Below are 59205 nucleotides of genomic sequence, written 5' to 3' on the forward strand. Positions count from 1 at the left end.
CTTACACCTGCTATTTTGTCCATGATTTTGCCATTTTATTGCCCCTTTATCCCCTTCTGATGGACATTTTACCATTTCTACCTATGACTCCAACTGACATGTTATTTATAAATATCTTTGTATTTTATTATACTAGATTGGTTGATTTGGTGACAACATGAATTTGCATGTTTTTTTGTTTTTTTTTGCATTCTTTCAAATACTAAATAAAATAAATGTAGATTTAAAAAAATGCTGTTTTGTACTTTGATGTGTAGCTGTGAAATTTTCACATTCTTTGTAACCATGTAACTGTAGTGAGCAATCATTTTCATTCATTCATTCATTCATTCATTCATTCATTCATTCATTCATTCATTCATATGTTGTAGACTATACCCTTGCCACAGCTAAATTATGGTTACCATGCAATAACAATGGTACAGTTCCACAAACTAGCATATCAAGCAGTCACTCCCCACAAAACATCTATTTATACAGAGCACTATGGTATTCCGATGTTTTTGCTTTTTTATTATTATCAAGGTAATCAGTCAGTTCCATGGTATACAGTATCAAAGTGTAAAGGAACTACACTATCAATATACTGTGGTACCGTGCACGTTCATGCACTTCCATACCACAGCATGGCGCTGTTGAGCTTCACTGCTCTCAACTATCAGAGCTGCTGTAAAACTGTCATCCTGACAACTTCACTTTCAACTCCACAATGGATCTTTCCTGCAGTATTCATTAATTTTTATATACTAGAGTTGATGAAAGTTTATAAAGACTCTGGAAACACTGTAGCTGTTGTTGAAGATAGGCTACAAACTGAATATCAAGCATTTGTATGGATCTAAATTTCCTGATGGGTAATATAGGGAGAACAGGTTTTGCTTTCAGTATTCCATCCTTAAACATTTATTTTAATAGGAGAACATCAGATCATTTGTCAGTATATACACAGTAGAGATTATGGCAATCGCAACAGCATTACAGTGGATAGAAGAGATACAAATCAAAAAAAATTTTTTTTTTTTTTTTTTTTTTTACACAGATTCATGTTTGGCATTGCATTCATTCACATCTCACAGTAGACAGGATATAGTTAATGAGATATATGAAAATCTTTATAGATTTAAGAATATGAACATCATGATAGCCTATTTATGTGGATACCAGCTCATAGGGGATAAAGGGCAATGAAGTGTGATGGATCAGCAAAACAGCAAAACAGGCTTTTGAAAATGAGGAGATCATGAATATCTCACTTGGTAAATATGAAGCAAAACAAAAGCAATAACTAAAGCATAAACCTACCACTAAGTAGTGGCAACAAAAAATGAGATACAAGAAACGCTGGATGTCAACTTTATGAAATACAATGAGAAGTAGTGAGGATAACTAAAAGAAGTATCAAAGTGGAAAATATTTTAACAACATTAAGGGTTGGGCATACCATGCTGAGTAAAACTTTAAAATGAATAAATAAACATCCAACAGGATTATGTGAGCACTGCGGAATAGAGTCGTCAGTATAACATGTTATTTTTGTCTGTCAAAAGTATTATAATGAACAAAAAACAATGAAGAATGAACTTAGAAAGGTGTGAATGGAAGAATTAAAGCTTAAAATATCTATCTATCTATCTATCTATCTATCTATCTATCTATCTATCTATCTATCTATCTATCTATCTATCTATCTATCTATCTATCTATCTATCTATCTATCTATCTATCTATCTAGTAAACTCTGGTCCACAATCCAAATCAGTAGATGGCGATAATGTACCTTAACGTTGGTGCCACCCGCTATAAAACCGAAGAAGAAGAAGAACTTCACTTTCAGCTAAACTAATATCACATTTATTTACACACCAAAAAAAAAAAAAAAAAAACATATGTCGGGAGCCGTGAGAAGGAGGTTTGCTGAAGATTATATTAGTCCGTTAGTGTGGTGAACGTTATTTATCAGTAGCGGTAGCTGGCTAAAGTAACGTTAGCTCAGTAGCTTTGTTTACAGTGCTAGCTCTGTTCATCTGTGCCTTTGACAGTGGCTTTATATCAGCATAGAAAAGCTTTGAAACTGTAGAGTTCATCTTAGCGGCCTGGCATCATCATATGTGATCTCAAATTTACTGTCATTTGGCTGAAAGAGTTGTGTTTGTCCCTGTGCTACAACATCAGTATGGGTATGTGTTTACCCTGTCTGAGTGGAGCTGGAGATGATGGAGTAGTCACACCAGACCCTGTGAGTACTTTGATGCGTTCATTACATTACATCTGTAACTGTGTTCATCTTTCAAGTGTTATCATTTCCTAAACGGAACGCCAACTTCGTTATAATGGTACTGAGTGACATTATGAATGAGAATATAATGACCTGCACATTTTGTGGTCGTGAGGATAAAACGTTTTTTTTTATTACTATTATTTATTACTTTTTTGTTTGTTAAATACTCTCATGTAGTTAAAAACCCCACTGTTATACTTTAACTTACATACTTTCAGCAAGTATGTGGAATATGTCCTAATATCTTTATTTTATTTTTATTTTTTATTTTTTTTTGTATCAATAAAATAAAGTTATATACTCTCACATTTAAAATATGTGTATATATATACAGTACAGGCCAAAAGTTTGGACACATTACTATTTTTAATGTTTTTGAAAGAAGTTTCTTCTGCTCATCAAGCCTGCATTTATTTGATCAAAAATACAGAAAAAAAATGTAATATTGTGATATATTATTACAATTTTAAATAATTGGTTTTCAATTTATTATACTTTAAATTATCATTTATTTCGGTGATGCAAAGCTGAATTTTCAGGATCATTACTCCAGTCTTCAGTGTCACATGTGACATCCAGTCTATCACATGATCCTTTAGAAATCATTCTAATATTCTGATTTATTATGAGTGTTGGAAACAGTTCTGCTGCCTAATATATTTGATGAATAAAAGGTTAAAAAGAACTGCATTTATTAAAAAAAAAAAAAAAAAATTCTTTAATATAAATCTTCTTTATTATCACTTTTTATCAATTTAACACATCCTTGCTGAATAAAATTATTGATTTGTTTAAAAAAAAATAAAGAAAAAAATTACTGACCCCAAATTACTGACCAGTAGTGTATATTGTTGTTATAAAAGATTTCTATCTTGAAAACATTTGCTTCTTTTTTTTTTCTTCTTTTTTCTTTTTCTTTTTTTTATTCATCAAAGTATCCTAAAAAAGTATCACAGGTTATGAAAAAATATTAAGCAGCAGAACTGTTTCCAACTTTGATAATGAATCATCATATTAGAATGATTTCTAAAGGATCATGTGATAGACTGGAGTAATGATCCTGAAAATTCAGCTTTGCATCACCGAAATAAATGATAATTTAAAGTATAATAAATTGAAAACCAATTATTTTAAATTGTAATAATATATCACAATATTAAAAAAATTTCTGTATTTTTGATCAAATAAATGCAGGCTTGATGAGCAGAAGTAATGTGGAAGTAATGTGTCCAAACTTTTGGCCTGTACTGTATATATATATATATATAATATAATATAATATAATATTATTATTATTATTATTATTATTATTACTATTTTTAGGCAGACTAACTTTTCAAATATCTTTGTTTAACTAGGCCTAGTAATAAAAAATAAATAAATAAATAAATAAATAAATAAATAAATAAATAAATAAATAAATAAATAAATAAATAAATAAATAAATAAATAAAAATGTGACCGGTTCCTGATTGAATACTATTGATAATGTTTAGTCTGTTTTTTTCCTGCTTGTCAATGTTGTCCATTTGATTTATTTACTTTTAATGAATATGTTTTTAAATCATATCTATTTTTAATTTTATTAAGTTATTTGTTTATTTGTGCAGGATCGTTTCTGTTTCGTTGGTGAGAGAGAGAGAGAATATATAATGATAGTTTGTCGGAAGTATACTGAAGCTTTTTGGCTTTGGTTCCCATGCAGGCTGAACATGTGTTAGCTTTTCCTTCAGTGTCTGCTACAATTCATTAATAATAATAATAATAATAATACACTGTATTCAATGATTTTAAATTAAATTATTGATTAATGTGTTAATTTAAAATGAATAAAACATTAGTTTTTTAAAGAAATGTATAAATAGGCATAATTTATATTTGTAAAGATTTGGGTCTCACTCACTTTTGTTATTTTTGGAGCTTGACAGACGTTCAGGTGATTTTGAAAACATTTATTTTTCACAGGAGACAAGGAGAAGACAGCTAGCAGAAGCTGCAGAGAAGAGACAGAAAGAGGTTTGATTTTGAAACTTTTTTGAAGTTAAACATTATATGATTATATAGGGGAACGTGTATATTTGTTACCATCACTGAGGCATTACACATTTACAGCCACAATGACAATATAAGATCAAATTCATAACACTGATAGTCTAACAGGTCTCAGCAGCACCACACTGTATATTCATTACTATAACAGGGCTCGACATTAAGTCTTTTCATGTCTTTTCATGTGCTAGTAAATCTGTCATTTACTTGTCAGAGTAAAAAAGTATTATTATTATTTATTTTTTTGTAAATATAATTTAAAGTGGTACCTGTATATGTAATATTCCATGTACAGGTATCACTTTACAACAAATCTGTTTTGTTATACTCATCCTCTCATTATACAATCCTGCTCTGCATCTTTCTGCTTTTATTCATTCTTCTTCAACCTTTCAAGGAAACAGATATCTAAGAAAGAGAAATAGGGATCGCATTTGAGATCCTTTTTAAACACCCAGTGTTTTATGGTGTAGTGATTTTAGTTTCGCCATATGTAATTGGAGGGCCATTTCACTGTCTCTCAGAGGTGTAAGGGAAAGCATAGAACTGCTAAAGCGTCACGGTAAGTACACGTCCTCCTCCTCCTGTCCTCCTTCCACACTTCTGGACGCATCCCACAGCTGAAACACATGACAGCGATTCTGCTGGAATCTCATAATGCTTGTGGCCGTACAGTTCTTTTTTCTGCTAGCATAATGGTGAACGTGATATATTTTAGTAAAAAATAGATATAAATATATTGTTTTGCATTTGTATAAATATATTTGTTTAGCTTTATAGAGCTTTTTACTGCGATGCCACTGAAAACACGTTATACTTTTATCCTTCACAGCCTCGCTTTCATACCTGTCATGGCGCTGCTCTCAAGGTCATGGCACCTTTATTTCTATAGCTCTTTATACAATACAGATTTTTTTCAAAAGCAGCTTTACAATGATCAACAGGAAAATAAGGATTCAATGATACAAACCGAGTTCGTTTCGGCTGTACAGCAGATCTAGATTAAAACTGTCATTGCATAAGGTCAGTGATGGCATTGGCTAGTTATCAGGCTAGTTATATTTCGTTGTCTGGTGTTTTTGTAGATGGGTGAGTTTTAGTTTTTGCACACTCTGTACTCACATTTCCAGCTTGTCTAAGGTGCACCATGATTCAGCACGTGAGCACTGAATAATATCACACACTTCAACTACTAGTTCATGCTTTGATTCATTTTTTAAATTTGCTTTTGTTCTTACTGAATAAATCAAGTGTTTGGGTGACAAGTATGGTGTGGTTGCAGTACTTTGTGTGATCTTTGTGTAGATTACCTACAGAGGTGTCAAAAACCCGGAAGCCTTGGAGAGGAAAAAGAAGAAACAGGAAGAAACAGAGAAACAGACCATGAACTCTGTTCCTTCTGGAGGCGGGGGGCTAAGGGTAACTTATTCATTTATTTATTATTAGTTTTGCATAGCACGGAGTAATTTTAATCAAAAGTCTGTATCACTTCTGTAGACTGTAATTTAAAATACAACATACAATTATAATTATATTTTGATACATGAATCAATATTCATTTTTATAAAATGCTCTATACTCTTGGCATCAGTTTTTTTTTTAAATCTAATTAAAATGAATACATTTATTCAGCAATGATGCATTAAATTGATCAAAAGTGACATTAAAGATATTTCTAATGTTACAAATGATTTCTACATGAAATGCTGTTAATTTTAACTTTCTATTACAGTTTCCACTCAAATATTAAGCAGCACAACAGTTTTCAACATTGATAATAAGAAGAAATGTCAAATCAGCATATTCGGCTGATAAGGCTAAATAACTTAGGCTATATAAAAAGAGTTTCAGGATCCAGGATTTAATTAAAAACATTGTATTTCTTTAATTCTAGAAAATAGATTCTCAAAAGGATTAAAGCCAACCTGAAACAAATACATAAAAATACATTTCTAAAATAAATAGAAAATATTTGATATAATATTTGGGTTGGCCTGAGTCGGACAACCTTTTCTGAAGGTTAAGGACCTTCTTTTACTGATATTTGATGTTGTTTCCCCACTGAATGAAGAGAAGTAAGGTTATTTTAGTGTTCTCTTCTCTTCTTCTCTCCAGTGGCAGGTTGGCTAACACAGGCTGAAGGGAAGATCACTGGTGTTGTCTACATTGGGGATCAACCTTGAACCTTCATCTGCAGTATTTCCCGATGACTTGAGAGATTCTTAAAACTCTTTGTGCTTTCTTTCTTTATTTTGAAGTGTACACTAGCCAGGGGAGTTTGCATAGAGACTGCCAAGCTCTTGCACAAAGCTAATCCTCCAGCTCTTCTGATTCGCCAGAGTGCATCCAGGCCACGCCCCTTTAATGCCAAGATGGGCTAGCTAGTGGGTTCCTGGGATACCGAGTTTTAGCTATTAATGTATTTTTTTCACAACCTATTCCGTTTATGTTCATGCATCATTTTCACAGACGCAGCTTTTGTACCAATGTGCTCTCTATTTTTGACGTTTTTCATTTTAATACACATTTATACAACTGAAAAGCATGTTTTATATTGGATTTTGGGTCATTTAATCCATATCTAGCCGTTTATATTTAAGCATCAGTTACCAGTGTGTTTTGGTTTTTAAGCTTATAGGATTTTTCAGTGAGCAAGTTGGAAATGTTGTGTGATATTTAAGAGTGAAGTTAAACATGAATTCTGTCAGTTAGCACTTTCACTGCCTGTTGATTGTATGACTTGCTGAACCAAGTAGAATGTGCATTACTTTATCTTATTAGACCTCATACTCTTTCTGAAGGGCTTTGGTTGTCTAAAGTTAAGAAAATCTTAACTTGCATTTAAACTCAACATCCATATTTCTGGGCCATGCAACAGTGACATGACATATGATATGACTTGTCAATTATGTAGCAGCCTGAGCTATTGTGATTAGTGTGAAATATATTGTATCTATAGGAACTCTAAATGAATTCTTCATATACTGCCTTTGATTAATTTCTTTTTAAGAAATGGTTTAAGTTACGGTTTAAATTAGTTGTTACCTCTGCCTACAGCAAACACAGTCTGTGCTTGTGACAGGGAAATCGGTTCGCACCAAATAATGAACAGAAATATCTTCCCAGGTGTCTTTCAGAATGGGAGAGTAAAGGATAATTTTTTTGTTCTTCTTTTTTTTTTTTTTTTTTTACAATCATTGGACTCAACAGTTAGGCCACTTTTTCAAAACTCTTCACACAGTGAGCACAACATCAGTCTCTAATTTATAATTTCTTTGGTACGAAATGCAATCAATGACGACAATCACTTTCTCAAACAAAACTATGTACCTACAGGCCAATTTGCACATGCTTACACTCTTTTCAGCACTGTTTTAAGTTTAAAACCTAACCTAATATGAAACTAAATAAGACAGCATTTCTACAGTAATACCATATTGAATATATTCCAAATCTAAAAACTGAAAACAATTTGATGGAGCTGAACACAAGACTAACACACAGGTTTTAGTCTTTCAATTTCATCAACATCCACTAAAGGGGAAAACTTGTGTAATTCTTGTTTTGTAAAGATTTTTTTTTTACAAAAGAAAACATTGTATAATGCTACATGTTGTTAGTGTTTTTGGTCATTGATTTCTGAGTGACAAAGTGTGTTTGTAGGGTGGAAATTTTGAGACGAGTTGATTTGAGACGTATGAAGTGTTTTGGTAGTTTTAGTGCATTTTTAATGTGAAATGTACTTCTGAGCTGAAAGTTGGTAAAGAGAACTGTGTGTAGAGTTTTGAAAAAGATATGGATCCTACCAATTGTGAAAATTTTTAACACTGTATGATAATACGGTTTACCGGCAGTAGAGGGCAGTGACACACTTTCAGACCAGGAACTCTTTTAGAAGAACAACTGCAAAGACTCATTGCTTAAATAAAGATTGTGATTGATTTTAAAAAAACTCTTTATTATTATTTGCAACTATTTGCTTATAAACGGAAAAATCTCGTCTTGTAACAACGCACTCAAACCTCTTGCACTGCTACTATACTGCAAATAACACTCAATGCTCTGTTCATTTTATTGGGTAAACCTTGATTCAGCAAAGAGCTGGAAATACGTCCTTGGAGATTCTGGTTATTGTTAACAATGACATCAAACAGTCACTGCAGATTTGTTAAATGAATCTGCCGTTCCACCTCATGCCAAAGGTGCTCTATTCATTGGATTGAGTTCTTATGGACCACTGGATTACACTGAACTCAAGTTTCCTCTTTGCCGACTTCAAAGGTTTATCGTAATGTGTCTTCAAGTGTGTTCTTCTGCCTTGCACTGTTGTGAAGTTTCCAGTCTGGCTATTCTCCATTGACTTTGCACAGAACTGTCGCTCACTGGATGGTCTCAGGAGATCAGTAGTTTCTAAAACCACCATTGCTAGGTCACAGTCATCTCCATCACTTTTCTTTCTACTCTGATGTTTGGCAAGAACAACAGCTGAACCTCTTGATCATGTCTTTATGCTTTATAGGTCTATTCTGCCACATGATTGGCTGATTAGATTCCATTCTCCAAAAGAGCAAGGCCATCACAGTCAAACACAATAAATGCCAGAAAATATATATCATGACATCAAAAGATAATAATAATACCCCCATAAAAAGTCATTAATATTATTAGCAATTGAAGCACTAAAAGGAATAACCACCAGTGTAGAAGTGAATGTTTGGATTCATCCAGCGATTTCATTAGTCAGGATTGAATTTACAGTATAAGGTTATTACACAAAAGAAAATGGTATACAAATAAAACAACTTTGATTCTGTATTCCAGTTGCCTCAGTATTTTAGTTGTACATTGTCAAACTAGCTGATCTACACTGTAATTTTTTGTGTTAAAAATTGTTTTTCTCCTTTAAACACAAGTTAAACACAAGTTCACATGTCCTTGTGGCATCTACAACGGCTAGCCAGTGAGCTGTCCTTCAAAGTTACATTAAAAGTCATTGTTTCGTTTGTACATTTCTTCTTTACTTCTTGCTTTTGTAGTGGGCCGCCACTACCAGGTAGCTGTCAGGCGCAAGGTCTTTGATGTTTGGGGATTTTCCAGAGATGGGCGAGATCTTGCCTTCCACACGAGAGATCTGGAGCATGCGGCACGGGTCGTGCTTTAGCAGGTAGCTCTCAAACGTCTCCCAGCCTCCACCAACACGCACCATCACATGTTTATTATGTAGCATCTGAGGAGACAGAGAAAAAGAGTTAAGAGATACACATCTCTAGGTTGATTGGCTGGTTGAGTTTACATCCCAACATACACTGCACTCTATGCAAGTACGTGAAAGTAGACTCTTGGCTAAAAGCTTTTTTTGAGTGTCATACGTTGGTACTGATTGGATAAGCACTTTTGTGCAAGATGTTCATCAGGAGGTGAGATGCATGTAGACGTAACTCATCTCAGTGTAAAAACGTCGTGTTCAGGTCATGTTACTTCTCTCAAATGGAATCATTTTTTAAGTTTGGGAGCAAACAATTAACAATCATGGATAATACACATGAATTGAGCTACCACAAAACTCTGTCAGACTTCATGTTAATTTAGTTGAATGGGACTCCACACTTACATTACATTGGCTACGCATTTGAATCTGGTCACAAATAGCTTTCTTGTTAGCATGCCCAAATCCCATGCCATTTATTGAGCTCAAACCAGGATATGTAGAACTGATTACAGTGGTATTGTGAGCCGGATGGAGATGAGTGTGATGAAGGCCAGCTGGTACGAGATACATAAACCTCACTCTCCTGGTGTCAAGAGACATACTAGCAACTGACACTAGAGACTGCGGCTTTTAGCGTCCTTGTTAGAACGCCCAACTCCCATCATCAGTTCGAGCCCTGCTCAAAGTGGGCCGTACTGAACGATTACACTGGTGCTGTGACACTTTAGCAACTTATGCTAGGGGCTCCACTCTTCAGTGTCCACGTTAGGGCATCCAACTCCCATGCTGATTATTGATGGTTTAAGCTCTGCTTTAAGCGGGCAATGTGAAACCATTCAAATTGGTGCCGTGACCCAGATGGACCCAATGCTCTGGCCAAGCATACGGAAAAGTTTTGGGCCTAATCATTCATGAAAGCTCATTTGAAGAATAAAGTACCTGCCATTAAACTCCTTTAACACCTCCAGTGGCGTAATCACACCCTTGTATTGGCTATCTGTCACCTGCGGTTCCCACTGTGAAACTCCCTCTAGGCAAAGAGACGTGTGAGACTGAGATTATGGTGTAGGAGCAGAGAGGCTGCAGTAAATTATTTTTTTCAGCTGCCTACATTCTCCAGAGGTCTAAATGTAGGAGTCCACTGCCTTGTCACAACATCTGTTATTACCTCAGATTATCTGATCAAGACAGTTCCTAAACAGAAAGAATTATTATTAGGGTCAATGACATGACGTGCATATTTTTGTGTCAAAGTACATTATTTACTTCTAAAATAATTAGATAAATGCATGACATACTGTATCAGTTTATTCTATAAAACCTATTTAGTTTGAATTCATTTTACATTTAAATAATAAATATTATTTTATGTTTTATCTTAAAGGAGAACTCCGGTCAATTTTAACATTGTTGGGGCAAGTTTTAAACCTGCTTTTAGCCTCTTAACATCCTTGATGTGTCATTACAAGTGCCCAGCCATGTGAGTGATTCCTTCAGAGTTAACACGGTGAATCTGACTGCAGTAGATGTGCAAGATATGAATAAAAGTGATGTTAATTCAGCCAGCGCACATACCTGTATTTACTTCCTGTTTTCGGTCGAAGTCCACCGTAGTCGACACAACACCGATTTTTGTCGTTGTTCTCTGTACTGACAGCACTCCAAATTTACAAAAAAATGAGCTCAATGTTAAAATTGACCGGAGTTCTCCTTTAAACCCCCAAAACTGTCCGATCAAATTAACAGACTAAAAAAATGATCTTCTTAATAATAAATGACTACATTTATTATATAAAACATTTGGAAAATTGTAAAAAAAAAAACTTTAACATTATAAGTGGTTAATAAGGAACATATTAAAAAAAAAAAAAAAAAAAATCCATGTCATGACTTCTTTTTAATTCTTAATATGAGCCTGAAATTTCTGTGTGAGATTATTTTTTTTAGTGCATGTGCAACTTTTGTTTCTCAATTACTCAAATCTTTGGTTTGAATTTACTTTTACAACATTTTTAAAGCACAGCATCTTCTAGTATCACAATCTTCTATTTCACCAACCAATAACAATGAATCTGATCCTGATTTTCTCAAAATCGCTTCAAGCTCTAAAAAAATGCCATTTATACACTTCAAACCCCCATCACATAACAGTTAGTCACAGTCCCAATAAAAAGCAGCAATTCTGCTGTGATTCATCCCTCTATTACAGCCTCCGTCCCAGCGGCCTTGAACACACAAGCTGCTAAAGAATCTTTCATAAAGGGTGAGAAATGACAAAATGTCACTCTGATAATGCACTGTAACCCTCCCCTGTGGGATAAAGAGCTGAACCAGCCGTAGCCTGCAGACACACGCTCAAAACAGTTATGTGAGGACAGGAGAATTATCTGAACACTAAACAATAAACAACAGCAGAAAAATCTCATACTGTGAGCTGCAGCTCATATTAACCCTGCAGGGAAATTATATTAAAGATTCATAAGGCTCTTAGCTGGCTGATGGAGGAACATTCACAGGTCAGCCCCTCCAGATGGGCATTTGTGTGGCCCTCAGGCACTGGAGCCACAAATATATTACCAATCAGACTCTACAAGTCACCACATGACTTCTACACACACACATACACACACATTTTTGTTATATACAGCAGTTCAGGTCTGTGATGTTGAAGGTTATCTTATCCCCCCAAAAAGTCCCTCAATAGGGAACATACACAGTCAATTTCTCTCAGGAGCACCAAAGTTCAACAGGCTAAAAGAAAAACACACACTGAAGCAAATGGTGTATTTAAATGACAACTAAATGAAAACGCAGCTTTCTAATAACTCTATCCTAAACCATCTGGGGAATCTGAGGGGTATTTTCAACAAGTAAGGTCTTTCTCAAAGACAAACACAAAAGGAATGTGTCCTTGAGACGTATTCACAGGATTCGCTCATTTCACTGCAAAACGAACAAGAAAGCAGAATATTTGTATGTTTTTTTTTTTTTTTTTTTTGCCTTGGCCCTGGTTGCTGGGCAACACATTTCAAGGCAGTCTCTTTGGAAAATAAAAGAAAATGATATATATATACATATATATATTTAAACATGTTGTAACCAGTAAATGGGAAAATGCTCTTCTCTAGAGTTATCTTACAAAAGTGAACAAACTTGACTTCATTTAAACATTATTTATTATTATTGCCTATAAATGCATAAACAGCAGAAGTGTGACTGTGTTTGGTCTTTTGAATATCAGTGTCTCTTGAATGTATGCATAAAGCAGCCAGGAATTCACAAAACATGAATTACTTGAATTACGGTTGGCACAAACTGTATTCAGTGTGGTCAGGTATTTTTAACTTTGTGTAGTTTTGTTCATGGTTTTCAAGGATGAGGGTGTCATGTAACTTGTCCATGTTGACATCTGCCTAAAATACAAGTGAGTTTAAAAAATGCATGGTGTTTTAGTATACCATATATATATATATATATATATATATATATATATATATATATTTGTCTTTATTTATTTTTATTTAAGGGGGCTCTCAATGTATCAAGCAGCACAGTCTTTGTTCTGGGTGCACAAGGAATGAAATTGCAGGTGCAGTTGTTAGTTTCTCTCTATAGGGGGCGGCAGTGATGCACCCTGATTCATTTCTCAGGGACAGAGAAATTAAAATCAGCTCTGACTAATGTGATTCTCCACAGGCAACTGAATTAATATCAATTTCAGTGGTTTAGCTTGATGAATCGCTGCAGTCAGTGTTTTAAATGAAATCTGAGCACTCGCATCTAAACCTGAAAATGAGGAATCACATTAGTTGTGTAGTAATGAGATCTAGACAGCTAGAGGAAAGTTCAAATCAAATCACTGCGTTCATGGACAGAGAGAGAAGGAGAGCAAGAGAGAGCATATTTAATTTGTCTACTATGAATGTCCAACAGTGCATTTCTTAAATAAAAAAGGTGATTGTGACTCTCTCACAATTCTATATAAACTCGCACTTGCATGTCATAAAGTCAGAATTGCGAGATGTAAACTTGTAAGATTCTAAGTCGCAATTATCTTGCACATTTTTTTTTTTTTTTAATTCCCTGGCGGAAACAAACTTCCATACAAATTTAATTTCAATATAATCTCAAATCAAACATTTTTGGAATAAAATGTCAAATTCCGAACATCTGAAGACAATAAATATTTAGATGTTTATACATTTATTTTCTAAAAACTGTAATAAAATGTGAAAATCCATCAACAATTTTCCGATTGAAAGTCTGGATCTGGGAAAAGGGTAAAACAATACAACCAAAATAAATACTCATGAAAATTTTGAAATCTTATTCGATTTTTTGAACAATTCGATTTGTACGATGTAAAGACTTGTTCACACCAATATGAATGTTTGGTACTAAAATTTGTTAAACACTTTCAATTTGAAATGACTGGCTATTAATGCATCGGACCAACACGAACATTCACTTGCCATCAATGCGAAGAAATAAGAAATAATACAGAACTTTTGTTTCTGTACTCTTGTATTTGATTTTGTTTGGTAAACACCATAGCGAATGGCTGAATAGTTAGAATTTAAATACTGTTTGACTTCCTTTCTTATCTGTGAAAAGCAGGCGTCAGAAAACTGAAAGGTGCGCAGTGCTGCCCTAATTGTGTACCGCTGTATTTCTGCTTTTCCATAAGCACCACCTACTGTCAGAGAGTGAATATCAAGCATATACATGTAGCATCAGTTCTGGCAGTCATGCTAGTCAATTCCAGTACTCGATTCAAAGAAATCCTCCACTGCAATTTACCTGTGTCGAGTAACCGGCAAAATACCGGAAGTGGCACATTCTACAGACGAGAATCCATAAAACACATTATTTGACCGTTTTCTAAGGCTGCACAATGTATTAAAACCATTTAAATACTATATCATAGAGCTATTGTGAATTCACAATAAATATATGCTCTGCGGGTTTAATATATGAGCTTTAATTTATTATGCGTGTAGTTACGTGTATCTCAGAGCAGCTCCGTTCACAGTAAATTCTGTTCCACATGCTCTGTTATCATCATTATCACATGCGTGGAGCGCAACTCAAACTCCATCTCTGCATATGCTGAGAGTTTGGGTTGCTTATAACGTTCATCTGGGAACACAATGTGTGCCATTTCATCAGATTTGTAAGGTAAATCATGTATAAATCTAGAGAATACATCAATATGTTTCTAAATATGCGACCTGTTCATCACGATTTCAAAATAAAAGTTTAAAAGGCCCACTGAAGTGCTTTGAAACACGCAGCATTATTCAGTGTGTTGACGTAATTTACACTGAAACAGGAATACAGAGCGAGACATATCGAACAGCTCCTCCCATTTTTTTAAATAGCCAATATCATTTTGTTTATATCACAGCTTGGCCAGTGCCATTGAGCTCGGTAAAGCTGCAGTTTCCTCCTAATCTCTAACCGTTTCTCCTCCTATGTCCTCCGTATCGTTTTAAAATACAGCATTATCTGCAGAATTCAAATTGGTCTGTATGTTTTGTGGTCTGCGCTGACTCGCATATGATCCGCTCTGTGCTGTCGCTCGTGTCTCTGGACCGGAACAGACAGAGTAACGTGAACCCAGACTTCATCCGCCCCAATATAAAGCATGTTTACACTGTCTGAATTGTTCCCTATCCCGCTATAGGGCATTATGTGCCATCCACCATGTAGAAAATAGTAAATGCGTGAAAAAGTGACTGATTTGCAGCTTCAGTGTCTATTTATAATGTAGGGGGCGGGACGCTTTACATTCTAGAGAGCATTTGATTGGACAGAAAATTGTATGAAAATCATTGATCCACATTGGCGGAAGTGAGATATGATCACTGCATCAGCAACTACGCAGATACTGCCTTTAAATAAAGCAATATCAGTCTCTTAACACACTGATTCAATCCAGTGTTTAATTCCTTTTTTTAAAAGTGTTATGTAATTTATACACTCAAAACTGGCCATACTGCCACTGTGAAACTACAGCAACAGTTTCAGCAGCAATCAGTTATTGTGAAAGATTATTGTGAAGACACACAGGTTGACGAAGATGTGATAAGGCATCAGCCTTAACGTTCTTATCTCCAGGTCGATACGAGATGGTGAAATCGAACCTGTTGAAGAATAAAGCCCACCGCTTGACGTGGGTTCAATCTCTTAGCTTCCCGCAGATATTTGATGTTTCAATGATGTGATTACCTCGAACCGGTGATATGCTCCCTCCAGCCAATGTTTCCATTCCTCCAGAGCTAGCTTGATGGCGAGCAGTTCTCGATTACCCATGTCGTAGTTCTGCTATGCCAGGGACAGCTTCTTAGAATAGAGGGCACATGGATGGAGTCTAGGAGGATCACCCTGCCGCTGAGATAGGACCGCTCCGACCCCGGTAGAGGAGGCGTCAACCTCGACGATGAACGGGAGATCTGTATCCGGGTGGACCAGGATCGGAGTGGCTTGGAAGGCTTCTTTGAGTTGTAGAAACGCCTCTGAGGCAGACGGAGTTAAGGACAGAGACTTGGGCTGGCCCTTGAGTGAAGAGGTCAGAGGTGAACTGAGTAGGCTACAGTTGTGAATAAACCGTCTGTAGAAGTTTGCGAATCCTAGGAAGCGCTGTAGCTCCTTGATGGTAGTGGGTTGAGGCCAGTTCCGAATGGTATCCACCTTCCTCTGGTCCATCTGGATGCCACATTGATCTATGACATATCCCAGGAAATGTACGGAGGTGGAATGGAACTCGCACTTCTCCAGCTTGAGGTAGAGATGGTGATGGCGGAGCTTCTCGAGGACCTGCGCAACGTGGAGGTGATGTTCGGCCAGGTTCGGGAATAGATGAGGATGTCATTGATACAGACCATGATGAATCATTGGAGGAATTCCCGGAATACCTCATTCATATAGCCCTGGAAGACAGAAGGTGAGCTGGACAGGCCATACGGCATGACCCGATATTCATAGTGTCCTGACAGGGTAACGAAGGCTGTTTTCCACTCATCACCTCGGCGTATACGAATGAGGTTGTATGCGCTCTGCAGGTCCAGCTTGGAGAAGATGCGAGCTCCCCGTAGCTGTTCCAGAGTTGCCGGGACCAGAGGATGTGGATAGCTGTACTTTATAGTCTGTGAGTGGAGGTGACTGTAGTCGATGCATGGCCTCAAGCCAGTCGATGTGAGGTTGGTGTTGTGACATCAACGAGCGTCCCAGGATGAGGTCTGCAGTGGATCCTTCCAGCACCATGAACGTGATCTCCTCGGTGTGAAGGCATCCTATGCGGAGTGTCAGTTTGGGAGAGAGATGCCAGATATGACCACAACCCAGCGGCTTCCCTTGGATGGTGTGAATCCTCAAATCCCGAGAACAGCGTTTCTTACGGATATTTAATTTTTGGAGAAGTTGGGGAGAGGTGAAGTTCCCCGTGGAACCCGAGTCGATGAGAGCTTGCGCTGAAACACAAATGCGGGGAGTTATGACATATACCGTAGTATGGGATAAAGAGTCTATTTGAGGTGGAAGTTGAATGGTACTCAACGCTGGGCGGTTATGATATGGCCCTCTCTCCCACAGTAGAGACACAGTTGATGGAGAATTCTCCTCTGACCGCATGAGTTAGATGGTAGGAATCAACCTGCAAGGGTTCAGGTGCTGGAAGGGCGACAGATGGTGCAGAGGATACACAGCGGGGTTCAGGAGAGAATAAGCGGTGAGACGTTAAGCTACTGTTTTTTTGAATGAAGTTTTTGAGACCCATCGCGTTGTCATAAACAACCATCAGTTGTTTGCATCAGTTGCATCACAAAACTGGGGATTAAGCCCTTGTCGGAAAGCGGTGAGCAATGCGGTCTCATTCCAGCCACTCATGGCAGCTAGAGTCTGGGATTGAAGAGCGTAGATGCTTCCAGAATTATCCGCTTGGCGTAAATTGAACAGTTGATCATGAACAGAGAGTTCCGAAGTGGTTTGTCCAAACACTTCCTCGAAGTGTCTTAAGAAATCTGAGAGTGAAGTAATGATTTGGGCATTGGATTGCTACATTGATTCAGCCCACTGCAGGGCGCGTCCAGCCAGCAGCGAGATGACAAATGCGACTCTGGCACGATCGGTGGTGAACTGGTGAGGCTGCATCTCAAAATATAGGAAGCATTGCAAAAGGTGCTGAGTGCGAAAGTGATGAACGTGCGGCTTGAATCAGATCGTCGGGAATGGTGGGTGGATTGACAGCTGTTGAAGGCTGGAGGGAAAGACGAATGGCGTGAACCAGGTCTGCAAATGGATCGGTGGGGCGATCCTCTGCATGTGGTCTGGTTTTCTGTCACGATACAGAGGGAAGCAGACAAGTAAGTGATACGTAAACAGTTTTATTGAGCAGTGGCACGGATCCGAACAGTGATGCAGACAGGTGTGTTTGTGGCAGAGAGACAGAATGGATGAAGAACTTAGCTGGATGATAATACGGGTCTGTGTCTTGTAGATGAATGGAGAGAGAGCAGCAGGCTATAGGTGGATGACAGGTAGCTGAAGATGGATGTCTGAAGACGGATGACAGAAGACGGAGTTCGGGTAAGGAATCCTTGAAGCGGGTAAGTACAGGTAGGTATCAGGATAGAGTCTGTATGCGTTCGTAGGGACAAGACCAGACAAGGGAGTGAAGGAGAAGAGAGTCAAGAGAGTGCAGGGAATCAGAATTCTGGGGAGAGTGAACGAGTGGGTGGAGCGTGCTGATCTGGTGACTCTGTTACAACCGCCCATCCAAACTGTATGCTAATGGTCAATTCTCTTTGATGGAAGTGGTCCTGACAGAATTGCATTTTCATTAAGCCTGTCTGCCTTTCTGCATTGGTCTAAACAGACAAATAGCAAGTGAAAATCGGACCTAATTTACATGCCAAACATTTGTTTTGGTGTGAACACATTAATTTGTATGTTTTAGGGGTGGACCTTCATGGTGATTTTACTTACAAATGTAGGTATGAGTCAGATTGTCAAATTCATACAAAATCACCAACTCGCATTGTTTATGACCTTTTTATAACATGACAAAATATGTAAAAAAATTATTTTTGGTCCAGGTAATGTGCAGTGATTGGCTGAATTGTTTGATTTTTATCCTTATAGCCACCATATTGAGTTTTGTGATTTCTCAAATAATTTTCCTACCAGCAGCCTGTCTCCTCCACCTAATTTGTCTCTGGTGAAGCTAGCTTAATAGACCTTATTCTGAGCAGCACCATGACAGGTATGCAAGTCAGGCTGTGAGGGATAGACTTACCGTGTTTTCAAAGGCATCCGCTGTAAGAAGCTGTATAAAGCTTCTAGATAACTTAAAATTTTCCATAGCTCATATTGTCGGGAGTTTTTTGTCTAATGAAACTTCTTGGCAAGATATTTTTGTAGTGTTTCATCCACAGAACAATCCAAAAACACATTAAATAGTAGTACAACCCACTGAAGAGATGAATGTTTATCCCTACATCCTTGCTTGCATTCCCATTAAAAATCAAAGATGGCACTGCTGTGAATAAGGTCTAGGGGACGCCAGCACAAAACACAACATATGCTGGTGAGCTATGTTTTAACCAGAGATGTCAGAATTATTTACATGGATTATTCAATCTATTCCTTTTTCCCTCTCAATTTATATCTAAACTTCAAAAAATCTCTTAAAAACACTGGCACCTGCATTTTATTAAAGTTTAAGCAGCCAACCAGGAGTTTCTAAGACCTGGCCACAATTCCAGTCTTCATGTCCTATTTATGAGTGAGAACACTCATTTAAACACAGCTTCTAATGAGCTATGACGGATGGGAGTGATGTAATCACTCATATATCATCTCATGAGAGCCGTTATCAGTGTATTACTGCACAGCTCGGAGTAATAACACACAACTGAACACACAGATACACAATGAGGATAACTCAGATCAAAAGCATCTTTAAACTGTTTGTTGCCAAGTAACAGGTTCCCATGGTAACCAGGCCTGCCTCACTAATCACTATTTAGTGGAGTCTGTGCTGTTATGGGACACCCCACTGCTGTGCGTGTGTGTGTGTGTGTGTTTAACCAACGCATTCTCATCCTTGGCCGTCATATACTGACCCTTGTGACATTTCGTCTACATCGAACGCACATGGCACCCTTTAGCGTCAATATGACACGCACAGAGCCTTGTTCGGATATGGGTAGGTTTAGGTCTGGGGTAGGTTTAGGGTTAGACCGCTAGGAGGCGCCTTCTGGCCCATATCTATCTGCGTCTCATATTGACGATAAAGGGTGCCATGTGCGTTTGATGCAGACGAAATGTCAACAGCGTCAGTATTATGACGCCTTGGGATGAGAACGGGCTGGTTTAACAGACTAATGAAAGTGATCACACAGTGGTGGACAATTTAATCTCTGTTCCAAAACCTAGTGAGCTGCCTTTCTAGAAATAATTTTAAGGCGTCAGCTGCTTCCTGACACACACACAAAAAAAGCAGCATAAGGGGCCATTCACACAAAACACGTTTTTGTGGTTAAAATTGTAGAATGGAAAAAGACGAGGTCTTGAGATGCGGTTTTTAAAAGTTGAACGTCTAGTTTTTTGAACGCTGCATCCTGATTAAGACGCTGGAAAAGGCGCAAGACACAAGCACAACGGTCATACACATCCATCTAAGCGCATGTTTTTATTAAAATGGAGAAGTAGCACAGTGGAGTTACAGTATATGGCAGAATTTTATGTATCTCTGAAAACATTTGAAGCTTAGCAAAATACTTAATATAAAAAGTCCAAAAAAATGTATTCCAAATATTATATATATACACGGTTCCTAGTAATTGGTATTTCCTTTAAAAGGACGTAGAAACACTTGTTATTACTGCTGTTTTCAAAAGCTTACAATGACTTCTGTTATTAATAGTATGTTACCATGATTTTCACTTTAGAATTAATTATACATTATGCATTATTCATTTTTCAGTCAGGAGTTGTGAAAATACAAACACATGATAGAAAAGCTTGCAATGTATTGAACTGTACAGGAAAAACAAAATAGTCAGAATGATTAAAGGTTCGGTTGGGTGCAGTTGGGGTTGGAGGAGGGAGTTTAAATGTGAGCAGCGATGCTATGGCGGAAATGCTGAAGGAATGGGAGTTTATATGTGCCGCAGTGATAGATGTCGACACTGGACTGGAACACGTCATGAACAGCTGGCTATCAGCTGATGCGAGCTTGGCTGACGTGGCCTGCCTGAACTGCTTTATTATTATGAGCCTGTTAGAGTATACAACCCCATTTCCAGAAAAGTTGGGACATTTTGTAAAATGCAATAAAATCAAGAATCTGTGCTTTGTTAATTCTCTTTAACCTAATATTGTAAATATAATCAAAATTTGATTTTGATGGCTCCAACACACTCCACAAAAGTTGGGACAGAGGCATGTTTACCACTGTGTCACTTTCCTTTCCCAATTTTTCCTGATACAAGACCGCTGCTCAACAGTCTGTGGTTGTCACTGTCTGATTCTCCTCTTCATGATGGGCCATCATACATTTCCAATAAGAGACAGATATGGACTAAGGATGAGGCACATCCCTTCTATAGTGCAGAGTGAAACCACTCTGTTTTAGCATGTGCAGAATGAGGCCTGGCACTGTCTTGCTTCCCAGGAAAGATCTTGATGGCAGTTTATGTCTCTGTGACTCCATATGTCTCCACATCAGTGGTGCCTTCAAACATAAGCAAGTCACCCATGATGAACCCCATACCAGGACAGATGTTTGCATTTACATCGGTCACTGATGAAAGTCTGGATGGTCCATTTCGTCTTTGGGACTGAGAACTTGATGTCTGTTTTTTTCCCAAAAAACAAGCAGAAATGTGGACTCTTCTGACACAGCACATATTTTCACTGTGTTTTGGATCATCTGAGATGAGCTCGGGCCCAGAGAACTCCCCGGTATCTCTGCATTGAACTGATATATAGCTTTCACCTTGTGTAACATAGATTCAAGTGGCATTTCTTGATGCACCGGCAGATTGTGTTCAGTGACAAAGGTTTTCCAAAGTAATCCCGAGGCCATGTGGCTGTATTTAACACAGTAGCATGATGGTGCCATCTGAGGGTCAAAGGTCACACATATTCAACAGAGGTTTCCTGCCTTGCCCTACATGCACTGAGATTTCTCTGGATTCCCTGTATCTTTTCACAACATTGTGTATGGTAGTTGGTGAAAGACCTACTGTAAATACTTTGCAATCATGCATTGAGAAATGTGTTTGTTTTTTTCTTTGACAATTCTCTCATGAAATTTGGCACAAAGTTGTGAGCCATGACCCATCTTTGTTTGAAAAGACAGAGCCTTTGGTGGATGCTCATTTTATACCTAAACACGATACCCTCACCTATTACCAGTTCACCTGCTAATTGTGAACACTATTTCAAAACATTTTAACTTGGATATTCTGCAATCTTTTCACTTTTATTTTGCCTCTGTGCCAATTTTTTTGGAGTGTGTTGCAGCCATCAAAATCAAAATTGGTTTATAATTTACAAAATCAAATTAATTTTGGCCAAATCACAGATTCTTCATATATTTTCGTGCAGTTCCGTAAATACTACATTGTTGTCACGTAATGTGGTATAATAGTAAATTGTGTGCCGAGTAATAATACTAGGAGATAGATTTGAATAGCAAATACTCAGAAACAGGATAAACTCAGGAGATATACACAATTCCTATTAACACATACATTGACGAGAACGGTCATAGAACGAGGGAGAACACAGGGTTTAAAATAATCAGAAGAACTAACAAGATGATTGACAGAGCAGGTGAACATAATGACTAATTTGACACAGTAGGAAAATTAGGGCACAGGGAGAACCAGAAATAAAGAAACACAGCATACACATTACAGTTCTGACCTCAAAACACTTTTACTATAGTGCATGATTTGTAAACTAATAAATTTTTTACATTTGCACCACATAATCCACTCCATATTTATGGCCTTTCTGACATAGTAAACTTGCTCTTTAACTCACCTGTCCTGATACAGCGATGCAGAGCGCTCAGGTACGAGTAATGTACAACAGTGCTGAGTACAAAAGTAACATTTAACTGTTATGGAATTTAAAATGTATCACTCAATTTAGCACAAATTACTAGACATTTCACTTTGAAACTGTTGTGAACGTGCTACAAGTACCGAATATAATTTTGCAACCAGTCTGCACTCACGGGCACTTTATATTCATGAACCTTGTCTGCTTAATGAACCTATATCTGCAATGGAGATTTTTTTTTATTGCTTATAGCACCTCTTGTGGACGTTTCACCTGAAAAGTGCAGTAAAATGAACACGGAGTAACGTCTCTCAGGTTTCGCAGAAATGTAGGCAGAGTCACATATTTCCATATTTTTGTAAATATGGCATCTAACCTGACTAAGGTCTGTTGCGATTTTTACTTACTCTGATGAAACGCATTTTCTCTCCAACACGATAACGGCCCTGCGATTGTCGCTCTATGCAGAACTTATTTGGGCACTTACAAGGTGGATCTTCAGAAATGTGCTTCACCTGGAACACACATTACATGCAAAATGACAGAAAACTGAACAGAAAATCATTCTAGAGGAAAATAAAGTTTTGTCAGATTGGAACTTTTGATACAGATAACAATAGTGATATCTGAGAAAGAAAAATTTTACTCACAGCATCATCCAGTAGCTTGCCGGTACTTTTTTTGCTGGAGTTGGTCTTGTTGAATGGAGATAACGAGATGGACGGAGAAACGGATGGAGATTGAGAATTGGAAGCGGGAGGTACAGGTGAGAGTGGAGGTTCAGGTCTCTTCTCTTCCTGTTCAATCTCTTTCTCCAGCTTTATAAGTCCAGGTGGCTCTACCTTATACCTGTCACAAGAATGACCATTCAAACTTTGATTACACGTACAACAAAATTGTGATTTAAAACATACAATGCAAAATTGCGTATTACAAAAAACAAAGCAATAGAGCCATGGAACCACAAGATTCTTTGAATGGGTTTGGCCAAATTAATTTAGCAATACTTGTAAGATTTGATACTAAATTATATACTTTTTCTATTATATGGGATTATATACAATTATATACATTATATAAGTCAATGGGAACCAAAACTGTTTGGATACCAGCATTCTTCAAAATATCTAATTCACTGAAGAAAAAAAAAAAACCTCAGGATCTTACTCAGGATTTTTGTCTTTTTATTTAGTACAAATGTATAGGCTAAACATTCTAAACATCAAGATAAATTTACTTAAGAAGCTAAATGAAAAGATAAGTCTTGTTTAATTACAAACTGATTAAAATTAAGTGAGTTTATGCTTAAAACAAGAAAAAATATCTGCCAATGAGGTCAGAGAAATAAACTTGTTTAAACTTGCTTGTCAAGTAAATGTATCTTGATTTAGGAATCATTAGATAAACAAGACAAAAATAAAAGACATAAAAAAATAACATAATTTTGGAGTGTTTTAAGTTTCACCAAATAACCAAAGTCATAACGTTTGGAGCGACATGAGAGTGAGAGTGCCGAAAGAATAATAATAAAAAATAAAAAAAAATGTTGTGGACTACCTGGATGCTATTCTTCCCAGCTCCAGCAGGCACAGACAAACTTCTCTTGGCTGTTTGTGTAACACTAGAAGAACATACAAATAAAAACATGAGACAAAACATAAAAAAGACACTGTATTTTGTGCTAACATACTGTACAAATCAAAGAACTACTGAAAATATCAATATGGATGAATGATGAAACCAAGACCACAGAATGACACGGTGATGATGAATTAGTCATTCATTACACTATTACACTCACTGACAGCTAATGTTCTCTCAGCGTGAGACTCTCAGTGTGTTTTTAGCATGAAGTGATTGAACAACACGCCATGCTTTTCATAAGGAATTGTGGAGCATACAAACTACATTTCCCATGATACAATGAGGTTGAGTGATGGCAACACAAAACAACATGCATTAAAATCCGTAATCTCCATATCAAACCTCAAACATCCCACCTGAACATAACGCATCCATGTTTTCATTTAGCTATTTCTGAGGGGGAAAGGAAGAAAAAAAGTATTAAAGTATTTTTTTTTTTTTCGCTTTTGAATGTGTTTTTTTCTTTTGAATTGAAATATGGCTGAATAACTTTTAATTTACCACATCATGCACCACACTTGCTAATATGCAAATTTGAAGATTAGCCAGTTTGTGGTATATAGAACAGATTTACAGCAACACACACTTCACAAATCTGTTCCTGCACTGGTCTGCATTTCAAATCTTAAGGGCATCCAAGTAGATGTTTATGAATTTTCATATGAAAGTGAGGTTAGGACAGCTTTTCATACTTAAGTTTCGACAAATCCATCTACATTCGATCTCTGCGTCATGTACACACAACACACCACACATTCTCTGTACATTCTCTTGTGTGTTCAAGTAGTTTAACAGCGCAGCGCAACGTCAGAACGTAGGCTCACTATTGGCCAGTATCACACACATCACACACATGACCAGCGTTGGCCAATAGTGAGTCTACGTTCTGACGGAGCGCTGCGCTGTTACACTACGTGATCTCACATCTGAGGCCCACACAGAAGAAAATGAATAGTTGAATAAAGTTGTTATTTTTGTTTGTTTTTTGCACACAAAAGGTATTCTCGTCGCTTGATAAACTTATGGTTGAGCCACTGTAGTCACTTGGACTATTTTACTAACTTTCTGGGCTGGCAAGTTTCAATAACATACATGTAGAAGCCTATGGAGGAGTGAGACAGCTCTCAGATTTAATCAAACATATCTTAATTTGTGTTCCAAAGATGAACCAAAGTCTTACGGGGTTGGAACAACATGAGGGTGAGTAATTACTCACAGAATTTTCATTTTTGGGTGAACTAACCCTTTAATAAAACCTTGAAACCTTGATTTTTTTCTCCCAAGAATGATTGTCACTTTCCATGTTGTCACTTAACACTTTATTAGGTGAACATGGGCGTACATCAGAGTGTGTCAGTTATAATATTTACCACTTTATGAGGGCATTTTACTGAAAATCACACTGTTCATTAACATCTCCTGTTCATCGCCACATGAACCATGGTCCATATCAGGGATGGGCAACTTCGGTCCTGGAGGGCCACTGTCCTACAGAGTTTAGCTCCAACCCTGAAAAAATCACCTGCCTGTAACTTTCTAGTAATCCTGAGGACCTCGATTAGCTTGTTCAGGTGTGTTTGATTAGGGTTGGAGCTAAACTCTGTAGGACAGTGGCCCTCCAGGACCGAAGTGTCCCATCCCTGGTCCATACCATTGTCCACTTTTTCAAGGGGACTTGGGTTCAGTCTCTCTTAACAGGCTTAACTGTATTAAATAAATGTTGAAGGGGACCTATTATGATTTTTTTAACCTTTCCTTTAGTGTGGAATACAGCTGTTTGTGCAAGGGAGTGAAACTCAAATCCAGCAGAAACCCCCTGCAACACCTTGTTTGTATAATCTTGCCATTATTTCTATTATGTAGCGACATCTCCATGTAACACATTTGGTTAAGGTAAGGCATTACATTTGTAGCACACGCTCTAAGCGGAAGACCATTCACAACAGACTTGGCCAACTGACCAATCAGAGCAGATTTTCGGAAGGCGGGTTTAAAATAAACTTAAACTAAAACAGAGCATTCAGACAGAGTGTGAAAACAGGCAACAACAATGTAACTTGTAAGGAAAATGTGTATTTGAACATGAAATCATGTTAACCTATACTAGCAGACCCCCTGAACAAAATTATGAACCTGTAAATGACAGTAATAGGGACTTTTTATCAATTCGATGTGAAGATGCATTTTTACATATCAAACACGTAGGCACAAAATAAAATAAAAATGTGATTTTGTGTCTGGTGCCTTGTGCAAGTCCAACATGCTCTCTCACTGCTTTTACTCTAGAAATACAGAGATGCAGTTGTTGTAATAAATCAGACTTAAAGTCTTTACGGGGCAGATTTCAAAAAGTTAGAGATTATTATTTACCCATAAATCTTTGTTGCTGTGTCAGAGATGGATTTGTTTAAAAGACTCACCAAGCCCATCTGACTCGAACAGACAGGTGTCACCTACGCCCACCTCTCGACACCATGACAGGAAGTTGGCAGTGTTATCCCTGGCGAAAAAGGAACCAGATGCGGCGTTGGCTCGGCAAGGAATCCTGCGACTGGGGATCGACTGAAAGACAGAATTTGCTCAATTTGTTACTCAATGGCGTTGTAGACGGACATTTGCATTTAAATTGTCTTACATGCAAGAGGAATGGCCTTGAAGAGAAGGCTGGCTTAAATCTAAACACCCCAAACATTCTAAGGCCAAAAACATATGAGTGTTGCTCCAAACCTGCAAGACTTGCGTTCATTTTCAGAACACAAACGTAGCAAGCATATTTGAGCTTTCATGTTTACCATATTTGATTAGCTATATCTATGTGTGTTGATCAATGTATATAAGTGAATAAAAGCCTAAATCAAATCTGTTCATCATTTAAAGCCATCATGTCTCTTCAGAAGACTTTAATTAAACCGTTCGATTCATATGGATTACTTTTACAATGTCTTTTTGGATTTTTTGAAGCATAGAAGTGTTGGTTGCATTCATTTCCAATGGATGGGCAAAAATGATGAGTGAACATCTTCATTAGAGTTTCGAAGCAAAAAACAAAATAAAACAAATGGCTTATGGGTTTAGAATGAAATAAGGGTGAGTAAATGATGACATAAAATTCATTTTGGGGTGAACTAACTGCAAGTACGCAAATGCAGCTTGGTCAGTGCACATAGGCCTCCTTGCATTTGGTTATGAATTGCGTGGCAACACATTCTGCAATGCAATGATGCATGTCGATCTTGCATTGCTAGAAGCTAATAACCAATGCAAGTATGCTGGCCAAACGCTCACAGATGTGTTTGAATACTTGTGTAAAGAATGTGTCTGACCTAACTCATCTAAACATTCAAAAACATAGCTAGTTGCCTTGCTATCTAGAGTAAACATGGCAGCTACACCTTCTGAGGAAGCCATTCTAATTCAAATGAAACTTCTTAAGTGATTGATTTAAATACCTCACTTCATGTGAAGAGTCAACTCACAATTGTTTCCAATACCAACAGAGTTAACATGTTGTTGAGCTAATGACTCTCTACTTTAAGAAGCATAAGAAAAAAAAAAAAAAGAAAAAAACGTTGGTAACAATGGACAGTTTGTTGGCAAGCAGTTATGGCAAAACAGGCCACAACAGTTGTCAAAAAAATCAGTCATTATCTATGTAACACTGTTAAAGGATCATGGAAAAAGGAGGCGGGAACCGCTGAACGTTTCACACTTTAATCATATAAAAAATTATAAAAAAATATATAAAAAAAGTAAAAACAGCAGTCCCTCACTGACGACTGCCTCACACATAAACAAAACATAAATAGTCCTCTCTCGTCCTTCACTGTCGTCGCTCCTTCTTTTATGCTTCCGCTCCTCCATGAGAGATACGAGACTGGTGCGTTGCTCAGGTGTCCCTCATTATCAATCACGCCACTGGCCTCACGCCGTTCTCTCACGCCCTCGGCTCCGCTCTGCTTGCCACAATGTACCCATCATAATGTTCAAATCTCAAATACCCATATTATTTTTAGACGGGCTCCATCCATCTATTTCCAAACTGCATGTCCTATGTAGGGTCTTTTGGTCAAACTATTTCTTCAAAATGCTGAGTAGGCAGCTCACTATAGGTCCCGAAGCAGAGCTCCAGTCAGCAAACCAGAGATTCTGTTTACATGTTAAGGCAAAACCACATGCTTTAGGTGTGGGGTAAAGAGGTATTTTTTGGTTAAAAGTAATAATTTTACTGGCCATGGATTTAGAAAAGTTTTAGGAACTCCCCCATTTCCCATCTCTCCCCTGCATTTCCTTTCTTTCATTTCTAATTCCCTACAGTTTTCATTTTCCGCCACAGTCTCTCTTTATGCTTTAGCCGGCAGACGTCACCCACTAACCATGAACAGTTTGTGATCTCTTTTGTTTTTTGTCTGTTCTCTCTCTCACTCTTCCCCCACAGGGGTCCGGATTGCAGGCTTCTATTATCACAAATGCTTTCACAAACACAATCCCCCCTTTCTCTAATCAATAATCAATAAGGATGAGAGTGACAGTGATTGATAAATACATGCACAAAGAGATGGTGGAGGTCAAATAACATATGAATGTCAATGGGAGATTTACCCAGTATATAGTTTCATACAGCACACTAAGAAAGGTTAGATGAGGTCATGCTGGAAGAATGTACTAGTTGCTGGAATGGATTGTTTTCTCTCGCTTTTCCAGAACATTCTCAATCTTCCCCAATGACTAGTTTTTAAAGTATTAGTTCATCTTGTAAAGTAATATTTGATCTCTGGAATGACGAGAAGAACTACAACAAAAACAAAACCAGCTGTTATAATCTATAACACCGTTCTAGAAGTGTCCCACGTGTGAGAACGTTGAATTAAGATAATACTATAAAAGCTAACATTTAAAACCAAAATAAAACCAAAATTTACACCGGTTCATTTCTTAATACATTTTTGGGCCCATACACCATTGCTGAAAAATTGTGATCTGTTGGCAATCATTTGGGAATTATGGGATAATGGGATTGTTTCTGAGGGATAGTTCGCCCAAACATGAAAATTCTGTCATCATTTACTCACCAAAAGCTGTTCCAAAGCTGTATGAATTTCTTTGTTATGTGGAACTCAAGATAAGATATTATGAACCAAACATCTGTGGGGCACCATTGACTACCACAGTAGTATGGAAATGAATGGGTGCCATCATCTGTCTGGTTACCAATATCTTCTTTTGTATATACACTCACCTAAAGGATTATTAGGAACACCTGTTCAATTTCTCATTAATGCAATTATCTAATCAACCAATCACATGGCAGTTGCTTCAATGCATTTAGGGGTGTGGTCCTGGTCAAGACAATCTCCTGAACTCCAAACTGAATGTCAGAATGGGAAAGAACGGTGATTTAAGCAATTTTGAGCGTGGCATGGTTGTTGGTGCCAGACGGGCCGGTCTGAGTATTTCACAATCTGCTCAGTTACTGGGATTTTCACGCATAACCATTTCTAGGGTTTACAAAGAATGGTGTGAAAAGGGAAAAACATCCAGTATGCGGCAGTCCTGTGGGCGAAAATGCCTTGTTGATGCTAGAGGTCAGAGGAGAATGGGCCGACTGATTCAAGCTGATAGAAGAGCAACTTTGACTGAAATAACCACTCGTTACAACCGAGGTATGCAGCAAAGCATTTGTGAAGCCACAACACGCACAACCTTGAGGCGGATGGGCTACAAAAGCAGAAGACCCCACCGGGTACCACTCATCTCCACTACAAATAGGAAAAAGAGGCTACAATTTGCACGAGCTCACCAAAATTGGACAGTTGAAGACTGGAAAAATGTTGCCTGGTCTGATGAGTCTCGATTTCTGTTGAGACATTCAGATGGTAGAGTCAGAATTTGGCGTAAACAGAATGGGAACATGGATCCATCATGCCTTGTTACCACTGTGCAGGCTGGTGGTGGTGGTGTAATGGTGTGGGGGATGTTTTCTTGGCACACTTTAGGCCCCTTAGTGCCAATTGGGCATCGTTTAAATGCCACGGCCTACCTGAGCATTGTTTCTGACCATGTCCATCCCTTTAAGACCACCATGTACCCATCCTCTAATGGCTACTTCCAGCAGGATAATGCACCATGTCACAAAGCTCGAATCATTTCAAATTGGTTTCTTGAACATGACAATGAGTTCACTGTACTAAAATGGCCCCCACAGTCAGCAGATCTCAACCCAATAGAGCATCTTTGGGATGTGGTGGAACGGGAGCTTCGTGCCCTGGATGTGCATCCCACAAATCTCCATCAACTGCAAGATGCTATCCTATCAATATGGGCCAACATTTCTAAAGAATGCTTTCAGCACCTTGTTGAATCAATGCCACGTAGAATTAAGGCAGTTCTGAAGGTGAAAGGGGGTCAAACACAGTATTAGTATGGTGTTCCTAATAATCCTTTAGGTGAGTGTATATATCTCAATATCTACAGAAGAGAGAAACTCATTCAGGTTTGAAACAACTTGAAGGTAAGTAAACATTTTCATTTCCCTTTAAAGGGATACTCCACCCAGAAATAAAAATCCTCTTATCATTTACTCACCCTCATGCCATGAGTATGTATATGACTTTCTTAAGAAAAACACAACATTTTAAAACAATCTCTCAGTGAATGGGCACCAAAATTTTGATACAGCCATCATGACGGTAATCCATTCAACCCCGGTGGATGATGTCTTCTGAAGCGAAATGATAGGTGTGTGTAAGAAAAATACGTGAACTAGTGGCATGCAGTAGTGTTTTAAAATGAGGAGGCAAAGTCCTCATAGTATTTTTTTGTTGTTGTTTTATTTTATATCAAATGTAAATGTATTCATTCAATTATATGTTGTATGTTTACACTATGCAATTAATGTTCTATTTATTAAAACATAAATCTCACCAAGTTAGTGTTAAGTAGTCAATTTATTTTCATCAGTCATCAAGCTCATTAAACATTGGTCACATGAACATGTACCTTAATTTTGCCTCTCTACAGATAAAGCGTTGTCGGGATAATTCCAGTTCACATGGATACACGAAAGCGATAAAAATTCTGTATTATACATTTATGCACACCATCAGCGTTCTCACAGGTTGTTCCTTATTAACGGTGTTGTGTTAGCGGCCCCTAAGTTAATAACTAATGATCGTTGTGACGGAAGTAAATCAATCAAAACTAAATTTAGCAGGACAATAACTTTATTCTAGAGCTGCTATAAAGCCAAAACAATCTCTGTTACTTTAATTTCCTATTATCACTGTAAAGCCACTTTGGAACAATCTACATTGTTAAAAGCGCTATATACTGTAAATGAAGATGACCATGCTGATTGCTCACATAATGAAAATATAGTCATCATGTTTTCAAGCCAATTCAAGTTTGAATTTGATGTGACAAAGCGGTGATAAGAGTTGTAAACTCTTTTTAATTAGTCCTCCATTAACACCATTATTTTCTTCATCCAGACCGATACGCGAACGCACATGAAAACAAGAGGCGGGATTTATCGCATGAACCAATCATAACGAAATATAACCCATCATATCCAATCACAGAGTGAGGGAAGCATTGCCTCCTCTCACGTGACTTTCCCCCATTCATTCTCACCACACGATTTGGAGGGTCTGTTAAAAGTCAATGGGCAAGCCTCCCACAGTAACTTTACCTGCTAGTGCCGCTGTTTTGTGACTTTAGAACAGTGGTTCTCAAACGTTTTTCGTCGCGCCCCCCCTTTAAACCTTTAAAAAAATCTGGCCCCACACATTGAGAACCACTGCTTTAGAAAATGAGTGATTCATACACTTTTTAGGGCCAGATTTACTAAACAGGACAAATTAGCGTGAGAGTGCAATTTCAAAAAAGCACCGATGATAGTGTGAAGTTCTGCACGTGATCTACTGACGACACACACATTAAAGAACACAGACACAGCCGGATCATTTCCATAATGAACAACACAATCTAGTATCTGGTTTAAGACGTGCTTTTTTTGGCAAGTAAATAATGGCGCAAATACCAGTAAATTGACTAGTGCAAACCTTAGTAAATCACCTTGCATGATTCATTTAAATATTCTCCTCCCATAGGTTTTGTGTCTTAAAGAGAAACTCCTACAAATGCATATGCAATAAGGTCGGCCGCAAAAATAACCCTGTCCACGCTAATTCTTCACTGCGTGTCTTTAGTAAATCCTGACAGTAGTTTGTTAATGCCAAATGAGGGTTTGAGCTTGCACAAGCTGTTACTAAATCTGGCCCTTAGTGTCACATTTTGTGTTAGCTGTTTTATTTTTTCAAAATGAATTATTTTCACTTCCAATTTCTTTGAGGATACACTGCCTCCCTTGCCTCCATGGAGGACACGCCCCTGGCGTAGCGGTTATGAGCCATGACATAAAGCATGACATAAGTGCAGTTTCTTCCCCCGCTAGTTTTACTACATGCTTCAGAGAACACTTATGTGACGCTTCACAATGTGCTTATGTTTACAAAGTTTAATATATTGGTATATTTCTTACACACACCTATTGTTTTGCTTCAGAAGACATTTACACACAAACAAACTCTCTCTTTCACTCTCTTTCTCTTTTAGAGGGTAGTGGATGTGTTTGATCTTGGGTCTCTGTAGCCTCTGGACTGTGTAATCAATGAACTGCAGTTTACTCTCACTCTTTCTATCCCTGAGGAGTCACTTCCTCAAATATTCCTCACATCCGTGCTGTTTTCACACATACATGTATAGCAATCTGCCAACCCAGCATGCAGAAGGGCTCTGACACCTTTACACACATTTAAAAACATTGGCAGAATTTGGCACCCTTTATTATCTCACTTATATTCATCTTAACTTAAACTTAAATCATATTTGAGCAGTATATTAATTATATATATTATATATATATTAATAACAGTAATGTTTAACCTGCTATTTATTTAGCCATTTTTGATTGGTGTTTTGAATGGATCTGTACTGAAACTATGATTGTAAAGTATTGACTGAAATGAAACAGTCTTGAAATTCAATCTTGTTCTTATGAGACCAACTGATTATGTTTCCCAGAAGCAAAGTCTGTGACAGGAACCTGAAACGTGAACATGAAACAATATGTAGCCATCCATGTTATATGTTTGGCCATCCATGTTATTTGGAGAAATGTATTGCTGTTAAAGATGTTTACTAACGTATATGTGCAGTTATTTTCAATGGATGGTTTTGTATTTCTGATATTATTTCATGTGTTGTAAATTCAATGTGGTGGGGTATATTTGTATGTATGTTGTATTGTTCAAGGTTTATTTGTGTATTTTAGGGTTTTATTTATTGTATTTTGGATATATATCTCTACATCTATCTTTATTTGTCCTATGTCGTAGTTTATCTTTCCTTCGTTTTGAGTTTGCAACCATGTGTTTGGTGTTGGGTTGACTGAAGCTACAGCTATGTTGTCGTCTGTTGTAATTCGATACATAATGTTATTTTGATGTTAATTTGGAATTAACACCATTCTCTTTCCTTGTGACCAGTGGCTAATGTATAAAGAGAATCTACGAATCTAAGCTAAGAATCTAAGATAGATAGATAGATAGATAGATAGATAGATAGATAGATAGATAGATAGATAGATAGATAGATAGATAGATAGATAGATAGATAGATAGATAGATAGATAGATTTTATTTTATTACATTTCTTAGTACATCTTTCAATCACAGGCAGGTTTATATTACAGGTCCTTCGTAAATATGTGGTATTCTTACCTAACTCTCCTCTATTTAAACACCTCTTTGTTGTGGGCAATATTCAGTGCATACAAAACTATCCAGGTATTTACATCATGATTGCTTTGATATGCCAATTGAGAAAACTACAGGCCATGAGTTCTACTGTGTAGTTCTTGTGCTGTTATCCTTCAGGGACTCTATTAGCAGAACTGGAGCGAGTCATAACTAACAGAAAGCCCCATTCTGAGTATCTGTAAGAGGTGGGTTTTGGCCAAGACAAGCAGAAATATTTTCTTAATTTACCATCGAAAAAAATCTCCTGATCTTAATGGTTTTCCCATCTGGAGGAGTTTTTGAACACTTAACAAGTCACGGCTTTCATTAGACTGCTCTGTTAAAATGAAAAAGCTCAGTGATTTTCCAAAGTTCATCGTCCCACAATGCCGAAGTTTGGCAGGAAAATGCAAGCGGCTCTAAATCCAGACAAAAGTCTTTGTGTGAGAGAGAAACTAAAAATGCATTCAATACAAGCACCTGAACCCGATAAATGGCAGTATTTAAAATGCTAAGTTACATGCTAAGGACATACATTACATGCAACATTGCTAGAGTAAATGCAGAAAACAATGAAATAATGAAATCAAAGTGCTAATGTTCTAATGTATGTTATGTATATGTATGTAGTTGGGGACATTAAATTTAACATTTAATTTAATATTCAACAATAATTATTGATCATCACGGTTTTCTCCAGAGCGGCTATATATATATAACTTTTTTTTACAACAAATATGAAATATCACTGAACTTACTTAAGCTGGACTGTGATGTTATTCTTCTGGAAACAAACTTTGTTGCTTTATTTTCCTGTTATCTCTGTAAAGCTGCTTTGAAACAATCTGTATTGTAAAAAAGCGCTATATAAATAAATGTGACTTGACTTGACTACTGTTCAATTCACAATCACACAACAATTGACTGGGAATTATCCTTCAACCGCAATTGAGTTGATTATATGGAAACTACAGCAAAAACCGTCTATAGTTTGAGAAAAAGGGTCTAATAATTTAAGAGACCGAGCAGTTTCCAAAGTATTGATGGGTCAGGATCAATATTTCCTCTGAGCTGCACGCATGTATGGCCACACAATTCTGATGTTGCAGAATAATAAACCTGTGCAGAATACATAAAATGAAGGCAAATGCAAAATATGTGGGAAAAGCTATTTGATTGTATTCTAGTGAACGATAAATAATTGCTGCGTTTGGGTCAACCGCTAGCTATTTTCGCAATACAATTAGAACCCGTGAATGTGGTTTACAGGTTTCATAGAAAAAGAATGATGAGTTGCTGTGTGGAATACATCTAAGTTATGCTGCGTCATAACGTTGACGCAATGGGAACACCCCTTGCATGACCGGTGTGTGAAGCATGTGTGAAAACATGCCAATTGACTGGCAGATCAGATGGGAATTCAACGCTGTGCCATAACGTTGACACCATGGGAACATTAACTGAACAAGTGCCTGCCTCACAAAGCTGTGAAGATATGCACAATCATAGTGAGCTAGCACCGATAACTCAAAGGACTTACACTGGAAACATTAATGTCAAAGTTCGTTCAGGCACATCACCAAGACATGAATGCCCTTAATTCCCATAAGGAATATGCTATCGCAACTCTACAAATCTTCAATCCGTTACTACCTCTTAAGCAATAGGAATGGCCTTAGCGAAGAGAGAATGCAAGGTAACTTCTCAGCAGGCTGATTTTCAGATTTAAAGTACTGGAGTAAAAGGACAGACGAGAGAATGAATCACAGATCACGATTCAATCTACCTCTGCTCTGACAAGGAGCCTGCTTCAACCTTCAATACGCCTTTTTAAGAAGGACATTATTAACAGCAACTATGGGAGAATGTAACCCTACCTTAACACCCAATGATGACTGGGGAGGGCCAAGTCTCATCGACTAATGATTAGCCTCATCGACTAATGATTGGCTATTCCCACAGTTCTAGCAAGGAGGAAAGACAATGAGCTGCCACAGCTCGATGCCATCTTCACACTCCACACGAACCTTTAGGAAACGTGTTACATAGTTCCACTATGACCACACTATACCTTTCAAGTCCAAACTGGAGGAGCGACAGATGAGAAGTAGGGGTATTTGCTTAGTCTTACTAATCTGTACAAGCCTCCGGTATATAAACAGTTATATAAACGATTCCCTCATTATCACCTCCAGGTCCAAAATGGAGGGGCGACTGATGAGGCAGTGGCTGTATTGCCCAGCCTCTCACACTTGATATCACTGTCTAGCTCTGGGGAGAGGAGGCCTAAGTATGAAGACCCAGTAAAACGAGAATAGGCCTGTCTACGCTCTACCACAAAGACACCATAAAGTTACCAAGGAGGCCCACAGAGAACCATTCACACTTTATGTCACTGTCTAGACAGAGCTCTGGGGAGTGGAGGCCTCAGCATGATGACCCTCTTGAGCGAGAGGAGGCCCATCTACATTATGCTCTACCCCAAAGCCACACTGGAGGAGTGATAACTGATGAAGTGGGACACGAGAAGTGGAATAGCCCATCTTTCTTCACTGATGCCAACCAGTGCACAACTATAAACACGGGAAGAGCATGTTACTACTATTTCCGAATTCGCTGTGGGGAGACAATGGCTGATAAAGTGGGATGCGAGAGGCGGAATAGCCTATCTTTTAGCTATGTCTAACCAATCCTTCATATGCAAATATGAAAGGAGCATACACTCATATCTTCGTATTTATTGAGGCAGAAAGCAGCATATAAGTGTTAAGCAAGGTTCTCCTAGAGAAGCGAGCAAACATAACATGCATTTTCTCTAATCTCTAAGCATGAGAGATTGAAAAGGGCATCAGTGCTGAGAAAAGCTCTAACTGCTCGTAAACTTCTCCATAGGAAAAACCTGTCCATGAGAGCCGGACAGGACATCAGCAAAGGATGGAGAGGGAGGAGCCTAAAGCAAGAGAGAAATCTGTGAGCTACGCGGCATGGAGGGCTAACCTGGGGTTATGCAGCAACTGTCCATGGAGGGGCGGGAATGAACATCATACTCGAGCAGCTTTACTGAGCAAAGATCAAAAAAATGCCTCTGCAACGCAGAGTCCAAAACGCGAGGTGCAGATGCTCAATTCTGATCCTTCAAGAAAAGAATCAAGCAAGAGCAGAGCTTCCCCACCACGATTCATCACAGTGCATGCATATACTGTACAGCTCCCTCAAGAGCTGACAGCATTCACTCTGATCTCAAGCTTACATTGACAGGAAATATCTTCACATGCACACACTTATACAAGCGGATCCTAAAGACAAAAAGGCTGATGAGGTCTAAAGAAGGCACCATTTTATACTCACAGGCACTTCTTGTGACATCATAGGGCTGCCATCTGCCAATCAATTGGCATATTTTCACACAGGCTTCAAACACCGGTCACGCAATGGATGTTCCCATAGCCTCAAAGTTAAGCTCCTTAGAAAGGGAACTTCAATGTTTGCGGTGCAAAAGAGCTCAATAGAAGAGACAATGCCAACACTAAGAAATGACAAAAAAAATCTCATCATGAAGAGTGGCTTGATCAAGTGGTGAAAAATAACATGATTTGCGCAGCACAGTAACAAAACTACAATTGCACACCAACCACAGGTGTAGCTGTCAGGGTCCTGTCACTTTAGTTGATCTTGATTCTTAGTTTGGAAAAATGGCACAGTTAACACTGAAAACAATATTTTCTTAGGTCACCTAAAATGTGCTTCATATTTAGTAACTTTTGAATTAACTGTATGTTCCCTTCTGAGGGAACATCAGTGCTGCGTCTTTGCGTTGATGTTATGGGAACGTCTTCAGCATGCATCGGTATCTGAATCCCATGTAAACGCGCCAATACTATTGGCCATATAGACGAAGTCAGGAGATATTAAGTAATAAATGACTACATCCATAAAATGGTCCCTGAAAATGATGTCACCAGCATCTTTGCCTTAAGAAGCCACATGTCTGTAAATCGTTTGTCTAAATCTCTGTTGTGCGTTTTAGAACAGGAGTTTGAACAAAATCATGAATAAGTTCAGGAGATGTGTTCCGCCATGCCCACGCTTTGTTTCTGGGGATGACGTTGTGTTGTTTGTTTGGGAGTAGAGCACACTAGGTCAGCACTTGAGGGGGCTGACTGTCCTCACTGTGAGAGATTTACATGAGGAAGCTCCGCTACCACCTCGCTCTCTTAATAATGATGGGAGCTTGGCTTCTGCCACCCCTAGTTTGGGTCCTGCGTCTACTGAGGCAGCGAGGCGAAATCATTGGGGTCGCAGGTGGCAATGACTTTTCTCTTGCTCTTTCCACGGACTCAGAGGGTCCCGTTCCAGATTTGGAAGCCCACTCTCCGGTCTGGATGAGGACCTGCCTTCCGTTGAGTCTTCCTCAAGGAATTGGATGTTGAGGAAGGTTTTGAATTGGGTGCAGCTGTTGAGCAGCCCTCATACTCTCCTCATAAGGAGTTGCTCGAGGTAGTAACTCGAATGGTGGCTAAATTGAACATCAATTGGCCCAATCAGAGGAGGGAAGTGCCTCATAATAAATTAGATGAGTGCTTCCTTACGAGTAGTCGGACTGAAAATGCACCTTTTTTTCTTTCTCGACCTCTAAAGTGATTGTGAGGTCATGGAAATCTCCATATTCTGCCCATGTTCAAAGCCCAGCGAAGTCAGATTATTCAGCTATTGTGGGGCTAGACCACAATAACCAAACCACAAGTTGAGATGCTTGCAAGCTATCTCTCACCCACTTCAGCATCATCGAAAAAGTGTATTTGAGGGAGAGAGAGGGGTATCTCGATATCATAGCCCTTCTCTTTCTTAATGACTTTCGGAAACCTTTCCGCCAACCCCAACACCTCCCGTTTTTGGTGGAGCGGCAGTTTCCGGCGGGGTTTCCACCCCATCTCCACTCACAATTATCACTCAGTCAGCTCAGTGTTTTCCTGCCAGCAAGCTGTAGATGTTGCCACAGTTCTTCTGGATTCTCAGTTATTTTCTGTTTCTTCATGTAATCACTTGTAGACTCGATGAAGGTGAGACCAGATTTCCGTGTGGAGCATAATGGCTGTTGCCAGATTCCTTGTGCATACAGAAATCTCACTGGATTATTACAATTGATGGCAAAATTAATGTTTAGAAATATAATTGTTTTTTTTTGGTGAAAATAGTAATGTGCCTAAAAGTATGTAACCCGGTTCTCTGGAACGAATGGGAGTTTCCATACTTTAAAGGAGAACTCCGGTCAATTTTAACATTGAGCTCATTTTTTTGTACATTTGGAGTGCTGTCAATACAGAGAACAACGACAAAAATCGGTGTTGCCTACACCGAGTTATTCTATTTTTAAAATTTGCACCCTGTTGACTTCAATGGGGCAAGTACTAAACCTGCTTTTAGCCTCTTAACATCCTTGATGTGTCATTACAAGTGCACAGAAAATGTGAGTGATTCCTTCTGAGTGAACACGAGTGAGTCTGACTGCAGTAGATGTGAAAGATATATATAAAAATGATGTTATTTAAGCCTTTGTTTACATCCTGTTTTTCGGTTGAAGTCCAAAGTAGTCGATTGCCGAGTTCACGCGCGTGATCATAGGTATTAAACCTATGCGTGTGAACTCTGCAATCGACTACTTTGGACTTCAACCGAAAAACAGGATGTAAACAAAGGTACTTGCGCTGGCTTAAATAACATCATTTTTATACATTTCTTTCACATCTACTGCACTCGTGTTCACTCAGAAGGAGGAGGAATCACTCGTGTTCACTCAGAAGGAATCACTCACATTTTCTGTGCACTTGTAATGACACATCAAGGATGTTAAGAGGCTAAAAGCAGGTTTAGTACTTGCCCCATTGAAGTCAACAGGGTGCAAATTTTAAAAATAGAATAACTCGGTGTAGGCAACACCGATTTTTGTCGTTGTTCTCTGTATTGACAGCACTCCAAATGTACAAAAAAATGAGCTCAATGTTAAAATTGACCGGAGTTCTCCTTTAAGTACACCTGTGCGGCTTCTTCAGACAAATGAATCAGGTGATGTTGTTTGACGGTGCCATTTTATGGACGTAGTCACATACTATGTAACGTCACCTGACTTTGTCCTTGGCCAATAGTATTGGTGTGTGTTTACATGTGATTCAGACACCGGTGCACACTGAAGAAGTTACCATAGCATCAACGCAATGACACAGCGTCTCGTTCCTAAACACAATGGGTCTCATTCACTAATAATTGAGTGGATTATTTAATATTTGTAGAGAACTACTCATGAAAAATCTCCACATAAGATTACAGACCCATATTAAAGACCTCTCATTAGCCAGCTGTATACGCATATATCAGTGTTATTCAGATAAACCTTGCAGCTGAAGCTATAATGCAGTTTATCTTACTCTTTAACTGTAGCCTATATGATGAAATATATTTAAGATTAAATTAAATTGTATTATTTAATGATTTTATTATTTAATTTTATATATGGATTATATAATACAATTAATGCAACATGCTTCAAAACAATTATAGTCATGTTAGGATGAAATATAACTTCTTAACACGATTATATGGCCTTACAGAGTAAGTGCTTTTTGCGTATAAATAATAATAAATTAGTACCTTTTCTGGTGAACTCACATCGGATTCATTTTGCCTGAACTTCTCCTGCAGAGTCTCAGCCAGCTGACACAACAGGAAACCGTTATCTAACCTGTCCATGAAGCTCTCGGCTGTGATTTCCACACCTGATGCAAAATATGAAAGAAGGAGATTAATATTTCACACAAAAAAAAACTTTGATTTGGTTGTTCTTCATTGTACTTGGGTTATCTTTATAAACTAATTTTTATAAGTAACATTTTAAACATTATTAATATCATATTGGATTGTTAATATCGTTCTGGAAATACTCATATCATTATACTTATCATTACTCGTTATATCATACTCATTGTTACATTATTATTGTAATGAGTACAATGACATGTATATAGGTATTCCTATTGAAAAATGAAATATATTATCAAAATCTAAGCTTACAGAATATATGTACATTTCTTTGTATTTCATCTAATCTTAATTCTCGCTTAAACTCAAATTTAAACTAAAAATCTGCACCAAACTCAATTTAAATTTCAGGGATTTTAAAGGCATTCTCAGATCATACTCTAAATGACGCAAAACCATCCCAACTCCAGACATCTGTTGCAGCTATGATTCACAAATAAACAAATATCAGTCCCAAAAACAGACAAGTGTTTTGGAAGGAAACAGCTGATTTATTTTCCAATAGTAATCCAGATGAAACAAACACAGAGACACAGACTCAATTCTACAGAGATCAACATGTGGCGGCTGCATTTTACTGACTTCCAGACTATCATTCTTTCTACATGATGTCACTGTGAAACAGGAGGTGGTAGCAGGGGGTTGGAGTTTCTGTGGAAAGAGCATATTTTCTCATCTACTCCATGTTTTTTTTTTTTTTTTTCATAAAGAGTCAGTGGTCGACTCGAGGGGGTTTAGATGTTTTAATGAGTTCCAAATGTGGTAATTGAGCCCATGCAGTGGAGAGGAGAGACGGAGGGCTTGTGAAATTCTTTCTGAATGTACCTCCTTTATTTCATCTCAGACAATATCTTACACTCGCTCCATATCCAAAGAAGTCAAGTCAAGTCACCTTTATTTATATAGCGCTTTTTACAATACAGATTGTTTCAAAGTAGCTTTCCATAGATAAAAGGAAAATAATGCTTCAAAGTTTGTTTCTAGAAGACAATAGCGTCACAGTCCAGTTTAAGTAAGTTCAGTGATGTAAAAAAGTTATTCATTTAGTTCATTTATATACAGTGCTATGCATAAGTTTAGACACCCATGCTAAAGTTGACTAAAAAGAGGAATAAAAAATCATCTTTTGGAAATTGAACTTAATGCCTTAATTTTAAAAATTAGGAAAAATCCAACCTTTAAGGACACCAATTTTCTTTGTGAATGAATAATGTATCGTAAATAAATAAATGTTATTCCTTAAAATACAGGGTGCATAAGTTTGGACACCCCTATGTTAAATTCCCATAGAGGCAGGCAGATTTTTATTTTTAAGTTTTTTTTTTTTTTTTTTTTTAGGATACTATGCATCCTGATAAAGTTCCCTTGGCCTTTGGAATTAAAATAGCCCCACATCATCACATAGCCTTCACCATACCTAGAGATTGGCATGGGGTACTTTCCATAAGATCATCTCTCAATGCAAATCAAACTAGCTATTAGGCTAACTGAAATAAAACCATGCCAATCTCTAGTTATGGTGAAGGCTATGTAATGATGTGGGGCTATTTTAATTCCAGAGGCCAAGGGAACTTTATCAGGATGCATAGTATCCTGGATCCATGAAGTAACTGGCCTTTAAAAATAAAAATCTGCCTGCCTCTATGGGAATTTAACATAGGGGTGTCCAAACTTATGCACCCTGTATTTTAAGGAAGAACATTTATTTATTTACGATACATTATTCATTCACAAAGAAAATTGGTGTCCTTAAAGGTTGGATTTTTCCTAATTTTTTAAAGTAAGGCATTAAGTTCAATTTCCAAAAGATGATTTTTTATTCCTCTTTTTAGTCAACTTTAGCATGGGTGTCTAAACTTATGCATAGCACTGTATATAGCCGCTCTGGACAAAACCGTGATGTCATCATCCAGCTCAGTTCAGTTTTCATATAATGGTGTCAATGCAGACAGATCAATAATATTGTTGAATATCAGAACCAAAATATACACAATCCAGTATCAAAAAGATAGGTGAGAACTGATTGAACAGATTACTCAGTCTCCTGGCAGTATTGAAGGGATCATGGCATGTAATTATTAGTTTAATATGTTCCTTGAGGTTCCCTTATAATGTTATGCACACAAAAAAAGTTATATTCACAAAATAATTATTATTATTAACCCTCGTTCCCGAAATGTTCAATTTTAAGGTTTGTCATTTGTCGACCACTGTATGATTGTACACATAATCGTATGATGCAATGCGGGACAGCATTACAAATAAACCATTTACTTGTTCCTGATGCTGGGGACCTTCTGAAGGCTGTACAGAGACGCAAACATGCTGTTTAAACCGGACTTTCTTTTTCTCTTCCATTTGTCCTGTTGTCGGGAGTAGCTCAAGCACGTGGAGTGTAAGTCAAGTCAAGTCACGTTTATTTTTATTGCGCTTTATACAACATAGACTATTTCAAAGCAGCTTTACAGAGATAACAGGGGGGTTGGCTGTCAGCTCAGTGTTGATTCAGTTCCATTGTAAAGATCATCAATTATTAAATTAGTTCAATTCGGCTATAAAGCAGCTTTGCAGAAAACAGTGATGTCATTGTTCAGTTGATTTCAGTTCTCATCGAATAGTGAGTGCAGTCAGATCAATAATACTGTTGTTAGAAATTCAATGCACATCTGTATACTGTATCCAGTATAGACAGAATCAGTGATTATAATGTGTTCTATCTGCTTTCAACATGACACAACATGTGGTTGTGGTGCAGTGATGTAAAAGTATTCATTGATGTCTTGCTCTTGTCTTGACACAAACTGTCTCTGTCTCACTCCTCGCCGGACACTTAAGATACTTAAAAGATACCGTTATCTCCATGTAAACTACAAAAAAAGTGAATCTGTGAAAACAGTGAAGGCATGCACATGGTTATTACGTGTTTTAGGCATGCACATTTGGCACAGTGCTCTGTAAAATAATTTGTATGTGCGCAGGTGCGTAGTGTTTGTTTAAAAAGTGACATCGCCAACTACTGGCCTGGCATGCATAATACAGCATCTTAGTCACGGGTATGGTTAGGGAAAAGAGGCCAACTTGGCATGGCATTTTTGCAAATGGAGCTTGAGGTAAGTAGTTTTAAAATTTAGCGCCATGTCACGTTGATCAATACGCCATTTCATGTTGCATTTTTATTGGCTAGTCAGTAGACGTCGGTCGTAGCAGCAAACACACTGTGAGATGATCATGATAAATTTCTGATACTGTCAGAAAATTATCTCAGGCTATCTTTGATCACAAGGCCGCGACAAAAGCCATCTTTGAACCTCTCTCACTGTACGACCACCATTTGTTTTCTCCTGTATGTTTTTCCAAGGAAGAGAAGTGAATGAGTTTTCTCCGTGCAAAACTGTCACAATGGTAGCATGGCTAGTGTAGTGTGAATGGATATTTTCTTTCTAGGCAAAGTCATTTAAGTAATCTACTGTTTGTCAAGATTATGTTTTAACAATGGCATTATAAATTGTGCTTATTTAGCTCAAAACACCACAAATAAAAAGTGCAACAACAATTACTAAAAATGCAAATAAGTAAAACAATTTTATATATATATATATATATATATATATATATATATATATGTTCCTGGAAAGACCAGCAAAAGGTCAAACTGTGTTCCTGTAGCACAGATCAGTTTCAGAGATCTGAGGAGTTATTTTGTCTAAAGAAATAACACAGAGACAGGAGTAAGCCACTAAAGAGTGTGGAAGATCTGGATAGGGATCTAGTGGTTGGTGTGTGGTTGCATATGAAGCCCCTCTGCGGCCCACTGCGGCTCCTGGCTTCCTTTTGCTCCAGGCAGACCAAAGACAAAGCCCTGGTTTCAGCTGGCTGTTCACAGACCGAGAGCTGCCAGAAATTCCACAGACATCCCCCTCCATCCATCCACACACACACACACAGAACAGACGCCAGGACCATGACACACCACCATTCTTTTCGGTTCAGAATTTGTCTCCTGGTTCAAATGGTGAGTGGTATTTCAGAATCTAATTAATGATGGGAAATGTTAGAAAAGGAAACACATACACATGCAATCAAAACATTCATAAAATGTGACACATGTTAAGGACAGCATAATTGTTAATGACTTAAACTAATAGATAGCAGCTTAAATAAATAAATAAAAAGATAAGATACACAGAGTGTAGCTGGACATGCCCTGAGCAACCTAAGCGAATAATGAGACATGAATTTAAACCTTTCCTCTCCATCTTGCAGAATACTGTACACCAGGAGAACGAAGGAGGACTTAGGACATAGCCTTAATGCACACGCATATATTAGTAGCACCCAGGCTCACTGGAAATATGTGACAGCAGCTCCATTTTGTATGGAGGATTTTAGACGTAGTAAACTTGCTCAGTCATCACCTGATACAGCATTGCACTTGGGTATGAGTCACGTAAAACACAAGTCACAACCAGTGGCAGCACTAGGGCAAGGCCTGTCAGGGCTATAGCGTTATCAGAAATTTGTTTAGCCACTGGCACAGCATGATTTGTTTTCGAACAAACGTCTATGACCATTGTGCCTTGTCTGGACTCACAACAAGGTTTTGATAATGCTGTTGTTACGGCACGTGGTGTAGTGAAAAGCACGATGAAGAGGAATAACAGTATTTAATATAAAAACTCAGGAGACACTCACTTAAACACAACATAACATTAGTGAGAACGGACGAAGACTGAGGGAGAACACAGGGTATAAATGCAAGCAAAGGGAGCTGATGAGTGAATGACAAGGAACAGGTGAATGAAATGACTAATCAAAAAGACTGGGGAAAACTAGGTCACAGGACTAAACCAAAATGAAACATAATGAAGGGGGAACACAGAACATACATGTTACAGCTGTGTTATGTTAAAAGAAGTTTAACTTGCGTTCTAGTCCATTTTGTTAATGTTTTTAAAAGCACAAACATGTTCTGTTTGCACAGTTCGTTCATTTAGCTCACAGCAGTTTTTATTTAGTCTGTTGGTTGGTTTATTTAGGTCAGTAGGTTGGACTGTCATCCTAAAGCGGCATGTTTGCTTCAGCAAATGCATTTTTTCTCACATTTGCTTTTGTTAACACTATCAGTTTAGGGTAGGGATTAGGGATGCACCAATACTACTTTTTCTAGAACAAGTAAGAGACAGATACTTTCATTTTTGGTACTTGCCGATATAGAGTACTGATACCTGTATATTCATTGCATTTGTAATTTTTAAAAGTATTGGGTTGAGAAACCAAAAGAATATGAATCAAATTAGTTTATCAAAAAATGTATCAATATATTTCATTCAGTTGTTCAGTTATCAAACATGTACACACACAGCGTTGTATCGTGGTATATTTTAATGTTCATTTTAAACATGATAGAGCACTAACTCTTTCCCTGGTAATTTCCGTCATTTACGACTTCCCCGCCATTGACGGAATTTTCAGGGTTTCAGTATTTCCACTGTTATACGGTAGGGGGCGCTATTAGGCATATTCTGAACGAGTAGATAATCTCCAGATCAAGACATGTGAAGAAGAAGCAGAAACCAGTGCTGCGTTTGGTGCTGCGTTCCAGTCCAAAATTGTCATGCCCTTCACTCGCTAACTTCCCTTCGTCTCGTTCACTCGGATGTACGTCATTGCGAGTGCCCACTACTGGCGGAAACTGCAATGGTCTGAACTGGAACATATAAGCCCTTGATCACTTGGAATCAGCTGTGGAGTTGATTTATTATTTACATTTTGTTCCCTTTAAGAATTTGTTTAATGCAGCATCCAAATGTTTATAAATGTGTTTGGGTTGTTTTAAATTTAAAAAATATATAATTAATATATCATAGAGTTGTCTGTTGTGGTGGTGATTAGACGAGATCTGTGGTGACGTCACAATCGTACTGCATTGTGGGACATATAGGTGCCTGAAGTGTACATTTGAAGTAGACTCGCTCCCTCGGTCAAAATCGAGGGAACGAGGGTCTGTCCATATAAACTTCCCTCGTCCACTTCACGAAGTGGAACGCACTTCAAAATGGCGGCAGGGATTCCCCCGAGGGGAAGTGCTTAGGGAAGTTCGCAAGTGCGTGTCTAAAAGTGGACTGGAACGCAGCCCAGTGATAGCATATGTATGCAGGTGCATACAGTTGTAATTGAAATTATTCAACCCCCATTGCAAATCAGGTTTATTGGCAAAATTCAAATAAAATAAAATAAAATGTCGACCCAGGATGAGGTATAAGGGCTGTGCAACCTTAGATGGACTCGATCTACTCCATTTATGTTTTTGCTCAAAATGCTTTTTAGCGCAATTTTCCTACGGACAAAATTGCGATTGTTAACTCATGATTTCTGTTCTGTCTGTGCGCACCAATCTTGCACTTCTATCTCCTCCTCAACCAGACCACCTAGAGACTTCGGGTTTTCGGCATTATGTTAAGGAAGGTCTAATCTCGGGAACGCACACAAAAAAACAAACAAAAAAAAAAAAAACATAAAAACATTTACTATCTCTTAGTGTTGTGATCCCATGACGTCAGAAAATTGCGCTAAAACACTCACTGAGTTTTTATTACTTGTTTTATGAAACATTCAAGTGTTGATTAAAAAAAAATAATGCATGAAGCTATAGAATAAAAGTTTAAAAGCAAGAGTGTCTGTTCTTTCTTTTGATATATTGCATTCAGATATTCATACAACAAAATATTCTGGGGGCCATGACACTTTTGTGAAAGTGATAAAAAAATGCTAGAGGTGGCTTGCAACTTTTTTTCAGAAACGCTGGCGGGGAAGCAGTTCACCTTTCAACGCCACTGACCACTCACTTATATTTGATTTCCGAACTGCCTTGATACAAAAAGCAACCAACGTAATAATATGTTGCCACATTCACATTTAACTGTTTTAGAGAAAATTGAACGTGATATTTAATGCCGGTAACATTTTCCTGTGAGACATACTACAAGCACCACAATATAATTGTACAAAATGCAATGGAGAAAAACAATAGCGCCTCTTGTGGACATGTCACTTGAAAAGTGCAGAAAAATGTACCCAGAGCAATGCATTTCAGGTGTTTTCAGAAATATACTGTAGGCTGAAATACAGCTATTTATTTGCTATCCTAACAATGTATAATTATGGTTGATTACATTATTATTTTACTTATAGCATTTTATGGTTAGTTGCATTATTTGTATTTATACAGTAGCACTGTCCCAGTTTTCCCTGTTGTCCAGGATTCAGAACAGACCAATGATCATATTTGTCTGAGACTCAATGGATACTAACTGATTTGAAATATATGGGAAGCGCTAGGATATTGGAGCAAATTATAAATGACTTACCCAGCATACTGGAGAGCCAGAGCGCCAGGTCTTCCTTCATGGGCAGCAAGCTGGCCTCATGTCTACTGGCCAGCCACTGACTGTACTGCTGCAGATCTGTGAGTCCCGGACCAGCCGGCTGCTGCTTACCGCTCAGAGGACTACACATGCTGCAGAAAACAGACACATCTACATCAGTACAACTACATAACATTAATTCATTCATTTGGCTCTGACAAAATTCCTCAAATGAACCATTTCACTTTCCCACAGAGCACAAACGTTGTCTTTCTCTCCTAAAGTGCCTCTGATCATTCAAGCACTTTCTGTTGTTTCACAGTAGACTCTTATCCTCCATACTGATCCTCTCATCACAGTCCAGCTCCAGGCTCTCTTTTCTTTGTCCTGTGATATAATATTCACTCTCTTTTTTTTAAAGACAGAACAGCCACTGTGTGGCTCCTCTCCAGTCCTGCCCTAGTGATTCTCTTTGACCCAAAAGCTCTATAAACACACATAAACATGCTTTTCCCAATAAAACCTCAGAACAAATTGCCATTTAATATTCAGATAATCTAGATTCAATTTCCTGAAGAAAATACGTCTAAGATGATGTGAAAACTTTGACAGTATTCTCTGATCCATTGCTATGTTGTTCTGACTGGATTCTAGGACGTATCTAGAATGTTCTTGTCAGGGCATTGTTCGGGATGGGATAAGGTGTTCAGAGTGTTTGTTAGGGTGTTGCAATGTGGTTTTTAGAGTTTTTTTGAGTGGTCGCTTGATGGTTTCTCACTTCCCTAAGTCAAAAGAGTCCACCATCAGTTATCTTTGCTATTCTGGTCTACATAAACTACGGTTCAATTGTTTGGGTTTTTAGAAATAAAGGATGCAAGGATGCATTCAATTGATCAAAAGTGACAGTAAATACATTTACAATGTTACAAAAGTAGTTATAATTGAACTTCATATTCATCAAAGTTATTATATTCATATTAAGCAGCACAACTGATAGGAAGATTCTCGAGCAGCAAATTAGCATATTGGAATGATTTCTGAAGGATCATGTGACACTGAAGATTGGAGTAATGATGCTGAAAATTTAGTTTTGTATCACAGGAATAAATTAAATTTTTAAATATATTAAAAACATTTATTTTAATTTGTGTGATATTTCACAAAATTACTGTTTTTTATGCTATTTTTATTCAAATAAGTGCAGACTTGGTGGGCATAATTGTTACACAAAAAAAAGTCTTCTACCCGACACTCAAAGCGGCATTACGTCATGAAAGTGTGCATTGGTTATTAGTTGGTTATGTAGTGATGTTGAGGATTATGAACCCTGTAAGGTTTTGTTCAATTTAGTGATAACAAATGTGTCTCTGCAATAACTGCTCTAGCCTCTATTAGTCACAGAGGCATTTCCCTGTTTGTCTACGGCAGTTACAATTCCCTATAACGACCTGAGGCTATTTGCAGAAGAATGTGTACCAATCCAGTTTAATATCTATCTGTGATCTACACAAACACGGATGAAGGCAGTGCATTCTTTTTTAATTCTAGTGAATCATGTCAAGTTAATCTGGTTCTGTCTCTCAGCAAAACTTGTTACTGCATATCATTGTTGTTTGAAGTTTTTTTTTTTTTTTTATGCATTAAATGCAGTGGCAGTGGTCTGGTTTATTATACACACAGAAATGTGGCTATAATTTGTGATGCCACCCAGCGCTGCGAGGGATTTCCCCTTACCCATAATTCACTGCATCACATGTGAATTCCAGAGGCACAAGAGAAAAGTTATGAGTTCTGAGAAGTGTAAATATCTTCAGTGATGCAGAATGGGGCCTCTTCCTAAGTTTTTCTCTGCTGTATCCCACTAAGCAACCTGGGAATGAGAACTTGGGTCCAACAATTGTCACATTGTTGTTGTGAGCTCTGAATGGCTGGCAGTCCAATGCGAACTGAAAGTCAATCTGTATATTTTTCTTGTTTCACAAAATAGCCAGAGTTCACTTTACCTGCCAAACGTCTATCAGATAAACCCAAATCTCCTCTTTTCTTTTCTTTATGAAAGAGCTCCTGTGCTGGAAAAGGTTGAGAGAAACAGAAAGAGGAAAAAAAGAGGTGTTACTGGCACCCTAAGGAATTAAAAATAGGACAAATTGTCCCATATGGACAAAAGATGCCTTCTGAGACGTGACCAGTAGTCCACTAATAATATCAGTGCTGTCTTTAATATTTCCCAGACTGATTCGATGATCATCAGGGCTTGAATGATAAAGCTGATACGATCTGAGATTGGCCTTATTATTAGTATAGTGCCTGCATCACTTTTGCTACTCTAAAATAATCAGATCTGGCAGACGATAAAAAGCATGAGAAAATGATCCTGCACACTTATACTAAAGAAGGAAGCCAAGCGATATATAGAGACCCAAAAAATTAGACTTAGGTATTTTTACATAATCAGTAAGCAACCAACAAGCAACCTCCCAAGAACATAGCTACTATAAAAACCTCTCTAAACACAACACTTTAGCACTGACACACACACACACACACATATAAGTGTGTGTGTGTGTGTGTGTACAGAGAGAGAAAGAGAGAGAGAGAGAGAGAGAGAGAGAGAGAGAGAGAGAGGTCAAAGGTTTCTGTTTACAATGTGTTTGTAAAGTGTTGAGCATTGTAGCCACAGACATGTTTGTTGAGCATGTGAACACAATGGCAAAGATGTGTTCAAGTTAAAGGGTTTGTTCACCCAAAAATTTAAATTCTGTCATTATTTACTCACCCTTGTGTCGTTCAAAACCTGTAAGGCTTTCGTTCAGTCCCTCCATTGACAGCTACACAACCACTTTGATGCTTCAAAAAGATCATAAATCGTAAAACTAATCCATATGAATTGAGCGGTTTAGTCAACATTTTCTGAAGAGACTCGATCGCTTTATATGATGAACAGAATGAATTTAAGCTTTTATTCACGTATGAACACAAACCTCTTGCAGAAGCTCAAACGTGATGCGTAACACGAGGATGAACCTCATTGGTTCTCGCACGTCAAGCAAACATGCTTGAGCTTCTGTTTACCACGACTGATGTGTGAATTTATGATTGTTTAAATGTGAATAAAAGCCTAAATTCAATCTGTTCATCATATAAAGCGATCGAGTCTCTTCAGAAAATTCGGACTAAACCGCTCAATTCAGGCGGATTAGTTTTACGATCTCTTTATGAACTTTTTGAAGCATCAAAGTGGTAGTTGCGTAGCTGTCAATGGAGGGACAGAAAGCTCTCAGATTTCTTCAAAAATATCTTCATTCGTGTTTTCCGAAGATGAACGAAAGTCTTACAGTTTTGGAACGACATGAGGGTGAGTAAATAATGACAGAATTTTTTATTTTGGGTCAATTATCCCTTTAAGCCAGTTTTTGTTCAGCGTGAGCTCTGTATGCTCGAAAATTATTTCATAATATCCAACGAAGTACAAACAGTGTGTACTTTGTTGGCTATTATGAAATGATATGATTTACAACTATATAGCATTATGGCATCAGGTTTTGTATGAAAAAGTACCACACAGATTTCCTTCAGAAAAGTGGCACTTAATAGCATTTTCTCAAAGACTGCTCACCTTTTGCTGACATTAGACGCTCACAAAACTGCATGATCACCACCTTGAAACAGATGCTCGGCAAACACACGCCCACACAGTTCAAAGATGGAGAGTACATTTATATTTATATGGTACATTCACCACCACACATATAAACTCACATATTGGACACATATGGTTGATACCAAAGGTCAGTGTACAGTGTGACAGACAAACCTTTAGCTCAGACAATTACATTGAACAACATAATATTCTTTCAGTCAATACTTTTCTAGCAAACAGATGAGATTAATTTGAAGTTGCGACAGTGGAGTTATATAAAAGCAATAAGTGTCTCCCATAGTTTATGTGAATTTCCCATCCGTAAACCAAACACTGACCATGACTAATGCAGAAATGTAAGTGATAATACTCCAGCTCGATTATCTGATTCTGGTGCAGTTATTTGAGCTTCAACGCTGTGTCATGTTCATCAAGCACAGAACACACATTGTATTCTGCCCTTAAAGGACTGTGAAGGGTAAATCACACACACACACACACACACACACACACACACACACACACACACACACACACACACACACACACACACACACACACACACACACACAGGACGCCTTCAGTCTCCATGCAGTGGTCCTTTTATCACATTTTCTAAATTCAACCAGAATTTTTTTGAAGTTCATATCAAAGTCTATTTCCTTTCCCAGTTAGGTTATTCAGTCTAGTTGTCTGCACAATCCAATTCCTTAATGCTTGATGTATCAGACTGGCTATAATTATATTTGCAGGCTTTAACTGTTCGTTTTAAGTGCACAATAACACATTTAACTGAGGCAGCTCATATATGAGAGAAACTCAAATGCCTTCTGCAGTCTAATAGCAAAAAACTGTTATTTTCTTTTTGTTTTCAAGTGGGTATGCTTGACATTTTATGACTGTAGTAATATTTCCATGCTGCTGGTGCTTTCATGAGCTATTTTAACACTAAAGAGAAACCACAAAAACAGACTATATTGTAGGCAGATCTAAACTAGATGCAATCCTCAAAAAAGTACTTATAATCAGGGCAATGAATGTTGAAGGAACTTTTTCAACGTTAATGCGTTTTATTTTAAAAAGAATACAAATATTTTACTTTAGGCTACTATATGTAATTATATCTATCCATTTATCTATCAATTTATCTATCCATCTATCTATCTATCCATCTATCTATCAGAAACATATTTCTCTTTCCAGAAAAATACCCACTCACCCTCCAGAATGCACTGCCTGCAGTCGGTTCTTCAATAGTAGTCTCTCGTTTCCAACGAATTCATGTTTTTCTCAAGCACAGGGTCCTCAGACTGTTTACCATGACACTGAGCCTCAAAGAGCCGAATGTCATTGCGAGTCTCAGTTCAAAGTGCGCTCATCTCACCGCCTCCCTGAGAGACGCGACGCGACGCGTCTTTATCAGCGCGATGCGACAGCTCCGTGCAGGAGAGACCATAAAACGAGCCACACAGTAGAGAAAAACGTTAACTGGCCGGAAAAACACAAATACCATACAAATCTTACAAAGAAATAGTATTATATAAAGTACAGATAAAAATTAATACAACATTTAAAATAAAATAGGCTACAAAACCTGCTTTTCACACACACACACAAAAAGAAAATAATTTGTAAAATGAGAATATATTTATACGTTGGAACAAGTGATCAAAGTTATTCAATAGATCGTTTTGTGTAAAATAAATAAATATATAAATATATATTTGCAACTTTTATTTTGAAAAACTGTCACGGAAGTTCAGTACCGCGGAAAAAAGTGACGTCGTGCGCGTCCTCCACCAATAGCGAATCAAGACCGAAGCACGCGCTGGCTGAAGTTCATATTCCATGCTTACTTGTTTATGTGCGGTAACAGTGCATGGAGTTGCATGGAGTTTCATGGAGGCTGTGCTGAGACAACTGAAGAACATCCTGGAGTTACTGGCCGTGTCTCAGACGGACGGCGTGCGTGAGTGGGACCAGCACACCTTACAGCGGGCGTTCCAGTGGGCCGAGTACTGCGAGCAGCTCCACTCCCGCTTCCAGTGCAACCCCACGGTCCGGTCCGCACTGGAGGCCGGCCTGAAGGACACCAACCAGCGGCTGCAGGACGCGCTCCCGGCGCACTCTCCAGTCATGTTCTCGGACCTGGCTCAGTGTCAACACAAGCTGCTCCTTCATCTACTCTCAAACCCTTACTCACCGAACTCCGTCGTTCAAATGTTTTTCCCAAATCCCAAAACCGCAGCACAGGAATTCCAGTTTGATCAAAGCAGCTTCATTACATGCAAATCTGCGTTTACTCTGCTGTGCTGCTCGTTTGACCGGACTAGTCATCCTGGGTTACAGGTTGAGGCAGAAGTGAGAGGCAAACTGCTCAGGGAACTCCTGAACTCTCTCCTAACCCGTTCCGGAAATGAGGAGTATGCCAGAACAGTGCTGGATTCCATCATCCGGGACAGCGCGGGAAAACCGGGAAGCCTTTATGACGTCATAGCCGCTGCACTCCTCTCCAGTGATGACGACACGAGCGCCGTCACTCAGCACTTTATCCTCTCCTGGATTCAAGATCGCGACGGGTGTTTGAGTGAACTGTGCAGATCGCTGTCTCCCGGACTGTGCACTGTCCTCTCCCGACAGTCTCCGGAGTTTAAACGGGCATATTGGGGTGTTGTGAAACAGTGGGCGTCCTGCTTGCAGTATGACGTCTTGGAGAGTGTGTGGGTGCCGACGTCAGAGGGGCCAGTGACGTTTAATGCACTGGCTGATCGATTAAAAGATTTATTAAATTCAGGAGCGCCATTAAAAGAGGACACTGAGACTGAGCTCAACGCGCTCAAACTGGAGGATGGAGACTTTAATGTGAAGGGCATCAGTGTATGGACTGATCTAATCATTCAACTGAAGATTGGAAGTTAATTCAATAATATTATCAGCTATTTAACATTTGATGTTAATTAAACTAATGTGCTCTATTTTAGGTTAGAACTGTGTGCCTTTTCCCCCCATACGTATTATAATTATTAATAGCCTATATTTGGCATGTTTTTATATTTTGACTTTTATTTTTTCAATTATAATAGCCTAAATATTTTTTTATATATATTCAATTTTTGTTATGTATTTTTCTTCTTAGCATTGGGCACAAAAAATGTTTTTCTCTTTCGTAAATGCTGATATTTTGTCATTTTTTAATAATTTCAGGTGTTATTATAGTTATTATTTTATAAGAGCCATCATAATATTGATTTTGTTTCTCCATTGCCTATATTTTGTCTTTTTTTCATTATTGAAATTTCTAAACGTTTTTTTTTTTTTTTGTCCCTCATTGAGAAAAATATCCATAGAAAGAAACCCTTTCTCGTGTTGTCGTGATGCCTCGAGCTCCCGGCCGACAGGGGGCGACAGCGCTCTTTACACCATCACACATGTGCTTTATTTCAGAGCTGAGTTCTTAGAGCTATTTTATTTACAGCTGAATAAAAAATAAAGCTCTTAAATTATATTTTTAAACAGTGGTGTTGCTGTCATATTTTAAGTTTATGCATTTCTTACAGTCCCCTTGTTTTCAATAATTTCATCACTTAAAACTCCATCCTGGTTGATTGCAGGATAGAGGAGGGATACTTGCAACACTTTTTGGTATTACTCATTTAAAAATTGTTAAAGTCAATAATAGTCAATACTTTTATCCCTTAAAACTCATCTTTGATCACCAAAATTACATATTTAAACTAAACATATTTTCCTTGAAAAAAAATGTCTTCATGCCTTAAAATATCTTGAATGTAACTCTACATCCTTGCCTCATTTAGTGGTTCTATGAATATGCAAATGAGCCCCGCCTCCACTCAGCTCAGAGATCCACTCCTTGACGATCACACGTTGATCTGATGGGTTATAAGGTAGTTTGTGAAGTCAGAAACACCCAATATTATCAGTCTTTGGTTCACTGCAGTTTTAAGGAGAAAATACTCAGCAATGGTGTCGACTTATGAATTTACACATAGTTTGTCTTAAAGTATATTAAAAACACCACAGACATATAAGCACCATTAAAAGCTGGATTTTCACCACAGGGGGACTTTAAGAAATTAATTAATTGTAGTATCAGTGATATTCTGCCTCATTAAATTCCTCTTAAATGGATAGTTCACCCAAACATGAAAATTACGTCATCATTTACTCATACTAATGTGGTTCCAAACCTGTATGAGTTTCTTTCTTCTGTTGAACACAAGAGAAGATATTTTGAAGAATGTTTGTAACCAGACAGTTGATGGACCCCATTGACTATTGTCAAAGAATGCCGTCAACTGGTTACCAACATTCTTCAAAATATCTTCTCTTGTGTTCAACAGAAAAAAGAAACATACAGGTTTGGAACAATTTGAGGGTGAGTAAGTAATGACAACATTTTCTTTTTGGGGTGAACTATCCCTTTAAGATGGTTAATACAGAAACACAAAGTTCTTCACGATCATAGTATCAGGTAAAAAATCTTTTCTAAGCAGATTAAATTAATCATTGAAATGCATTGAAAGTGTGAAAACCTTGAGAAACATTACAAAACAGCAGTTTTCCATGTCAGTGTGCGCTAGGTCTAAACTGTAATTCTGTTTTTCATCGTTGTATAATTAATAAATACACATCTCTCCTTCATTAAAGAGAAATGGTGCTGGGCTGCTTTGAATAGGCCGTGTGACAGATGGTGGCATCACAGTCGCCGTGGCAACCGTTGGCATTAAGCACAGGATTCCATTTGAATAGAAGGAAGAGGCCAGGCAGCAAACGCGTGCGCCTTTTAAATTGGTCCCCGGGGACACGCAGGCGCATGCTTCATGGGCTGGGTTTCATATGTCTGTCACATTAAGGAGGAGGAGAAAGAGATCTGGGATCTGCATCGGCCAGGGTCACACGTTCATTGATTTAGGAGGACACTTGAGATTGCTGAAACCCACAATCAAACATCATTGCTCATGACTTCATCTGAAATCTCAAAAGCATCACGTTGTTTGTTAATGCTTTAAAATAGAAAAGTGGCAGTTTAATTTCCTTTTCAAACAGGTCCTGTACTCTTAATAAATAATTAGTCAATCTTATCTCTAAATTGATTTTGCGTCCAATGACAAACAGGATCATTGTGAAGAACTGAATCCTATATTTTAAACAGTTATGGTTTCAAGTTACATGTTTTAAGGTTTTTAGGCCTGATTTGGTTGGTATATTTATAAATAAATTAATCTGTATTTACTGTATTGTTTGAGGATCTGTTGTGTTTTGACTAACTTTAGTATTCACACTTAAAATGCACTTGAGTTATGGCAGATTATATGTAATGATGTTTAAAGGGGCTATAGGTAAGAATTTTCATGTATTAATACATGAAATGAATGTATTTCATGTATTTCATGTACATGTAATTCATGTATCCCCGACTTCCGTTGTCTATGAAAGCTTTACAACTTATTTTTATGTGAAGGACTCGGGACGTTTTCGCCATGAAAATCAAAAGGGTGTGACGTTTTCTCACACTCCCGAGATCCTCTCTTCCGTTCTATGACACATGAAACAAATGCTTGTACAATGTTCAGGATAATGCCGAAAGAGCCATTCTGTGCTGTAATATCAGTGTCATGCAAAGAAAAGGGATTCATTCAAACTATAGTCTCACATAGCTAGATCTATATTAGTCAGTCCCTCCAGTTTTTCACGATTCCGCGATCGCTGAATACAACGCAAAATCAACAAAATGTCGCATTTTTTTGCGATCCTGCATAATTCCTAATTTAACCGCAAAATAATCACAAAAATAAAAAAGACCTCAAAACATTAAATTATAATCACCCAATTGAAATATCTCTAGTTTAATTAAAGTTTCAATGCATTTTTACGTGGATACAGATGTTGCGGGAAAAGGGGAAACTCCTTTTCCTCGATTTACTGAAGCCTATAATGTAAAACGCATTTTGCAGCTCCACAGCTAGCACAGTGAGTGTCTGGCTCACTCATTGGCTGTGCTGTGGCAACTGCACATCCAATGGCGCGGGCGCCTCTGACGTGTGCGGCAATGAGCTAGCATCGCGCCAATGAGCTAGCATCACGCCATTACACGTCAGAGCCCGCCTAGGGGGGGCGTGGCCTTAGCCTATATTAGTCCCTGAAAAACGACATTTTAGCAGGTTTAACGACTGAAGCGACAACTTGCCAGGTTACTATAGTGCGGCTGGCTATGCAATACTCGTTCCCTACTCTCAGGGAACTGAGGTTACGATAGTAACCGAGTAGTTCCCTTTCGAATGGTCACTTCGTATTGCGTAGCTATACGCAGTGGGGACGCCATGCAAAACGCCTCACTATAAGTAACTGGTTGCCTACTGCAGCTCAGGACCCCTCAACTCAGGATTTACACACAGTTCTACAGTATAAATTACTACACCTGCTGTAAATATTTACATAGGTCAGGTAGAAAAATTGCCCATAGGTTGTTTTAAAAGTTAATTTGATGATAATTTTATTAGACCAAAATAAACAAGCTTTATGCATTTTGTTTGTGATTTGTGTCATGTATGACTATTGTGCATCTGACATAATACTATTATGGTAAATGTGATGTCCTAATTATAAAATATAAAAAGCGCAAATTTTTTCACAAATTTCTGGAAATTACTACCACAAAATCAGTCATTCTGATCTCAAAAATCACACAAAAAAATCGTGAAATCCTGGAGGGACTGATGATTAGTATATAGCATGGGTCCTAAAAAGTAAAACCAAAGCATTTCGATAGCCGCAGCATGGATGGCGTCGGGATGTTCGTTAACAGTACACTGTAAGTGTTATGTGTTAAAAGTGTTAACATTAACTGTAAAGGTATTTCCAACTTCTTTTTACTTCTAAGCTAAGAGCGAAAAATAACTTTGCCATCAGCATATCAGGGCCTTGAATCACGTTCAGTCTCTTGTACGTTACTAGGTGTGTTAAGGCTGATTTATACTTCTGCGTCGATCCTATGCCATAGCTACATCGTAGGCTCGAAAAATGAAACAATGTGTCAATTCTCAGCCATGTGTCAATTCCCAGCCATGTGAGTGATTCCTTCAGAGTGAACACGGTGAATCTGACTGCAGTAGATGTGAAAGATATGAATAAAAATCATGTTATTTCAGCCAGCGCACATACCTGTATTTTATTCCTGTTTTCCACAGTAGTCGACTGTCGAATTTGCACGCGCGTGATAAACCTATGCGCGTGAACTCGACAATCAACTACTGTGGACTTCACTCACATGGCTGGGCACTTGTAATGACACATCAAGGATGTTAAGAGGCTAA

The 59205-nt window shown here is 38.0% G+C and overlaps 3 protein-coding genes across 4 annotated transcripts; 2 read left to right on the forward strand and 1 right to left on the reverse strand.

Annotated features, from left to right (window-relative positions):
• The first annotated feature begins 1760 nt into the window (after window positions 1-1760).
• svip (small VCP interacting protein) lies at window positions 1761-8272 on the forward strand. 2 transcript variants are annotated; one of them, XM_079859890.1, is made up of 6 exons: window positions 1761-1909; window positions 2173-2236; window positions 4244-4294; window positions 4852-4889; window positions 5633-5746; window positions 6443-8272. In XM_079859890.1, the coding sequence occupies exons 1-5, from the start codon at window positions 1887-1889 to the stop codon at window positions 5712-5714; spliced, it is 258 nt and encodes an 85-aa protein (XP_079716016.1). In that variant the 5' UTR covers window positions 1761-1886; the 3' UTR covers window positions 5715-5746; window positions 6443-8272. The 2 variants fall into 2 exon arrangements, with proteins under 2 accessions (XP_079716016.1, XP_079716015.1); XM_079859889.1 differs by lacking the exon at window positions 4852-4889.
• A 763-nt stretch (window positions 8273-9035) lies between these two features.
• On the reverse strand, window positions 9036-53721 carry gas2a (growth arrest-specific 2a). Its single transcript, XM_079859872.1, has 9 exons — window positions 53638-53721; window positions 53091-53307; window positions 48235-48383; window positions 40700-40824; window positions 26678-26819; window positions 24171-24234; window positions 23264-23462; window positions 23021-23128; window positions 9036-9554 (listed from the first exon to the last, which is right to left on the reverse strand). The coding sequence occupies exons 3-9, from the start codon at window positions 48380-48382 to the stop codon at window positions 9345-9347; spliced, it is 996 nt and encodes a 331-aa protein (XP_079715998.1). The 5' UTR covers window position 48383; window positions 53091-53307; window positions 53638-53721; the 3' UTR covers window positions 9036-9344.
• On the forward strand, window positions 53720-55375 carry fancf (FA complementation group F; the record flags this gene model as incomplete). The annotated part of the gene is made up of 1 exon (XM_079859871.1): window positions 53720-55375. One exon carries the CDS (start codon window positions 53720-53722, stop codon window positions 54788-54790), a length of 1071 nt encoding a protein of 356 aa, XP_079715997.1. The 3' UTR covers window positions 54791-55375.
• Window positions 55376-59205: the final 3830 nt, after the last annotated feature.

Source organism: Squalius cephalus (genome assembly GCF_949319135.1).
Source record: "Squalius cephalus genome assembly, chromosome: 23".
Lineage (NCBI taxonomy): Eukaryota > Metazoa > Chordata > Actinopteri > Cypriniformes > Leuciscidae > Squalius > Squalius cephalus.

Coding starts and splice junctions, on each gene's coding strand:
- gas2a (XM_079859872.1), bottom strand. CDS start 48,382: ATGTGTAGTCCTCTGAGCGGTAAGCAGCAGCCGGCTGGTCCGGGACTC. Junction 40,825..48,234: donor CTGGCTCTCCAGTATGCTGG/GTAAGTCATTTA, acceptor ATTTTGCATCAG/GTGTGGAAATCACAGCCGAG. Junction 23,129..23,263: donor GCAAGCTACTGGATGATGCT/GTGAGTAAAATT, acceptor TGTGTGTTCCAG/GTGAAGCACATTTCTGAAGA.
- svip (XM_079859889.1), top strand. CDS start 1,887: ATGTCGGGAGCCGTGAGAAGGAG. Junction 1,910..2,172: donor TCGGGAGCCGTGAGAAGGAG/GTTTGCTGAAGA, acceptor CTACAACATCAG/TATGGGTATGTGTTTACCCT. Junction 2,237..4,243: donor GAGTAGTCACACCAGACCCT/GTGAGTACTTTG, acceptor TATTTTTCACAG/GAGACAAGGAGAAGACAGCT.